Consider the following 72,089-nt stretch of genomic DNA (forward strand, 5'->3'; position numbering starts at 1 on the left):
CGTCGTCACTAGCATCTTCCTCCACCTCCTCTGCTGACCTCATCTCTTGGCTGACTGTGGGTTGACAGTAAGTGGGATCTCCAACCTCATCATCATCACCCTGTGCGTTATCACACCCGTCGTCCTCAGAGCCAACCTGTTCCTGCCCTGACAAAAAACTAAAGTTGTCGCTCCAATCAGGTATTTGAGTCTTATCATCGTCTTCCTCATTGTCTCCACCAACAGGAGTTACAGTTTGGGAATGAGGGTCTACATTATGGTCAGAACCTTCTGCGTCTGGTCCTGGATCCGACTCATAAAGATTCTGGGCATCAGTGCAGATCATTTCCTCGTCTGGATTCACAGAAGCGCTGGAGTCGACCTCTGATTCCCAGGCTATAGTATGAGTAAACAGCTCTGCAGACTCAACCATCTGTTCTACCTCATACTCAGACGGGCAGCTGGAGATTTGGGAGCTGTGAGGAAGCAAGTGCGATTGGGGTGACACCTTTGAGGACTGGAGTATTTGTGATGTTGAAGTTGATGTGGAGGAGAGCCCACTTAAAGGAGCACTTGATATCCGTTGAAGCACCTGCTGTTTTTGTGCCTCATCTGGAATTTGTAGCGATTGGCGTGGCCGTAAGAAAGGGATCTTATCACATTGTCCGCTAAAAGAAGTAGACATTTTAGTTTGGCTGGAAGATGGTCTTTCTTCTGCAGATGTTACTGTTGCTTTAACACCTACCCCACGGACACAACCTTTTTTCCCCTTCCCAACACGCCTATTCCCCTTTCCACCAGCAGCAGGCCTTTTTCCACTCATTTTGGTGGTTAACTAATTAACAACTCTGGAGTTGTTTGCACAAAAAAACAATGGATGGAAACCGAGCAGAGCTGAGTGGCCAAACTGTGGTATTAGGCTAAAACTATTGGCTGGGTTAGATGAAGAAAAAAATTATATTCAATTTGCAACCTGATGGAGGTCAGTATAGATGGACTAATAGAGAAAGTCCCACACACTGCTAGAAGGCCAAATATTTTTTCAGAGCTAGATGCAGATAAAAATTATTTTTAATTTGCAACCTGATGGTGGTCAGTATAGATGGACTAATAGAGAAAGTCCCACACACTGCTAGAAGGCCAAATATTTTTTCAGAGCTAGATGCAGATAAAAATTATTTTTAATTTGCAACCTGATGGAGGTCAGTATAGATGGACTAATAGAGAAAGTCCCACACACTGCTAGAAGGCCAAATATTTTTTCAGAGGTAGATGCAGAAAAAAATATATTCAGTTTGCAACCTGATGGAGGTCTGTATAGATGGATTAATAGAACAAGTCCCACACACAGCTAGAAGCCCAATATTTTTTCAGAGGTAGATGCAGAAAAAAATATATTCAGTTTCCAAACTGATGGAGGTCAGTATAGATGGACTAATACAACAAGTCCCACACACAGCTAGAAGCCCAATATTTTTTCAGAGGTAGATGCAGAAAAAAATATATTCAGTTTGCAACCTGATGGAGGTCTGTATAGATGGATTAATAGAACAAGTCCCACACACAGCTAGAAGCCCAATATTTTTTCAGAGGTAGATGCAGAAAAAAATATATTCAGTTTCCAACCTGATGGAGGTCAGTATAGATGGACTAATACAACAAGTCCCACACACAGCTAGAAGCCCAATATTTTTTCAGAGGTAGATGCAGAAAAAAATATATTCAGTTTGCAACCTGATGGAGGTCTGTATAGATGGATTAATAGAACAAGTCCCACACACAGCTAGAAGCCCAATATTTTTTCAGAGGTAGATGCAGAAAAAAATATATTCAGTTTGCAACCTGATGGAGGTCAGTATAGATGGACTAATACAACAAGTCCCACACACAGCTAGAAGCCCAATATTTTTTCAGAGGTAGATGCAGAAAAAAATATATTCAGTTTGCAACCTGATGGAGGTCTGTATAGATGGATTAATATAACAAGTCCCACACACAGCCAGAAGCCCAATATTTTTTCAGAGGTAGATGCAGAAAAAAATATATTCAGTTTGCAACCTGATGGAGGTCAGTATAGATGGACTAATACAACAAGTCCCACACACAGCTAGAAGCCCAATATTTTTTCAGAGGTAGATGCAAAAAAAAATATATTCAGTTTGCAACCTGATGGAGGTCAGTATAGATGGACTAATACAACAAGTCCCACACACAGCTAGAAGCCCAATATTTTTTCAGAGGTAGATGCAGAAAAAAATATATTCAGTTTGCAACCTGATGGAGGTCTGTATAGATGTATTAATAGAACAAGTCCCACACACAGCTAGAAGCCCAATATTTTTTCAGAGCTAGATGCAGAAAAAAATTATATTCAATTTGCAACCTGATGGAGGTCAGTATAGATGGACTAATAGAATGATGCTATGCCCAAAAGATTTTACTTCACTAGGTGCAGTAAAAAAATTGGAATTCTATACACAGGTGGTATATCTTGCAACACAGATAGGCTACTCCACTGACTAACACACTCTGTAATAGGCCAAAAAGGATTAGCTTTGCTAGATTCAGCCAAATGCTGTGAAAAAAACTTGCACAGCACTGGCACAGACCTGCCTGGCAAAAGCTGATAGGAACTGATGTAACCTAGTCCTGAAAAGGACTCCAATTACAATTAGTCTTTACTCCCACAGTCTATCTATTTAAGAGCACAGACCTGCCTGATAAAAGTCGTAGGAAATGCTGTAACCTAGTCCTTAAAAGGACTGCAATCACAACTATTCCCTACTCCCAAGCTATCTTTAGATTTGTGCGAAAATTGGCTTGAAATTAACAAGATATAGCGCACACAGCAACAGCGGTGCCGTCTAACACGCAGCTGCAGCAGTGAGAAAATGGTGGCGACGGGGAAAATGGCTTGGTCTTATAGGGCAAGGACATGTGTCATACACTGCCAATGACACATGCCCTTGCTTGTGTGAAAAAAAGCACTTCGCTCCGTGTGTGCGCTGCTGATAGGCTGACAGATTGCACCTCCCCACTGTAAATGCGGGAAAGAGAAAAAAAAAATGGAGATCTTCATTGTTCCTGCAGAGATCCATCCCCTGCCCCTCCCCCCACCCCGCTGTACACTCAAACTGTGTATTAACATTAATTTTCATCATTACTGAGAAAAAATCCAGTTACGATTTTGGTGCATGAACAGTTATCGAACATAACCTCGAACAACCGAATTTTTCTCAAATTGTTCGTGTTCGCCGAACGGCTCGAACACCGCCCAAAACAGCTCGAATTTGAGATTGGCGAACAGTTCGAGTAGAACAACGCTCATCTCTATTACTGAGTATCCTATGTTATTTCTATGCACTATTACTTTTTACTTACTTATAACAGGGTATATGTTCTTTTGTTTCTATCTTAGGTTTTCTTCTATGTACATTGTAGAAAACATAAAATCATACTACAGTAGATATAAAGTATGCAATTGCTTAAAACGATTATTTTGGCAATTTTGCAACAGGTTGTATTCATTTTCTAAAATGCCTTAATTACCACAGGTAGCCTGAAATTGCCTATAAGGTAAAGTAAATGCACAAGATCTTGTGTTTATGGATATTCCTTCTGTTCTATTGTATCTAATGTAATCTATGAAATTAACATTCAACATATGTAAACTATGCATCCACTTTTTAGATTAACATTCATTTTCTTTAAATCATAAGCAATCATTCAATGTTTTGAGAATAGGTTAATGGAAGCTATTATGTTGAATAGTTTGCCATTGTCGGGCTTATGTAGAATCATTTTAATCATCTCGAAATGCAGAAACCCTTTCTCTTGTTACATAGGATTCATCATTACGCCAACGAGTTAATGAGTAACATCTTCAAAATATTGGTTCCAAACCAAGTAACATATTTTTCTTCTCTCTTTGATAACTTTATTTTCAATTTAAAACACTTAGTTTCCTTACTGCTATAAAACATGGTCAGTTTTGAGTTTTCTGCAGTGATCAGATATAGTTGTATCTCAGATGTGATCAGGTAATTGAATTTGACTACAATGAAATGCCTGCTAAATTTAAAGCTTAAAAAAGGAGTATGAAGCAGAAATAATGGATCTAGTAAAAGACAAAATCACTGGAGATAATTTCCTACATCCTATATACAGAGATGTATGACATATCTAAAGATATTTTTGTCAAATACCAAATAAATAGACAATCACTAACAGAGATCATCAAGTAGTTTTACTATCAAATAACGCACAATAAAGAAGAAATAGTGTGTTAATGTAAAAAGAGACTAAAAAAGCACAAATAGCACAACATACTAGAAAAGCACAAATAGATAAAGTATATTGTGACAGGCAACACAAACACAGCCTTCCTAAATTATTAAATTATTAGAATAATCAGTTTTTATTTCTTAATGTGATATGTTAAAAAGAAAGCTGAACTGTGATAGATTGCTATAGGCTCTTTTTCTTTTACACAGTGTTTCATAAATCTGCCTTACTACTTGGGGTATGTACACATGATGTATTGTTTAGGGTGGATTCCTCCTGGAATCAGACTGGAAAAGCACTGCAAAAATTACCCTAAAAACTAATACAATGCACAGCAATGTAAAAACAACATTGCTGTGCAATTGCTCAGTCTTTTTCGACTTCTTTGAATCACTTCAGAGTGAACACAGTTGGGGAAAGTTTGGCCCGTGGGCTAGTAACAGCCCACATTGTAATTTGGTTCATCCCTAGGGCAGATTACGGGTGAGTTACAATGTTTGGGCTGCAGGCTCCCTAATTTTTTAATTGCTACTACTACAGTGTCTCCTATGTGATGTATGCAGCAGTTGCAGTGTGTCCTTTGAAATATATAAATAGCAATCCCAGTGTCTCCTATGTGATGTAAGTACAGCAGTCTCAGTCTCTCCTATGTGATATGAATACAACAGTATCCGTGTCTCCTATGTGATGTATATACAGGTACATCATAACTAGTATCTCATAAGTGATATATATTCCCCAGTCTCAGTGTATTCTAAGTGATTTAAACACAGTAGTCTCAGTGTCTTCTATGTCATGCATATACAGCAGTCTCATTTTATCATGTATGATGAAGTGTTGAGCCACCCCCGTAGTGTTCGAGTTCGGTTCGGTTCGTCGAACACCCGTGTGTTCGCCGAACTGTTCGTCGAGCTGTTCGTCGAACACCTTCGAACACCGTTAAAACCAATGGCAGGCAAACAAAAACACATAGAAACACATAGAAAACACCTTCAAAGGTGTCCAAAAGCTGACAAACTGCTCTGAAGACATAACTAACACATGGAAAAGTGACAAGTACATATAGTCATGCGAAAATAAAAGAGGTGGAGGAGTAAAAGGAGGGGGAGACACAGATATAGGCATGTCATGCCCTTCTAAAATCCAAAAAGTGAGAAGCCGACACGGCCAGTCCGCTCCTGCCCGTGCCACCTCCGTGTCGCCGGGTTTGTGCCAGAGCCGCGGTGAACCCTGATGGCCAGCCCCCCTCTCCCAATACTGGTGCCTGTCCGCTGGTGGGTCGAGAGAGCCCCCCTGTGGTGGAGGCAGCTCTAAGCTTTTTAATTTAAATTGTTTCTCTAATTTGAATGAATACACTTTAAATCCATTTACAAGGATCTATAGGAGGGCAAGTCTCATGCCAGTAGCCGCGTAATTCCAGCTCCAGTAGAGTCCACTAAAGCTGCTGCAGTTAAAAAGCTTTTATAAGGATCGAGCTCGGCTGTCCACCGCAAGGCATCCTACTGCCAGTCCCAGCCCCTATGCCTTGGGGTGCCTCCTGATGCTTTTCACTGAGTATCCCGTGGTCCCGAAGCATTTCCTTTGAAAAAATTAAGTGTCCAAAGTACAGGTGGTGTAGCTTGCTTAACAGCCGGGATAATCCGCTGACTAGCAGACACTGCTACTAGGCACAAAGTATTTCCTGGGCTAGATGCAGTTAAAAATTTGTAATTAGATACTCTCGTTGGATGCTGAGAAAGCATTCCATAGAGTCTCCTGGCACGCCATATATGATTCTCTTAAAAAGCTTGGGGTAGGGGTCTAGGGGACCCTTTTATAGCCAAAATCACGGCCCTGTATCACAATACGTCACCTAGGCTGAAGATAAATGGAACTGTAGCACCCTGAGGGCTCGGTTGCTACAGAGGTATTGCACCTCACCCAGAGGTGTGATATCTCACTCTCAGGTAAGGATGGAGTGTGGATCAGGACCCGACACCTGCATGCATTACACCACATTGCCGTGGGGCAGGGCGACCAATATGCCCCTGAGATGGGCACGACAGTCCCTGTCCCTGGCTGGAGTGGGGGGAGGGAACACTGAGGAAGGGGAACCCTGTAGTGCAGGAGCAGGGAGGAAGCAGTTCCTGGGTGCATTGAGAAGGGAGTATAAAAGGTGGGCACCATCTTAGTTCAGTGCAGAGAAGTCTGAGCAGAAGTGGCAGGGAGCAGGGGCTCTGCATGAGCTCTGCTCCGGAGGCGGGCCTAGTAACAGAGGCCCAGGCCTGGAAGAGGGAGAAGGAAGGAAGAGGAGCAGAGAAGGCTCCAGGAACGAGGAATGAAGGGATCCCAGGGGTGCGGACGGGCGAGTCGCCACCGCACGCCCGAATCCACCTGCGTGGAGGGGTCAGGCCAAAGGGGGAGACCGGTCCCCGAACTAGTGGAGGCAGGAAACGACCCTCAGCTAGAAACCGGAGGCTCTGACATTTTATGTGGCGCAGCCCCTCGCTACACCCGCTAGGAAGGCACCACATAGGGTCAGGGAAAGTGACGCCAAGTTTACCAAGAGGAGGCCCGAGGCAGCCGGACAGAAGTGTTGGTAGGAAAGGCCAGACAAAGGACACACAAAGGGGTCCTGTGAAGCGCTCCAAAATTATCTGGGAGTTGTCTGAGCCCCTCACCTGGTGAGCACAGTACGACGTGGGCAGCTGCTACCTGCAGACGTGGTCTGGATAATAAGAACTGTGAGTAAAGGCACTGAACTGCATCACTGACTCCGTGTCGTTACTGCTGCTGCCCTGCACCATCACCCCCATCCTCCGCATACACTGCCCTGAGGCTATACTCCTCCCGTGGGGAGTTATGCTACGCTCTGCTGCATCCACAACACCAGCCTCAGCGGTCTGCCCTGTAGCGGCGGTTCACTCTGACCGCAATCCACGGGTGGCGTAGTCGGACATTTAAACATCAAAACCACATAAATAGTTCCGCCACTGGTTTGACCACCCTGAGCCACGGAACCGGGTCGCCGCCACGAAAACTACAACCACCAGCATCCACCAAAAAGGGTCCGGCTGCGGGTGTCCCAAGGCCCAGGGGGTGCATCAGAACATTTTCATCACCTTTCACAATCACCAATGGGACAAGGCAGGGATGTCCTCTGTCCCCTCTCTTATACATCCTAGTGACGGAGCACCTGCTCTCATCAATTCGCCATAACCCCAATATTAGGTGGATTGAGGTGGGAGGCACCGAGTACAAGTGCTCTCTATTTGCTGATGATGTCCTAGTATATATCACTCAATCACATATATCCATCCATGCTGTTATGGCTGAAATAGATCACTTTGTTACATGGTCAAATTTTAAAATCAATGCAGCGAAGTCTGAGGCCCTCGATGTCTCCCTCCCCAAATCCATATAGGATTCCATCCAGTCCAACTTTCCCTTTGCCTGGCCCTCACAGGGTATCAAATACTTAGGAATTCCTATTCATAGAGACCTCTCCCATCTATGTTATCTTAATTTTGGGCCCTTTATTGAACAACTCCATACAGACCACGGTTGGCAAGTTAGAACTGTAAGATTCACTACGTGAACCACTGGTGTTTTGTGGAAAAGCACATGTACACTGTGTTCCAAATTATTATGCAAAAAGTGTTTAGGAGTGATAAGGGAAGAATTTGTTTGTTTGTCAGTTAAACTCATTGATGGTGATGCGTGTCAGGGCTCTTTATATCACTGTAAGCAATTGCAGACACCTGTGCTAATTAGTTTGGCAGGTGTGTCCAATGAAAGGCAAGACTACTTAAGAAGGCTCTCTCACATTATTAAGCAGCCTACATTTTCTGCCAAAATGGGAAAGAAAAAGGATGTGTCGGCTGCTGAGAAGCAACAAATTGTGGAGTGTTTAGGTCAAGGCATGACTACAATCAACATTGTGCGATGATCAGGATGAAGTGTCTTGGCAATCAAGAAGTATGTAGCTGATTCACAGTACACACGTGTGCGTGCTGATAAGGGCAAATTGAGGACTCTTTCCTACAGGCAATTACGTCAGGTTGAAAGAGCAGCGGCAAAAAAGCCTTGTCATAGCAGCAGACAAGTTTTTGAAGCTGCTTGTGCCTCCAACGTCCCCCGAACAACAAGATGCAGGGTCCTTCAGAGGTTTGCAGCTGTGCATACGCCATCCTGTCGACCTCCTCTATCCACTTCACACAAGCAGAAACGGCTCCAGTGGGCCAAACATTACATGAAGACTGATTTCAAAACTGTTTTGTTCACGGATGAGTGCCGTGCAGCGCTGATGGTCCAGATGGATGGAGTGGAGGATGGCTTGTTGATGGACACCCCACGCAAACACGGCTACAGCGCCACAAGGAGGAGGTGGAGTAATGTTTTGGGCTGGAATCATGGGGAGAGAGATTGTCGGCCCCTTTAGGATCCCTGAAGGCGCTAAAGATGAACTCCATAATGTATGTGGATTTTCTCAAACAGCACTTCCTGCCATGGTTCAAGAAGAAGAACCGTGTATTTCACAGCAAGATCATTTTTCTGCATGATAATGCACCATCTCATGCTGCACATAACTCATCTGCATCTCTGGCTGATATGGGCATAAAAGGGGACAAACTTATGGTGTGACCCCCATGCTCCCCTGACCTGTACCCCATTCAGAACCTTTGGAGCATCATTAAAAGGAGTGTCTATGATGGCGGGAGGCAGTTCACATCTAAGCAACAGCTCTGGGAGGGTATTCTGTCCTCATGCAAAACAATTGAAGCAGAAACCATCCAAAACCTGACAAATTCAATGGACGAGAGAGTTCAGAAGCTCCTTTCGAACAAGGGGTCCTATGTGAAAATGTAACATCACCTAGAATAAAGTTTTGAGTTGAAAACTGTTTGATTTCAGTTTCTAGCAACCTGCTAATGCTTATAATTTCAAAAATTACCATTTTTTTGGTCTTTATTAAAATGAAAAGGTTGATCGAAAAGTTTGGGGGATCTAAGAGTGTGGCAACCCAGTAGTCATGATTACTTCGAATTCTGACAATATGAGGGTCATGCTGCAGGTAGTGCAGCAAGAAGGCACTTATGTGTCTTGCGCATCTCGGAGCCCCAAAATTATTTTCCGGGCTAGATGCAGCTAAAAATTATTATTAATTTTAAATCTGGTGAAGCTTTAGTATAGATGGCCTAATAGGATCAGTGCTGCACACTGCTACAAAGCCCAAATTATTTTCCAGCCAAGATACAGATAAACGTGATTAGTAATTTGAAAGCTTAAAACGGTTGGTGAGGTGATTTTAACCAATCATCAAGCTTTAACTCTCCCCAGGATGACACAGGGGTAGAAAAGTCGTTTCGGATCCATGATTTGTTCATCTTTATGAATGTAAGTCTGTCTACATTATCAGTGGAGAGCCGCGTGCGCTTATCTGTCAGCACACCACCAGCAGCGCTGAACACACGTTCAGACAGAACGCTGGCTGCAGGGCATGACAAGATCTCCAAGGCGTAAGTGGCTAGCTCCGGCCATTTATCCAGATTGGAAGCCCAAAAAGAGCAAGGGTCCAGTGACACAGTCGTGGCTTCAATGTTTACTTGGAGATACTCCTGTACCATCGTCTCTAGGCGTTGACTATGTGTCAGACTTCTTGTCTCCTGTGGCCTTGCAAAGGATGGGCTAAAAAAGTGGTGAAATGATTCCGCAAAATTGATGTTACCAGCAGATACTGTGGTTCTGTTACGGTTTGAGTGCTGAACACTTGACGGTCCCACGGTTGGCAAGTTGGAACTGTGAGATTCACTACGTGCACCACTGGTATTTTGTGGAAACGCACATGTAAGATTCTGCAACAGTCTCTGCTGATACTCCTGCATGCGTGCATCCCTTTCTATGGCAGGAATAATTTCTGCAAATTTACTTTTGTACCGGGGATCTAACAGTGTGGCAACCCAGTAGTCAGGATTATTTCTAATTCTCACAATTCGAGGGTCATGTTGCAGGTAGTGCAGCAAGAAGGCACTCATTTGTCTTGCGCATCCAGGAGCACCAAGTCCCTGTTGTGTTGGTGGCGAGGTAACAATCATGCTTACTTCCTCTGTCCTCTCCCCCCAACCTCGCACAACAGAAATGTGATCAAGGTCTCCCTCATCTAATGAGTCTTCCATCAGTTCGTCCTCCACTTCTTCCTGGGCTCCTGCACCTTCCTCACTAGTTTGGCTGCTACCATGCGCCCTGGTAAAACCATCTCCCCCACCCTCACATGCCTGCCGCCTTGGTGCTGCCGACCGTCTGGACCTTGCAGATGTTAGCCCTTCCGCATACAACTCCTCCTCCTCTACTTCCTCCACCTCCTCTTGTGCCACCACCTGACTCCGAATTCTGTTTAACATGTGCTCCAGCATGTAAATCACCGGAATAGTCATGCTGATAATGGCATCGTCAGCACTAAACATCTTCGTCGCCATTTCAAAACTGTGCAGAAGGGTGCATAGGTCCCTGATCTGAGACCACTCCTCCAGCGTGATTTGCCCCACCTCTGGATCTCGTTGGCCCAGGCTATACGTCAGAACGTATTGCACCAGGGCTTGTCGGTGCTGCCACAGTCGCTGCAACATGTGCAGAGTTGAATTCCACCGGGTAGGCACATCGCATTTTAGCCGGTGAAGTGGCAGGCCCAACGACTTCTGTAGAGATGTAAGTCGCTGAGCTGCGGGCTGCGAACGGCGAAAGTGAGCACACAGCGACCGTGCCCTCTGCAGAAGGCCATCTAGTCTGGGATAGTGGGCTAAAAATTGCTGGACAACACAGGTTCAACACGTGAGCCATACAAGGCACGTGTGTGACATTGATCCGTCGAAGGGCCGCACCCAGGTTTGCAGCATTGTCGCACACGGTCTTCCCTGGTTTCAGGTCCAGTGGAGACAACCATTCATGAAATTGGTTCTCCAGAGCTGACCACAACTCCTCAGCTGTGTGACTCACATTTCCCAGACATTTCAATGTAAAAACCACCTGATGACGTTGAGCCCTACTGCCAGCATAGTAAGGAGGTGTGCAGGATCCCTTCTGTGCAGTTAGAAAGCTTGTGGCATGACCAGACAGGCTTTGGGTGCAGGTGGAAGACCGAGAGGAGGTTGAGGAGGCAGAAGCAGTGGAGGAACTTTGACATAAAGAGGATTGACGCACAACTCGTGGGGACGGCAAGACTTGGACAGCAGCCCCTTGTCCTGCTGTCACCATAGTTACCCAGTGCCCAGTCAGCGACATGTAACGCCCCTGTCCATGCCTACTCGTCCAAGTGTCTGTGGTGAAATGCACCCTGTCACACACAGAGTTTCTCAAAGAAGCGGTGATGTTGTGTGCGACATGCTGGTGGAGCGCAGGCACACCTTTCTTTGAGAAGTAGTGCCGACTGGGCATCTGGTACTGGGGCACTGCGACGGACATAAGGTCTCGAAAATCCTCTGTGTCCACCAGGCGGAAAGGCAGCATTTCTGTAGCCAAGAGCTTGCAGATGGTGAAATTCAACCTCTTAGCTTTCTCATGGCTAGGAGGAAATGGTCTTTTACTTGTCCACATCTGAGGGACCGAGGGCTGGCTATTGTGCTTAGACGGGGTTGATAAGGGTGTCCCCGGCAAACTGCCGGTCTGTGAGGAAGATGCAGGCGGACATGTTAGGTTGCCTTGATCCAAAGGTGGTGCTATCGATGTCGGACAGCGCTCAACACCAGCTGGTGTTACCACCTCCAAAGAAAATGATGATCTGCCAATCACGCTGGCTGTTGCGGGTAAAGAGGTGGCAGGTCTGCGCCCCAAAACAGGTGTGACTGCTGTCCCCCCAGTCACAGGGGATGAAGAGGCCGCGGATGCACAAGATATGGCAGACGGTGGTTGGCCCGGCCGGCTAGGCCGCATTGTAGCACACTGAGCTTCCCACTGCAAATTATGCTTCATGTCCATGTGCCGGTTCATGCATGAAGTACTCAAACTATGTATTTTTTGGCCTCTACTTAGCTTTTGCTGACAAATGTTACAGATAACACGAGTTGGGTCATCTTTATTGATCTGAAAAAATGCCCAGGCTATGCAAGGCTTAGCACCCATGCGACCTGAAGAGCCACCACGACTTGTGGTGAGAGGCAGAGTTGTGTTTGAGGATGTAGTTGTTGACGTGCTTCCAGTACTACGTCTCTGTCCAGGAAGGCGCAACCTGACCTCGTCATCACTAGCATCATCCTCCACCTCCTCTGCTGACCTCATCTCTTGGCTGACTGTGGGTTGACAGTAATTGGGATCTCCAACCTCATCATCATCACCCTGTGCGTTATCACACCCGTCGTCCTCAAAGCCAACCTGTTCCTGCCCTGACAAAAAACTAAAGTTGTCGCTCCAATCAGGTATTTGAGTCTTATCATCATCTTCCTCATTGTCTCCAGCAACAGGAGTTACAGTTTGGGAATGAGGGTCTACATTATGGTCAGAACCTTCTGCGTCTGGTCCTGGATCCGACTCATAAAGATTCTGGGCATCAGTGCAGATCATTTCCTCGTCTGGACTCACAGAAGCGCTGGAGTCGACCTCTGATTCCCAGGCTATAGTATGAGTAAACAGCTCTGCAGACTCAACCATCTGTTCTACCTCATACTCAGACGGGCAGCTGGAGATTTGGGAGCTGTGAGGAAGCACGTGCGATTGGGGTGACACCTTTGAGGACTGGAGTATTTGTGATGTTGAAGTTAATGTGGAGGAGAGCCCACTTAAAGGAGCACTTGACATCCGTTGAAGCACCTGCTGTTTTTGTGCCTCATCTGGAATTTGTAGCGATTGGCGTGGCCGTAAGAAAGGGATCTTATCACATTGTCCACTAAAAGAAGTAGACATTTTAGTTTGGCTGGAAGATGGTCTTTCTTCTGCAGATGTTACTGTTGCTTTAACACCTACCCCACGGACACACCCTTTTTTCCCCTTCCCAACACGCCTATTCCCCTTTCCACCAGCAGCAGGCCTTTTTCCACTCATTTTGGTGGTTAACTAATTAACAACTCTGGAGTTGTTTGCACAAAAAAACAATGGATGGGAACCGAGCAGAGCTGAGTGGCCAAACTGGGGTATTAGGCCAAAACTATTGGCTGGGTTAGATGCAGAAAAAAATTATATTCAATTTGCAACCTGATGGAGGTCAGTATAGATGGACTAATAGAGAAAGTCCCACACACTGCTAGAAGGCCAAATATTTTTTCAGAGCTAGATGCAGACAAAAATTAGTTTTAATTTGCAACCTGATGGAGGTCAGTATAGATGGACTAATAGAGAAAGTCCCACACACAGCTAGAAGCCCAATATTTCTTCAGAGGTAGATGCAGAAAAAAATTATTTTTAATTTGCAACCTGATGGAGGTCAGTATAGATGGATTAATAGAGAAAGTCCCACACACAGCTAGAAGCCCAATATTTTTTCAGAGGTAGATGCAGAAAAAAATATATTCAGTTTGCAACCTGATTGAGGTCTGTATAGATGGATTAATAGAAAAAGTCCCACACACAGCTAGAAGCCCAATATTTTTTCAGAGGTAGATGCAGAAAAAAATATATTCAGTTTGCAACCTGATGGAGGTCTGTATAGATGAATTAATAGAACAAGTCCCACACACAGCTAGAAGCCCAATATTTTTTCAGAGGTAGATGCAGAAAAAAATATATTCAGTTTGCAACCTGATGGAGGTCTGTATAGATGGATTAATAGAACAAGTCCCACACACAGCTAGAAGCCCAATATTTTTTCAGAGGTAGATGCAGAAAAAAACATATTCAGTTTGCAACCTGATGGAGGTCAGTATAGATGGACTAATACAACAAGTCCCACACACAGCTAGAAGCCCAATATTTTTTCAGAGGTAGATGCAGAAAAAAATATATTCAGTTTGCAACCTGATGGAGGTCTGTATAGATGGATTAATAGAACAAGTCCCACACACAGCTAGAAGCCCAATATTTTTTCAGAGGTAGATGCAGAAAAAAATATATTCAGTTTGCAACCTGATGGAGGTCTGTATAGATGGATTAATAGAACAAGTCCCACACACAGCTAGAAGCCCAATATTTTTTCAGAGGTAGATGCAGAAAAAAATATATTCAGTTTGCAACCTGATGGAGGTCTGTATAGATGGATTAACAGAACAAGTCCCACGCACAGCTAGAAGCCCAATATTTTTTCAGAGGTAGATGCAGAAAAAAATATATTCAGTTTGCAACCTGATGGAGGTCTGTATAGATGGATTAATAGAACAAGTCCCACACACAGCTAGAAGCTCAATATTTTTTCAGAGGTAGATGCAGAAAAAAATATATTCAGTTTGCAACCTGATGGAGGTCAGTATAGATGGACTAATACAACAAGTCCCACACACAGCTAGAAGCCCAATATTTTTTCAGAGGTAGATGCAGAAAAAAATATATTCAGTTTGCAACCTGATGGAGGTCTGTATAGATGGATTAATAGAACAAGTCCCACACACAGCTAGAAGCCCAATATTTTTTCAGAGGCAGATGCAGAAAAAAATATATTCAGTTTGCAACCTGATGGAGGTCTGTATAGATGGATTAATAGAACAAGTCCCACACACAGCTAGAAGCCCAATATTTTTTCAGAGGTAGATTCAGAAAAAAATATATTCAGTTTGCAACCTGATGGAGGTCTGTATAGATGGATTAATAGAACAAGTCCCACACACAGCTAGAAGCCCAATATTTTTTCAGAGGTAGATGCAGAAAAAAATATATTCAGTTTGCAACCTGATGGAGGTCAGTGTAGATGGACTAATACAACAAGTCCCACACACAGCTAGAAGCCCAATATTTTTTCAGAGGTAGATGCAGAAAAAAATATATTCAGTTTGCAACCTGATGGAGGTCTGTATAGATGGATTAATAGAACAAGTCCCACACACAGCTAGAAGCCCAATATTTTTTCAGAGGTAGATGCAGAAAAAAATATATTCAGTTTGCAACCTGATGGAGGTCTGTATAGATGGATTAATAGAACAAGTCCCACACACAGCTAGAAGCCCAATATTTTTTCAGAGGTAGATGCAGAAAAAAATATATTCAGTTTGCAACCTGATGGAGGTCTGTATAGATGGATTAATAGAACAAGTCCCACACACAGCTAGAAGCCCAATATTTTTTCAGAGGTAGATGCAGAATAAAATATATTCAGTTTGCAACCTGATGGAGGTCAGTATAGATGGACTAATACAACAAGTCCAACACACAGTTAGAAGCCCAATATTTTTTCAGAGGTAGATGCAGAAAAAAATATATTCAGTTTGCAACCTGATGGAGGTCTGTATAGATGGATTAATAGAACAAGTCCCACACACAGCTAGAAGCCCAATATTTTTTCAGAGGTAGATGCAGAAAAAAATATATTCAGTTTGCAACCTGATGGAGGTCTGTATAGATGGATTAATAGAACAAGTCCCACACACAGCTAGAAGCCCAATATTTTTTCAGAGGTAGATGCAGAAAAAAATATATTCAGTTTGCAACCTGATGGAGGTCTGTATAGATGGATTAATAGAACAAGTCCCACACACAGCTAGAAGCCCAATATTTTTTCAGACTTAGATGCAGAAAAAAATATATTCAGTTTGCAACCTGATGGAGGTCAGTATAGATGGACTAATACAACAAGTCCCACACACAGCTAGAAGCCCAATATTTTTTCAGAGGTAGATGCAGAAAAAAATATATTCAGTTTGCAACCTGATGGAGGTCAGTATAGATGGACTAATACAACAAGTCCCACACACAGCTAGAAGCCCAATATTTTTTCAGAGGTAGATGCAGAAAAAAATATATTCAGTTTGCAACCTGATGGAGGTCTGTATAGATGGATTAATAGAACAAGTCCCACACACAGCTAGAAGCCCAATATTTTTTCAGAGGTAGATGCAGAAAAAAATATATTCAGTTTGCAACCTGATGGAGGTCTGTATAGATGGATTAACAGAACAAGTCCCACGCACAGCTAGAAGCCCAATATTTTTTCAGAGGTAGATGCAGAAAAAAATATATTCAGTTTGCAACCTGATGGAGGTCTGTATAGATGGATTAATAGAACAAGTCCCACACACAGCTAGAAGCTCAATATTTTTTCAGAGGTAGATGCAGAAAAAAATATATTCAGTTTGCAACCTGATGGAGGTCAGTATAGATGGACTAATACAACAAGTCCCACACACAGCTAGAAGCCCAATATTTTTTCAGAGGTAGATGCAGAAAAAAATATATTCAGTTTGCAACCTGATGGAGGTCTGTATAGATGGATTAATAGAACAAGTCCCACACACAGCTAGAAGCCCAATATTTTTTCAGAGGCAGATGCAGAAAAAAATATATTCAGTTTGCAACCTGATGGAGGTCTGTATAGATGGATTAATAGAACAAGTCCCACACACAGCTAGAAGCCCAATATTTTTTCAGAGGTAGATGCAGAAAAAAATATATTCAGTTTGCAACCTGATGGAGGTCTGTATAGATGGATTAATAGAACAAGTCCCACACACAGCTAGAAGCCCAATATTTTTTCAGAGGTAGATGCAGAAAAAAATATATTCAGTTTGCAACCTGATGGAGGTCAGTGTAGATGGACTAATACAACAAGTCCCACACACAGCTAGAAGCCCAATATTTTTTCAGAGGTAGATGCAGAAAAAAATATATTCAGTTTGCAACCTGATGGAGGTCTGTATAGATGGATTAATAGAACAAGTCCCACACACAGCTAGAAGCCCAATATTTTTTCAGAGGTAGATGCAGAAAAAAATATATTCAGTTTGCAACCTGATGGAGGTCTGTATAGATGGATTAATAGAACAAGTCCCACACACAGCTAGAAGCCCAATATTTTTTCAGAGGTAGATGCAGAAAAAAATATATTCAGTTTGCAACCTGATGGAGGTCTGTATAGATGGATTAATAGAACAAGTCCCACACACAGATAGAAGCCAAATATTTTTTCAGAGGTAGATGCAGAATAAAATATATTCAGTTTGCAACCTGATGGAGGTCAGTATAGATGGACTAATACAACAAGTCCAACACACAGCTAGAAGCCCAATATTTTTTCAGAGGTAGATGCAGAAAAAAATATATTCAGTTTGCAACCTGATGGAGGTCTGTATAGATGGATTAATAGAACAAGTCCCACACACAGCTAGAAGCCCAATATTTTTTCAGAGGTAGATGCAGAAAAAAATATATTCAGTTTGCAACCTGATGGAGGTCTGTATAGATGGATTAATAGAACAAGTCCCACACACAGCTAGAAGCCCAATATTTTTTCAGAGGTAGATGCAGAAAAAAATATATTCAGTTTGCAACCTGATGGAGGTCTGTATAGATGGATTAATAGAACAAGTCCCACACACAGCTAGAAGCCCAATATTTTTTCAGAGGTAGATGCAGAAAAAAATATATTCAGTTTGCAACCTGATGGAGGTCAGTATAGATGGACTAATACAACAAGTCCCACACACAGCTAGAAGCCCAATATTTTTTCAGAGGTAGATGCAGAAAAAAATATATTCAGTTTGCAACCTGATGGAGGTCTGTATAGATGGATTAATAGAACAAGTCCCACACACAGCTAGAAGCCCAATATTTTTTCAGAGGTAGATGCAGAAAAAAATATATTCAGTTTGCAACCTGATGGAGGTCTGTATAGATGGATTAATAGAACAAGTCCCACACACAGCTAGAAGCCCAATATTTTTTCAGACTTAGATGCAGAAAAAAATATATTCAGTTTGCAACCTGATGGAGGTCAGTATAGATGGACTAATACAACAAGTCCCACACACAGCTAGAAGCCCAATATTTTTTCAGAGGTAGATGCAGAAAAAAATATATTCAGTTTGCAACCTGATGGAGGTCAGTATAGATGGACTAATACAACAAGTCCCACACACAGCTAGAAGCCCAATATTTTTTCAGAGGTAGATGCAGAAAAAAATATATTCAGTTTGCAACCTGATGGAGGTCTGTATAGATGAATTAATAGAACAAGTCCCACACACAGCTAGAAGCCCAATATTTTTTCAGAGGTAGATGCAGAAAAAAATATATTCAGTTTGCAACCTGATGGAGGTCTGTATAGATGGATTAATAGAACAAGTCCCACACACAGCTAGAAGCCCAATATTTTTTCAGAGGTAGATGCAGAAAAAAACATATTCAGTTTGCAACCTGATGGAGGTCAGTATAGATGGACTAATACAACAAGTCCCACACACAGCTAGAAGCCCAATATTTTTTCAGAGGTAGATGCAGAAAAAAATATATTCAGTTTGCAACCTGATGGAGGTCTGTATAGATGGATTAATAGAACAAGTCCCACACACAGCTAGAAGCCCAATATTTTTTCAGAGGTAGATGCAGAAAAAAATATATTCAGTTTGCAACCTGATGGAGGTCTGTATAGATGGATTAATAGAACAAGTCCCACACACAGCTAGAAGCCCAATATTTTTTCAGAGGTAGATGCAGAAAAAAATATATTCAGTTTGCAACCTGATGGAGGTCTGTATAGATGGATTAACAGAACAAGTCCCACGCACAGCTAGAAGCCCAATATTTTTTCAGAGGTAGATGCAGAAAAAAATATATTCAGTTTGCAACCTGATGGAGGTCTGTATAGATGGATTAATAGAACAAGTCCCACACACAGCTAGAAGCCCAATATTTTTTCAGAGGTAGATGCAGAAAAAAATATATTCAGTTTGCAACCTGATGGAGGTCAGTATAGATGGACTAATACAACAAGTCCCACACACAGCTAGAAGCCCAATATTTTTTCAGAGGTAGATGCAGAAAAAAATATATTCAGTTTGCAACCTGATGGAGGTCTGTATAGATGGATTAATAGAACAAGTCCCACACACAGCTAGAAGCCCAATATTTTTTCAGAGGTAGATGCAGAAAAAAATATATTCAGTTTGCAACCTGATGGAGGTCTGTATAGATGGATTAATAGAACAAGTCCCACACACAGCTAGAAGCCCAATATTTTTTCAGAGGTAGATGCAGAAAAAAATATATTCAGTTTGCAACCTGATGGAGGTCTGTATAGATGGATTAATAGAACAAGTCCCACACACAGCTAGAAGCCCAATATTTTTTCAGAGGTAGATGCAGAAAAAAATATATTCAGTTTGCAACCTGATGGAGGTCAGTGTAGATGGACTAATACAACAAGTCCCACACACAGCTAGAAGCCCAATATTTTTTCAGAGGTAGATGCAGAAAAAAATATATTCAGTTTGCAACCTGATGGAGGTCTGTATAGATGGATTAATAGAACAAGTCCCACACACAGCTAGAAGCCCAATATTTTTTCAGAGGTAGATGCAGAAAAAAATATATTCAGTTTGCAACCTGATGGAGGTCTGTATAGATGGATTAATAGAACAAGTCCCACACACAGCTAGAAGCCCAATATTTTTTCAGAGGTAGATGCAGAAAAAAATATATTCAGTTTGCAACCTGATGGAGGTCTGTATAGATGGATTAATAGAACAAGTCCCACACACAGCTAGAAGCCCAATATTTTTTCAGAGGTAGATGCAGAATAAAATATATTCAGTTTGCAACCTGATGGAGGTCAGTATAGATGGACTAATACAACAAGTCCAACACACAGCTAGAAGCCCAATATTTTTTCAGAGGTAGATGCAGAAAAAAATATATTCAGTTTGCAACCTGATGGAGGTCTGTATAGATGGATTAATAGAACAAGTCCCACACACAGCTAGAAGCCCAATATTTTTTCAGAGGTAGATGCAGAAAAAAATATATTCAGTTTGCAACCTGATGGAGGTCTGTATAGATGGATTAATAGAACAAGTCCCACACACAGCTAGAAGCCCAATATTTTTTCAGAGGTAGATGCAGAAAAAAATATATTCAGTTTGCAACCTGATGGAGGTCTGTATAGATGGATTAATAGAACAAGTCCCACACACAGCTAGAAGCCCAATATTTTTTCAGACTTAGATGCAGAAAAAAATATATTCAGTTTGCAACCTGATGGAGGTCAGTATAGATGGACTAATACAACAAGTCCCACACACAGCTAGAAGCCCAATATTTTTTCAGAGGTAGATGCAGAAAAAAATATATTCAGTTTGCAACCTGATGGAGGTCAGTATAGATGGACTAATACAACAAGTCCCACACACAGCTAGAAGCCCAATATTTTTTCAGAGGTAGATGCAGAAAAAAATATATTCAGTTTGCAACCTGATGGAGGTCTGTATAGATGGATTAATAGAACAAGTCCCACACACAGCTAGAAGCCCAATATTTTTTCAGAGGTAGATGCAGAAAAAAATATATTCAGTTTGCAACCTGATGGAGGTCTGTATAGATGGATTAATAGAACAAGTCCCACACACAGCTAGAAGCCCAATATTTTTTCAGACTTAGATGCAGAAAAAAATATATTCAGTTTGCAACCTGATGGAGGTCAGTATAGATGGACTAATACAACAAGTCCCACACACAGCTAGAAGCCCAATATTTTTTCAGAGGTAGATGCAGAAAAAAATATATTCAGTTTGCAACCTGATGGAGGTCAGTATAGATGGACTAATACAACAAGTCCCACACACAGCTAGAAGCCCAATATTTTTTCAGAGGTAGATGCAGAAAAAAATATATTCAGTTTGCAACCTGATGGAGGTCTGTATAGATGGATTAATAGAACAAGTCCCACACACAGCTAGAAGCCCAATATTTTTTCAGAGGTAGATGCAGAAAAAAATATATTCAGTTTGCAACCTGATGGAGGTCTGTATAGATGGATTAATAGAACAAGTCCCACACACAGCTAGAAGCCCAATATTTTTTCAGAGGTAGATGCAGAAAAAAATATATTCAGTTTGCAACCTGATGGAGGTCTGTATAGATGGATTAATAGAACAAGTCCCACACACAGCTAGAAGCCCAATATTTTTTCAGAGGTAGATGCAGAATAAAATATATTCAATTTGCAACCTGATGGAGGTCAGTATAGATGGACTAATACAACAAGTCCAACACACAGCTAGAAGCCCAATATTTTTTCAGAGGTAGATGCATAAAAAAATATATTCAGTTTGCAACCTGATGGAGGTCTGTATAGATGGATTAATAGAACAAGTCCCACACACAGCTAGAAGCCCAATATTTTTTCAGAGGTAGATGCAGAAAAAAATATATTCAGTTTGCAACCTGATGGAGGTCTGTATAGATGGATTAATAGAACAAGTCCCACACACAGCTAGAAGCCCAATATTTTTTCAGAGGTAGATGCAGAAAAAAATATATTCAGTTTGCAACCTGATGGAGGTCTGTATAGATGGATTAATAGAACAAGTCCCACACACAGCTAGAAGCCCAATATTTTTTCAGACTTAGATGCAGAAAAAAATATATTCAGTTTTCAACCTGATGGAGGTCAGTATAGATGGACTAATACAACAAGTCCCACACACAGCTAGAAGCCCAATATTTTTTCAGAGGTAGATGCAGAAAAAAATATATTCAGTTTGCAACCTGATGGAGGTCAGTATAGATGGACTAATACAACAAGTCCCACACACAGCTAGAAGCCCAATATTTTTTCAGAGGTAGATGCAGAAAAAAATATATTCAGTTTGCAACCTGATGGAGGTCTGTATAGATGGATTAATAGAACAAGTCCCACACACAGCTAGAAGCCCAATATTTTTTCAGAGGTAGATGCAGAAAAAAATATATTCAGTTTGCAACCTGATGGAGGTCTGTATAGATGGATTAATAGAACAAGTCCCACACACAGCTAGAAGCCCAATATTTTTTCAGAGGTAGATGCAGAAAAAAATATATTCAGTTTGCAACCTGATGGAGGTCTGTATAGATGGATTAATAGAACAAGTCCCACACACAGCTAGAAGCCCAATATTTTTTCAGAGGTAGATGCAGAATAAAATATATTCAGTTTGCAACCTGATGGAGGTCAGTATAGATGGACTAATACAACAAGTCCCACACACAGCTAGAAGCCCAATATTTTTTCAGAGGTAGATGCAGAAAAAAATATATTCAGTTTGCAACCTGATGGAGGTCTGTATAGATGGATTAATAGAACAAGTCCCACACACAGCTAGAAGCCCAATATTTTTTCAGAGGTAGATGCAGAAAAAAATATATTCAGTTTGCAACCTGATGGAGGTCTGTATAGATGGATTAATAGAACAAGTCCCACACACAGCTAGAAGCCCAATATTTTTTCAGAGGTAGATGCAGAAAAAAATATATTCAGTTTGCAACCTGATGGAGGTCTGTATAGATGGATTAATAGAACAAGTCCCACACACAGCTAGAAGCCCAATATTTTTTCAGACTTAGATGCAGAAAAAAATATATTCAGTTTGCAACCTGATGGAGGTCAGTATAGATGGACTAATACAACAAGTCCCACACACAGCTAGAAGCCCAATATTTTTTCAGAGGTAGATGCAGAAAAAAATATATTCAGTTTGCAACCTGATGGAGGTCTGTATAGATGGATTAATAGAACAAGTACCACACACAGCTAGAAGCCCAATATTATTTCAGAGGTAGATGACGAAAAAAATATATTCAGTTTGCAACCTGATGGAGGTCAGTATAGATGGACTAATACAACAAGTCCCACACACAGCTAGAAGCCCAATATTTTTTCAGAGCTAGATGCAGAAAAAAATTATATTCAATTTGCAACCTGATGGAGGTCAGTATAGATGGACTAATAGAATGATGCTATGCCCAAAAGATTTTACTTCACTAGGTGCAGTAAAAAAATTGGTATTCTATACACAGGTGGTATATCTTGCAACACAGATAGGCTACTCCACTGACTAACACACTCTGCAATAGGCCAAAAAGGATTAGCTTTGCTAGATTCAGCCAAATGCTGTGAAAAAAACTTGCACAGCACTGGCACAGATCTGCCTTGAAAAACTGATAGGAACTGATGTAACCTAGTCCTGAAAAGGACTCCAATTACAATTAGTCTTTACTCCCACAATCTATCTATTTAAGAGCACAGACCTGCCTGATAAAAGTCGTAGGAAATGCTGTAACCTAGTCCTTAAAAGGACTGCAATCACAACTATTCCCTACTCCCAAGCTATCTGTAGATTTGTGCGAAAATTGGCTTGAAATTAACAAGGTATAGCGCACACAGCAACAGCGGTGCCGTCTAACACGCAGCTGCAGCAGTGAGAAAATGGTGGCGACGGGGAAAATGGCTTGGTCTTATAGGGCAAGGACATGTGACATACACTCCCAATGACACATGCCCTTGCTTGTGTGAAAAAAAGCACTTCGCTCCGTGTGTGCGCTGCTGATAGGCTGACAGATTGCACCTCCCCACTGCAAATGCGGGAAAGAGAAAAAAAAATGGAGATCTTCATTGTTCCTGCAAAGATCCATCCCCTGCCCCTCCCCCCACCCCGCTGTACACTCAAACTGCGTATTAACATGAATTTTCATCATTACTGAGAAAAAATCCAGTTATGATTTTGGTGCACGAACAGTAATCGAACATAGCCTCGAACAGCCGAATTTTTCTCAAATTGTTCGTGTTCGCAGAACGGCTCGAACACCGCCCAAAACAGCTCGAATTTGAGATTGGCGAACAGTTCGAGTAGAACAACGCTCATCTCTAGTATGATGTTAACAAATTCCTGTTAAAATGGCAATTTTTTGTCATGTAAAAAAATCATTCCAAGAAGAATCATTTCAGAACTTTTCCACCGTTAATGTCATCCATTATTGGTACAATCCATTGAGAAATAAACTAAAAACATTAGAGGGGGAAAAAATAACAAAACTAAAATAATGTGGTTACATAAATGTAAACACCCTCTTATAATTGGGGATGTGGTTGTGTTTAAAATTAGCCAATCACATCAATACTCATGTTAAATAATAGCCAGCACATACAGTAGCTGCCATTATATTAAGTGATTCTGATTAACTCCATATAAAGCTTAGCTGTTCTAGTAGGATTATCCTGACATTTTCTTATTTGAATTTTACAGTAAAGGCCATGGTCTATTGACAGCTTACAACACAGCAAAGAGATCTCATTCCTGAAAGTCAGCAGGGTGCCAAAAAAATCTAATGCATTAGATATATCATAGAACACTGTGAAGGCAGTCATCAAGAAGTGGCTTAAATATGGCACAAGATTGATATTTCCTAGAACTGAATGTCCTCAAAAATTGATGAAAAGACAAGAAGAAAATTGGTCCGGGGGTCTGCTAAGAAGCCTACAGCAACATTAAGGAAGCTGCAGAAATTTATAGCAAGTAATAGTTGTATATTGCATGTGCCAACAATCTCACATATTCTTCATTTCTGGCCTGTGGAGTAGGGTGCTAAGATGGAAGCCTTTTTTTGTAAATATATCAAATATGCCTAACAGATGTGGAAAACCTGATAAATTCTGATGAGACCAGGGTTAACTTTTTGGCCATTATTCCAAAAGTTATGTTTGGCACAAAGCCAACACTGCATGTCAACAAAAGAACACTATACCCACAGTGAAGCATGATGGAGGTAAAATTATGCTTGGTGCTATTTTTTGGCAGCTGAAATTAGGACTTTTGTTAAGGTGGAGGAAATTATGAACAGTTCCAACTATCAATCAATTTAATATCAAAACCATCAGGCCTCTGCTAAAAAGCTGAAGAAGAATTTTACCTTTCAGAATGACAATGACCCTAAGCAAACATCCAAATCAACAAAAGAATGACAGCTAGAAGAAAATCTAAATTTTGGAATGGTCCAGTCAGAGCCCAGACATGAATCCAACTGAAAGTTTATATGTTGACCTGAGAGGACTGTACATAGCAGATGCCTGACAATTTCAAATATTTGGAGCGGTACTGCAAGGAAGAGTGGGAAAAAAATTCTAATAGACTTCTACCTATAAAGAATGAATGCTGTCATACATTTAGTGGGTACTTTAATAAATTATTTACTTAAGGGTGTGCATATTTATGTCAACATATCATTTTAGTTATTTTTTTATTTTTTGTTTTTTATCTGGAAAGATTCCACTTTATTTTTCAATTGAATTGAACAGATTACAGGTGAAATTAAAGGTGCAAAAATTTATTCTTTTTGTATGATTTTTTTGCATGATGAAAACCTGACATTTCAACAGAGGTGTGTAGAATTTTTATATCCACGGTATATGCAGCAGTATGTGTGAAACCTATGAGATTTTTACAACAGTCTCACTATATTCTACTGATGTACATAAAGCCATCTCATAGTATCTTATATGATGTTAATACAGTAGTCTCAGTGTCTGCTATGGGATGTAGACAACAGTCTCATTGTCTTTTTGTGTAGTATATATAGAAGACTCTACATGTACCTATGTGATATGTCCAACATTCTCAGGGTATTCAATGTGATGTATACAGCAGTCTCATTGGATTTTACGTGCTGTAAATTCAGCAGAATTTCAGTATCTTCTATCTGCTGTATATTCAGCAATCAATGTGTCGCACATGTTACGTATATAGAGCATTCTGAATGTATCCTATGTGATATATAGAAGAGTCTCAGCTTATATTATGTGATAGATACAGCAGTCTCAGTGTATTGTATGTGATGTATATACAACAGTCTGTGAATCCTATGTGATGTTTACAGAAGAATCTAAGTGTTTACTATTTGATGTATAAACATCAGTCTCAGTTTATCCTATGCGGTGAATACAGCAGAGTCTTGGTGTATTCTATGTGATGTGTACAGCAGAGTCTCGATGTCTCCTATGTGATGTGTACAGCAGTCTCAGTGTATTTAGTATGATGTGTAAAAGCAGTCTCAGTGTATCCTCTGTGATGTATATACAGCGGTCTGAATGTATGTTATGAGATGTTTATACAGCAGCTTCACTATTTTATATTTGATGTATGCTGCAGTCTCGGTGTCGCCTCTGTGATGTATACAGCAGACCTCCCACTACTTGAGTGCTATAATTGTAACATGAGCAGTGATGATTTTAATACTTTGAGGAGACCTGCAATGTAATATGCATCTGTGTTCAGACCATCTTACTGCTGCAAGCAGGTTTTTTCAACACTTTCCATTGTAAAGAGTCGACTATGTTCTAGACTAACTAATGCAAACCTGGAAGAGCAGTTGCAAGTAGCAAAATCTTCAATACCACTTAACATTACAAGCCTCACCAAAGAGAAGCAATTTCAGCCATTACATTAGGGGTAACTTAATTAAATTCTTAAGCGTTAAGTTTATATAAGTTTTTACATGGCCTTTGAAAGAAGTTTTTTATATCCAAATTGCTCATGGGAGAATAAAGGTTCCCCATGGGGTTAAAATAGGGAGAATGTTCATTCTTTGGTTCTGCTGGGAAGCTGCTTTCCAGTTATAGTTTAAATAATTTAAAAAAGTCACCAATAGAAGAGCTTTCACGAAAATAATGGCAAAACCACCAGTGAAGCCACTTCAGGAGAAAGTCTGCAAGCTTTATCTTAAAGCTGCTTTGGCTGGCAAAACTTTGACTAGTCTTTAGAAATCCATGTGCACATACCCTTACTGACAGAATGGGAAGTCATTTGGATATATTTATCAAAATTAGTGAAAAGGAAGAGTTCCTAATAGTGATGAGGGAGCACTAAAATGCTCGGGTACTCATTGTTCGGTCGAGCAAGTTGGAATGCTCGAGAGCTTGGACCAAGTAACAAGCCTAAGGTAAGTCTATGGGAAACTCAAGCATTTTTCCGGCAGCTCCCCCCGTCTGCAGAGGGTCTAAAAATTGCTGAAATCAATGGGAACAGTGCTCAAATGACAAGGAATCAGCATGGTGAAGAACCCTGGAAGCATTTCGGACACCCAGATCACTGCTGTCAACAATGTTATCAAAGGTATTACGCCACTTTTACGGACAATAAAACATGCAAAACTGAAAACAAAATGGATTTTCCTGGGAACTATGTTAAGGAACATCCTGTCCAGGGTAATGACGTGTATATAAGGCAAAATAGATAAACAAAAGCAAAAATGCTCCTCCACACCTTGGGCTATGTTCAAGCATAGCGTTTTTGATGTACTTTTGCATTGCATTGCATTGCATTGCTTTCAACCTATTCAAATATATTTACTGGGAAATGTCATTTTAACATTTTACAACCTTTTCTGGCCATGTGGTGTATGACACATCATCAGACACATGCATACAGTGCTGAAAAGACATGGGAACAGCATGGGGAAGACTCCAGGAAGCATCTCTGACTCCCAGGTCACTAACTAAAAGTGTGCCCATAATAAGTGATCCTTGGCGCATGCGAAGATGACTCCCACCATGTACCTGTCATTGCAGACTTGCAACAATCAACGTCCACGTACTTGTCCCAGCACAGTGTTCATTTGTCTCTACCCCATTCCTTGGAATGCAAGCACAAGTATGCAACCAGCCACCCATTTGACAGCTGCTTGCACTTGAAATGTGGCCTTTTAGGCTTGTGGAAGTGGAAGTTTTCCACAACCTATTGGCAGCTGGATATCCATACTCGGTCCCCAGCAGCCACTATTTCTCCCGGTGTCATCTCCGCCTTCCATAAGCATGGGTCCCAGAACATTACCTGTGCCCTCTCCAATGCACTTACTGGGAAGGACCGCCTAATCACAAACATGTGGATAGGTGAATGGTACGGAGCAAGTCCGCATAAAAAATGCAGCCATAGAGTGTTTGGGAACATTCCCACACACTTTTCTTAGCCTGGGCTGCTTCTCAGCAGAGTTGGACTGGCCCTCCAGAGAACCGGACACTCCTCGGTGGGCCCTGGCTTCTCCTTCAGGAGAGTTCATCGTGCCGAGGTGAGGCAATGATGATGATAGAGGCCACCATTTGCTTACTTCTCTGTTACTTGGAATGCAAGCGCAAGTATGCAGTCAGACACCCACCCACCCACAGGCTGCAATACTATACTGCCAAATTTTTTACAGCTGATTGCAATTGAAATGTGGCCTTTTAGGCTCTTGAAGGTGGAAGCTGTCCACAACCTTATGGATACGGCGGCTGGGTGTTCATACTCGGTCCCAAGCCGCCACTCTTTGTTCCGTTGTTGTCTCCATCTTCCACAAGCACGGGTCCTACAATATTACCCGTGCCCTCTCCAGTGCGCTTACTGGGAAGGCCCGCCTAACCACAAACATGTGGACAAGTGATCGTGGTCAGAGGTGGTATGGAGCCAGTCCACAGCTTGTCGGTGAAAGTTGTATTTCACCACAGCCACATTTTTTAGCTCGGTGAAAGGACTGACTCTTGGGAAACCGTACCTACTCCAGTTGTCATTTGTCCCAGGAAGTCCTCTAATGCAGCTTGGCGCATAAGCAATGGCAGCAGACCATCCAACATCAGCTCACACTTGTCGGTAGTGCTTCGACACACAAACATCTTTCTTTGCCCCTTAATTTCATGACTACAGAGTTGGGCAATGGCCTGATCTGCAATGCGGTTTCATAAATAACATGCAATTAAGCACGCCCAATCCACATTGAAAAAAGTAGCCATAGAGTGTCCGGGAACATTCCCACACACTTTTCTTAGCCAGGACTGCTTCTCGGCAGGGTTGAATGGTCCCACCAGAGAATCCTCGGGTGGGCCCTGGCTTCTCCATCAAGAGAGTTCATGATAGCGCAGACTTTGCAGCCGCTATGGGGATTTTGAGAGGGTGAGAAAAGTGAGCCCTCAGAATCAAATCCTCTGGTGGGCCCAGTGTTTTTCAGTTTGAAACTGCTTTTCAGTGGGAGCTGTATTTCACCACAGTCATATTCTTTAGCTCGGTGAAAGGACTGGCAGAGAGGGAAACCGTATCTACTCCTGCTGTCATTTCTCCATCGCCAGGTTTTACCCATTGTCACATACGACCATGCCTGGCTGTATGTTCAGCGGTGAGAGCCTCAGATCAGGCTGCTGTGTTACAGCTTTCAAAAACTCTGCAGCGGTGGATGGTTTGTCACCTAAGCATTAACCCCTTTACGACCTTGTCAGTAATAGTACGTAGCTGAGCCATGGGCCTATAGGGCCAGCTACGTACTATTATGCGTGCTGCGATCATGCCCGCAGACAAGTGGTGCGGGGTGATCGTCGCCGGGTGTCTGCTGATTGTCACAGCAGACACCCGGTGCTATGTGCTAGGAGTGGTCCCGCACCACTGCTGGCATATTTACCCCTGCAATGCTGTGATTGAAGTCGATCGCAGCATTGCAGGGGCAAGGGCAGGCAAGCGCCGGTACTCACCTCTCCTGCTGGCATCCCGCGGAGTCTGGGCAGCTCCCGGATGTTATCATGACAACATCCGGGTCACCAGAAAGCAGGAAATTACTTTGGTCATGCACAGTGCTTGTCCAAGGTAACTTCTCCCTGTCCAGCGCTGACAGGCTGTGTAGCACAGGGATGGTGCAGCATTCCTGTGCTATACAACCGATCAGGCTGCAAAAAGTGAAAGTCCCATAGTGTAACAAAGTGTAAAAAATGAGCCAGAAAGAAAAAAAAAATGAGTAAAAATATATATAAAGAAAAAAAAATCCCCAAAAAATAAAAATATATTGTACCCATAATATGTATTTATTATGAAGCAAATAAAAAAAGCAATAAAAGTACACATATTTGGTATTGTCGCGTCCGGAACAACCTGACCTATAAAACAGACCTACTAGTTAACCTATTTAGCAGTGTTGATCGAGCACTAAAAAGCTCGGGTGCTCGAAGCTCGGGCCGAGCTCACCGTGATACTTGGGTGCTCGACCCGAGCAACGAGCCCAATGTTAGTCTATGGGAAACCCAAGCATTTTTGCGGCGTCACCCCCGGCAGTCTGTAGAAAGCCTAAAAAGTGCCCAAAACGATGGTGACAGTGCTCAAATTACATGGGGACAGCATGGGGATCGCGCCAGGAAGCATTTCTGACCCTCAGGTCACTGCTGTAAACAACGTGGTTAGAGGTATTAAGCCACTTTTTCGGGCTCACAATAAAACGTTCAAAAACAAAACTGAAACTGTTTTCCTGTGAAATATGTTAAGGAACATCCTTTCCAGGGTAAAGACTTGTGTATAAGGTAAAATAAATAACCAAAAACAAAAATACATCTCCACAACTTGGGCTATGTTCACAAGTAGCATTTTTTATGCGTTTTTGCACTTTTGTATTGCTTTCAACCGTGACAAATGCATTCACCGGGAAGTGTCATTTTAACATTTTACAACCTTATCTGGCCATGTGATGTGTGACACATGCATACAGTGCTGAAAAGACATGGGAACAGCATGGGGAAGACCCCTGGAAGCATCTCTGACACCCAGGTCACTGCCTATAAGTGTGCCCATCAGAAGTGATCTTTGCCGTATCAGAAGATGCAGACTTACAACTATCGCCATGCAAGACCTTGTCCCAGGGCAGTGTTCAATTGTACCTCCCCCATTCCTTGCAATGCAAGCGCAAGTATGCAGCCTGCCACCCACCCACCCCCAGGCTGCAATACCATACTGCTAGCTTGCTTGCACTTGAAATTGGGCCTTTTAGGCATGTGGAGGTGGAATCTGGCCACCACGTCATTGCTCCGTCGGCGGGCTGGTATCCATACTCAGTCCCCAGCCGCCCGGTGGCCGGATGTTCAGGCTTGGTCCCCAGCTGCCAGGGGGCGGCCGGGTGTCCATACTCGGTCTCCAGCCGCCCTGCGGCCGGGTGCCAGCACACGGTCCCCAGCCGCCTGGGGGCAGCAGGGTGTCCATAAACAGTCCCCAGCCGCCCCTCTTTGTCCCGATGAGCATTATACACAAGCGCGCATACAAAAACATTACCTGTGCCCTCCGCAGTGCATTTAGTGGGAAGGACAGCCTAACCACAAACACGTGGACAATTGAATGTGGCCAGGGATGGTCCATCTCACTGATGCCTTCACACTGGGTTAATATTGTGGAAGCCGGGACGCAGTTGGACACTGGGATACAACACGTACTCCAGACATAGAGGATTGCGGGTCCTGTGTCAATCAGGTTTCAACACAAAGTTCAGAAGGTAGACAGCAGCAGTGGTCGGCCACCTACTCAGTGAGCAAATTATTCATGATCATGAGGTCATCCATCTCCTTAGCTTTCTGTTCCTTGGAATGCAAGCGGATGTATGTAGTAGCGGCTAGGCCTGAGGTAGTTAGCGTTTTGGCGCAGTTCCTACCTCCTTCTAGGATTGCTGGATGTTTTCCTGCTACTATCCCAGTTCTATGACTCCCGTTAAAACAAAGCTTCAGGTGATGAATGATGGGTGAGGTGGTGGCAAAGGAGAAAGAGCAGGAGGAACAGGGACCATTCACATCAATATCAGGCCAGTCAACCACACATGTCTTGTAGGATATGTTTCTGTACCAAAAGGAGCGGCTCGGCTACACAGTTATAGGGCATACAGTGAGTGCAATGCCTGCCAAAAATTTCGAGGTACTCCAATGCCACTAGGAAGTGACAAGGAGGACAGAGGGCCTTAAGTAAACCATTTTTTCCATTTATAGCAACTGGGTCTCCTGTACACTGTTGGCTTAAGCAGTGAATGGAAGGCTTTCCAAAAATTATGAGGAACTGCAATGCACCTTGAAACAGACGTGGAATACAGCGTACTAAAAACCTTCTACCCATTATTGGGGAGTGGGTCTCCCTTAGTGTTCGCCTATGCATTGAAGAGCAAAAGCTGACTAAAATTAGGAAGAAATGCAATGCCCGTTGGAAGAGTCGTTAAGGTTAGAGGTAATTAAAAACAACATTTCAATGCCCCTTGGAAGAGCTGTGGAGTTCAGAGTGGACTAAGAAGACGGTTTTAATGCCCCTTGGAAGAGACGTGGAGGTCACAGTAGCTTAACAAGACGGTTTTAATGCCCCCTAGAAGAGACGTGGACTTCAGAGTGTTTCAACAAGATGGTTTTAATGCCCCATGGAAGAGACGTGAAGGTCCCAGAGGAATAAAAAGACAATATCAATGCCCCTTGGAAGAGTGGTGGACGTCGAAGTGGAATAAAAAGACAATGTCAATGCCCCTTGGAAAAGTGGTGGAGGTCCCAGTGGAATAAAAAGACAATATCAATGCCCCTTGGAAGAGTGGTGAAGGTTACAGTGGAATAAAAAGACAATATCAATGACCCTAGGAAGAGACATGGAGGTCACAGTAGCTTAACAAGATGATTTCAATGCCCCTTACCAGAGCCATGCAGTACAGCATATTAAAAATATTATTCCCATTATTGAGGAGTGGGTCTCCCATAATCTTTGCCTATGCCTTCCAAGCAAAAGCTGCCAAAAGTTAGGACAGAGGAACTTGCAATGCCCCTTACAAGAGCCATGCAATACAGCATATTAATAAACATTATTCACATTATTTGGGAGTGGGTCTCCCAAAGTCTTTGCCTATGCCTTCCAAGCAAAAGCTGCCAAAAATTAGGACGGAGGAACTTGCAATGCTGGCAACACGGACCATGGTCAACCTGGTGGTATATTAGTGGTGGAGGCTGAGGATAAGGAGAAGAGCAAGAAACAGCCGAAATGAGGAAACGTATACCCATGTGTGGGTATGAAGCGGTGCATGGGAATACACCTAATGAAATAACACAGTGGATTTGACTCTATGTTACTCTGCTGTCATTTGGTGGTGATGAGAAGTCATGGCCCAATCCAGCCCTTGTTCATTTTGATAAAGGTCAGCTTGTCAGCATTGTCAGTTGACAGGCGAGTGCGCTTACAGTTATAATTCTCCCAGCGGCACTAAAAACATGCTATGATAACACGCTAGCAGCAGGGCAGGCCAGGACCTCCAAGGCGTACAGAGCGAGGTCATTCCAAGTGTCCAGCTTGGATACCCAATAATTAAAAGACAAAGAGGAATCACGGAGGACGCTGGTATGGTCGGCAAAGTACTCCCTCACCATCTTTTGAAACTTTCCACTTCTTGTGAAAGTACCCCGCGCCTCAGGGCCTGTAAGCTGGGCGGCTCTCAGAAAACTGTCCGAGAACGTTAACAGTGTTCCCCTGCCTCTGCTGGATTGGAGTTGCGTCTCTCTCGCCTTTACGCCTTGGTTGGGCAACGAACTGTGACCTCTGCCGTTAGCGTGTTCAGATGAGAATTTTTTTTAACAGTTCTGCAGCAAGGGCCTTCTGGTACTGCCCTATTTTTGTAGACCTCTCCACCTCAGGAATAAGAGAGTGAAAGTTCTCCTTGTAGCGGGGGTCTAAAATTGTCACCCACCAGTAATGACTGTCACCCAATATTTTGACAACAAGAGGGTCACGGTTAAGGCAACGTAACATAAAGTCAGCCATGCGTGCCAGACTGGTAAAGGGCAAGACTTCCATGTCCTCACCAAGATGACGACTGACCATGCTCTCCACCTCCACCTCCTCCTCCCCAGTCCTCAGGCCACCCACTCTGAACCGACGGTATGATAGTTGTACAGGTACTACCGTCTACAGCGCATGATACCAGCTTCTGTTCTTCCTCCTCCTCTTCCTCCTCCTCCTCTCCCTCATAGTCCCCCAATGCACGTTGGGATGCGATGAGGCTGGGCTGTGTGTAATTGCCCGCTACGGCTTCTTGATCCATCTCATCATACTCTGGCTGCAATGCCCCCTCTTTAATTCTCTGCAGAGAGCGTTGCAAAAGACAGACAAGTGGGATGCTGACGCTAATGATGGTATCATCGCCACTCACCATCTTGGTGGACTCCTCAAAGTTTGTCAGGATGGTACATATGTCAGACATCCAGGTCCACTCCTGAGTAGAGATGAGCGTTGTTCGACTAGAACTGTTCGCCAATCTCAAATTCGAGCTGTTTTGGGTGGTGTTCGAGTTGTTCGACGAACCCCAACGATTTGCAAAAAATTCGGCTGTTCGAGGTTATGTTCGATAACTGTTCGTGCACCAAAAGCGTGTCCTGCATGTCTGGTGCTATTTAGAGCACCAATCATGCAGGGATTGTCTGCCACTCACTGTAATGCCACAGCCATGGTGGTTGTGGCATTACAGTGATTGCCCAAATCAATGGGAACAGTGCCAACAGTGAAACATGAAAAGCCGGCAATTCAGCAGCGGCATACACCGGTACCCGACAATTTAGAACCGAAAGAATAGAGCTTCACACATAGATTAGATAGATATAAACATGTCAGCCACATATATACGAAGTACAGTGAAAGTGCTGCTTACTGTACTTGTCATTTAGCGTAAAGGATTTATCAAAAAAAATATTAGTGTTTTCATGCGCCGCCTCTTTAAAAAAGCAGGCTGGCAATTCAGCAGCGGTACCCGACAATTTAGAATAGAAGGAATAGAGAATCACACATAGATTAGATAGATAGAAACATGTCAGTCACATATATATGAAGTACAGTGACAGTGTTGATTACTGTACTTGTCATTTAGTGTAAAGGATTTATTAAAAAAAATAATAGTGTTTTCATGCACCGTCTCTTTAAGAAAGCCGGCCGGCAATTCAGCATCTGTACCCGACAATTTATAACAGACAGAATAGAGCTTCACACATAGATTAGATAGATAGAAACATGTCAGTCACATATATATGAAGTACAGTGATAGTGTTGGTTACTGTACTTGTCATTTAGTATTAAAATAAAGGATTTATTATTAAAAAAATTGGCGTGGGGTTCCCCTTAATTTTAGGCTCTAGCGGAGGTTAAGCAGACAGCTGGGGCAGATGTTTGAAGCCTGGGAAGGGGGTAATACCCACGGAGCTTCCCAGGCTACTAATATCAGCCCCCAGCTGAATACATAGCCTTTACTAGCTATTAAAATGGGGGACCCCCCCAAAAAATGACGTGGGGTCCCCCCTAATTTAATAGCTAGCAAAGGCTAGGCAGACAGCTGGGGGCTGATATTAATAGCCCAGGAAGGGAGCCATGAATATTGGCCCCCTCCCAGGCTAGAAACACCAGCCGTCAGCCGCCCCAGAAATGGCGCATTCATAGGATGCGCCAATTCTGGCACTTAGCCTCGCTCTTCCCACTGCCCTGTAGCGGTGGCAGTGGGGTAATAGGGCTGGGGTTGATGTCAGCTTATAATGCCAGCTGACATCAAGCCCAGGTTAGTAATGGAGAGGCGTCTATAAGACACCCCCATTACTAACCCCATAGTCAAAGTTAAAAAAAACACAAACACCCAGAATAAAGTCCTTTAATTGAAATAAAGACACAATTCTTTATTGTTCTAAATTAAACCATACTTACCGTCACGCCCATTCCAGCTGAAGCCAACGATCTCCTGTAATAAAAATAAAATAATAAAGCAACCTCATCCTTACCTTTCCATGGTTTCCACGACAGCTTCAGCTCTGCTACATCGAGATGACAGGCTGGAGCGCAGCAGAACGCTGCCATCCAGCCTGTCATCCCGCAGACACTGAGAAGAGCAGGCTTGCTTGCGCTCCACAGTGTCTCTCTGTGACGGCATAAAGATGAGCCGAGGTCATGTCCAATGAACTCAGCTCACCTCATGCACGTCACTGACAGCGTGGGAGAATTCTCACGCTGAAGCGCTGAGTGCAGGAGAATTCTCCCACGCTGTCAGTGACGTGCATGAGGTGAGCTGAGTTCATTGGACATGAGCTCACCTTATGCACGTCACTGACAGCGTGGGAGAATTCTCACGCTGAAGCGCTGAGTGCAGGAGAATTTTCCCACGCTGTCAGTGACGTGCATGAGGTGAGCCGAGTTCATTGGACATGACCTCGGCTCATCTTTATGCCGTCACAGCGACACACTGAAGAGCGCAAGCATGCCTGCTCTTCTCAGTGTCTGCGGCATGACAGGCTGGATGGCAGCGTTCTGCTGCGGTCCAGCCTGTCATCTCGATGTAGCAGAGCTGAAGCTGTCGTGGGAACCATGGAAAGGTAAGGATGAGGTTGCTTTATTATTTTTCTTTTATTGCAGGAGATCGTTGGCTTCAGCTGGAATGGGCGTGATGGTAAGTATAGTTTAATTTAGAACAATAAAGAATTGTGTGTTTATTTCAATTAAAGGACTTTATTCTGGGTGTTGTGTTTTTTTCAAATACTTTACTAGAAATTCATGGTGGTCATGTCTAATACTGGCGTGACCCCATGAATTTTGGGCTTGGGGCCAGCTGATAATACCAAGCTGGCCCTAACCCCTTTATTACCCAGTGAGCCACCGCACCAGGGCCCTGGATGAGTTGGGTACAGCGCCAGAAGATGGCGCTTCTATGAACGCGCCATTTTCCGGGGTGGCTGCGGACTGCAATTTGCAGCGGGGGGGGCCCAGAAAGCTTGGGCCTCCCTGCGCTGCAGATTCCAGCCCCCAGCTGCCTAGTTGTACCTGGCTGGACACAAAAATAGGGCGAAGCCCCACGTATTTTTTTTTTAATTATTTCATGAAATTCATGAAATAATTATGAAAAAAAGGCCTTCCCTATATTGTTGTGTCCGGCCAGGTACAAATAGTCAGCTGGTGGTTGGGGGCAGCCCGTTCCTGCCTGCTGTACCTGGCTGGACACAAATATAGTGCGAAGCCCCACTTCAATTTTTTTTAATTATTTCATGAAATTCATGAAATAATTAAGAAAAAAAGGCTTTCCCTATATTGTTGTGTCCGGCCAGGTACAAATAGTCAGCTGGTGGTTGGGGGCAGCCCGTTCCTGCCTGCTGTACCTGGCTGGACACAAATATAGTGCGAAGCCCCACTTCAATTTTTTTTAATTATTTCATGAAATTCATGAAATAATTAAGAAAAAAAGGCCTTCCCTATATTGTTGTGTCCGGCCAGGTACAAATAGTCAGCTGGTGGTTGGGGGCAGCACGGTCCTGCCTGCTGTACCTGGCTGGACACAAATATAGTGCGAAGCCCCACTTCAATTTTTTTTAATTATTTCAGGAAATTCATGAAATAATTAAGAAAATAAGGCCTTCCCTATATTGTTGTGTCCGGCCAGGTACAAATAGTCAGCTGGTGGTTGGGGGCAGCACGGTCCTGCCTGCTGTACCTGGCTGGACACAAATATAGTGCGAAGCCCCACTTCAATTTTTTTTAATTATTTCAGGAAATTCATGAAATAATTAAAAAAAAATTGACGTGGGGCTTCGCACTATATTTGTGTCCAGTCAGGTGCAGCAGGCAGGAACGGGCTGCCCCCAACCACCAGCTGCCTATTTGTACCTGGCCGGACACAACAATATAGGGAAGCCCTTTTTTTCTTAATTATTTCATGAAATAATTTAAAGAAAATTGACGTGGGGCTTCGCCCTGTTTTTGTGTCCAGCCAGGTACAACTATGCAGCTGGGGGCTGGAATCCGCAGCGCAGGGAGGCCCAAGCTTTCTGGCCCCCCCCCGCTGCAAATTGCAGTCCGCAGCCACCCCGGAAAATGGCGCGTTCATAGAAGCGCCATCTTCTGGCGCTGTACCCAACTCATCCAGGGCCCTGATGCGGTGGCTCACTGGGTAATAAAGGGGTTAGGGCCAGCTTGGCATTATCAGCTGGCCCTAAGCCCAAAATTCATTGGGTCACGCCAATATTAGACATGACCACCATGAATTTCTAGTAAAGTATTTAAAAAAAACACAACACCCAGAAAAAAGTCCTTTAATTGAAATAAACACACAATTCTTTATTGTTCTAAATTAAACCATACTTACCGTCACGCCCATTCAAGCTGAAGCCAACGATCTCCTGAAATAAAAGAAAAATAATAAAGCAACATCATCCTTACCTTTCCATGGTTCCCATGACAGCTTCAGCTCTGCTACATCGAGATGACAGGCTGGACCGCAGCAGAAAGCTGCCATCCAGCTTGTCATCCCGCAGACACTGAGAAGCGCAGGCTTGCTTGCGCTCCACAGTGTCTATCTGTGAGGGCATCCAGATGAGCCGAGTTAATGTCCAATGAACTCGGCTCACCTCATGCACGTCACTGACAGCGTGGGAAAATTCTCCTGCACTCAGCGCTTCAGCGTAGGAGAATTCTCACACTGAAGCGCTGAGTGCAGGAGAATTCTCCCATGCTGTCAGTGACGTGCAGGAGGTGAGCTGAGTTCATTGGACATGAGCTCACCTTATGCACGTCACTGACAGCGTGGGAAAATTCTCCTGCACTCAGCACTTCAGCGTAGGAGAATTCTCACGCTGAAGCGCTGAGTGCAGGAGAATTCTCCCACGCTGTCAGTGACGTGCAGGAGGTGAGCTGAGTTCATTGGACATGAGCTCACCTTATGCACGTCACTGACAGCGTGGGAGAATTCTCCTGCACTCAGCGCTTCAGCATGAGAATTTTCCCACGCTGTCAGTGACGTGCATGAGGTGCGCCGAGTTCATTGGACATGAACTCGTCTCATCTTTATGCCGTCACAGCCAGACACTGCAGAGCGCAAGCAAGCCTGCGCTTCTCAGTGTCTGCGGGATGACAGGCTGGATGGCAGCTTTCTGCTGCGGTCCAGCCTGTCATCTCGATGTAGCAGAGCTGAAGCTGTCGTGGGAACCATGGAAAGGTAAGGATGATGTTGCTTTATTATTTTTCTTTTATTGCAGGAGATCGTTGGCTTCAGCTGGAATGGGCGTGACGGTAAGTATGGTTTAATTTAGAACAATAAAGGATTGTGTCTTTATTTCAATTAAAGAACTTTATTCTGGGTGTTTGTGTTTTCTTTTAACTTTGACTATGGGGTTAGTAATGGGGGTGTCTTATAGACGCCTCTCCATTACTAACCTGGGCTTGATGTCAGCTGGCATTATAAGCTGACATCAACCCCAGCCCTATTACCCCACTGCCACCGCTACAGGGCAGTGGGAAGAGCGAGGCTAAGTGCCAGAATTGGCGCATCCTATGAATGCGCCATTTCTGGGGCGGCTGCTGGCTGGTGTTTCTAGCCTGGGAGGGGGCCAATATTCATGGCACCCTTCCTGGGCTATTAATATCAGCCCCCAGCTGTCTGCCTAGCCTTTGCTAGCTATTAAATTAGGGGGGACCCCACGTCATTTTTTTCGGGGGGTCCCCCATTTTAATAGCTAGTAAAGGCTATGTATTCAGCTGGGGGCTCATATTAGTAGCCTGGGAAGCTCCGTGGGTATTACCCCCTTCCCAGGCTTCAAACATCTGCCCCAGCTGTCTGCTTAACCTCCGCTAGAGACTAAAATTAAGGGGAACCCCCCGCCAATTTTTTTTAATAATAAATCCTTTATTTTAATACTAAATGACAAGTACAGTAACCAACACTATCACTGTACTTCATATATATGTGACTGACATGTTTCTATCTATCTAATCTATGTGTGATGCTCTATTCTTTCTGTTATAAATTGTCGGGTACCGCTGCTGAATTGCCGGCCGGCGTTTTTAAAGAGACGGTGCATGAAAACACTATTATTTTTTTTAATAAATCCTTTACACTAAATGACAAGTACAGTAAGCAACATTGTCACTGTACTTCATATATATGTGACTGACATGTTTCTATCTATCTAATCTATGTGTGAAGCTCTATTCTGTCTGTTATAAATTGTCGGGTACCGCTGCTGAATTGCCGGCCGGCTTTTTTAAAGAGACAGTGCATGAAAACACTATTATATTTTTTAATAAATCCTTTACACTAAATTACAAGTACAGTCAGCAACACTGTCACTGTACTTCATATATATGTGACTGACATATTTCTATCTATCTAATCTATGTGTGAGGCTCTATTCCTTCTTGTCTAAATTGTCGGGTACCGGTGTATGCCGCTGCTGAATTGCCGGCCGGCTTTTTTAAAGAAAGCGTCTTCTGAGCAGTTTGTCAGCTTTTGGACACCTTTGAAGGTGTTTTCTATGTGTTTCTATGTGTTTTTGTTTGCCTGCCATTGGTTTTAACGGTGTTCGACGGTGTTCTAAGGTGTTCGACGAACAGTTCGACGAACAGTTCCTCGAACATCCCGGTGTTCGACGAACCGAACCGAACCCGAACACTACGGGGGTGGCTCAACACTACTCCTGAGGTCTTATGTGTGGAGTCTGACCTGAATATCAACGCCCTTGTTGCAGCTGGTACTCCACAACTGCTCTCTTCTGCTCACAAATCCTTTGCAACATGTGGGGGGTAGAGTTCCAATGTGTGGGGACATCACACACCAGTCGGTGTGCTGAAAGCTGCAAACGCTGCTGCAGCACAGCAAGGGCAGCGGAAGCTGTAGCCGACTTGTGAAAATGAGCTGACAGGCGGTGTACTTTGACGAGCAGATCTGGCAACTCAGGGTACGATTTAAGAAACCGCTTAACCATGAGGTTAAGCACATGAGCCAGGCATGGTACGTGTGTGATCTCGCCTCGCCTCAGAGCCGCCACCAGGTTACGGCCATTGTCACACATGACCATGCCTTGATGTAGGTTCAGCGGTCTCAGCCACACATCTGCCTGCTCTTTCACAGCTGTCCACAACTCACAAGCAGTGTGAGGTTTATCACCTAAGCTTATGAGTTTCAGCACAGCCTTCTGCCGCTTGGCTGAGGCAGTACTGCATTGCTTCCAGCTTGCAACTGATGTAGTGATATCTGTGATCGAGGCTGAACATAAGGAGGAGGAGGAGGATGATGCACAGGAGCTGTATACTGTGGGGGCAACTCTGAATGACATAGGGCCTGCAATCCTCAGTGTGGGGAGGATGTGTTCCGTCCAAGGTCTGACTGGGTCCCGGCTTCCACTATGTTTTCCCTGTGTGCCGTTAGGGAGATGTACCGTCCCTGGCTACAAGCACTTGTCCACGTGTCAATTGTCAGGTGGACTCACCCTGTAACTGCGTTGTTGATGGCACGGCAGATGCTTTGGGACACGTGCTTGTGTAGTGCGGGGATGGCACACCGGCAAAATAGTGTCGGCTGGGGACCGAGTACCGAGGGACGGCCACCGCCATAAGGTTGCGGAAGGATTCTGTTTCCACCAGCCTAAAAGGCAGCATTTCCAACGCAAGCAGTCGTGAAATGTGTGAATTTAGGACTGTGGCCTGTGTGGCGTTGGCTTCAAATTTGTGCTTTCGTTCAAAGGTCTGGGATATGGACAATTGAACGCTGCGGTTTAATGTGGACGTGGACATTGATGCTGTTTCTTGTGAAACTGCCATAACAAGTGAAGACTGAGAGGAGGAGGCATCTTTGCAAGCAGTATGGACAAGGGATTGCCTTCCACACACAACAGGGGGTTCTCTTACATGCACAACAGTGGAAGAAGCAGTGGTGACACCCGCTGACACTGGTCGTGGACCCTGGGGTTCGCCCCACAAAGTCGGGTGCTATACTGACATGTGCCTGATCATGCTGGTGGTGGTCAGGCTGGTAGTTTTGTCATCCCTGCTGATGCTGGCCTGGCAGGTGGTGCAAATGGCCTTTTTGGAGATATCAGTAGAGTCTTTAAAAAAATTCCAGACTCTGGAAGACCTACCGCTTGTACTGGCAACGTCCCTCGTGTTGGTGTTACGAGGAATGGTTGCCCGCCTTCTGTCTGCGGCCACCACACTGCTTCTTCCTGCCTGTTGGGGTTCTCTGCCTCCCTCCCCCTGTGTGCTGCTGGCCTCGCTCTGCGTGAACTCCTGCCACGTTGGGTCAGTTACTAGATCATCCACCACATCCTCCTCTTCCACTTCCGCACCACGATCATCCTCCTCACTTTGTGGCAATTGTGTCTCGTCATCGTCCACCTCTTGTGACAAATTGCCAGCGTCGCCTTCCTGTGGCCGTGGCTGTTCAAATATTTGGCCATCGCTACATGGGATCTCCTCTTCCACCGCTTCAAGCATGGGAGGGGCCCAAATATGGAAATGGACCAGTGAACAGCTCTTCAGAGTGTCCAACTGTGGGATCAGGTGCTGTCTGACGACACTCGGCATGGTGGGAGGAAGGAGTATGCGGTCGAGACTAACGGCTACTAAGACTTGACCGTGTGGAAGACAGACCAGAGGTGGTGGTGCCCAGATGACTGGAAGTATTATCTGCTATCTAATTAATAACCTGTTCACACTGATCAGTTGGCAATAGTGGTGTTGTTGTGTGCTTCCCTAGTAATTCGGTAAAGAACTGGGAGCGAGAAGATGTGGCTGTTGGTTGTGGCACATTTTCACCTTGGCCACGGCCCCGTCCTCTGCACGCACCATCACCAGAATGTCCAGTTCCACGTCCCTTGCCACGCGCCTTGCCCATTGTAAATGAAGTAAAACAGCTTACACTCGTACTATCAATGGCAAAAGGGTAATAAAAAGGAGATTAGAACCGTGGAAGAGGAAAACCACAGTTCTAGTTCTCTGGCCTACACCAGAATCTTTTAAACAGATATATTTATGTCTGAACAGTCAGCGAGACACTCAAACTGTTTTTTTTTATGGAAAAAAGGGCAAAAAGGTGGATAACACCCAGATTTTAACCCTGGAAGAGGAAAACCACAGTTCTAATTTCTTGGCGTATACCAGACTTTTTTAAATAGATATATTTGTGTCTGAACTGTCACCGAGACACTCAAACTGGTTTTTTTTATGGAAAAAAGGCAAAAAGGTGGATAACACCCAGAATTGAACCATGGAACAGCAGAACCACAGTTCTAGTTATCTGGCCAAAACCACCCTCTTTTAAACAGGTATATTTGTGTCTGAACACTCACTGACACACTAATTTTTTTTGGGGGGGGGGGGGGGGGATACCAAAAGGTTAATAAGACGGGTATTTGTACAGTCTGACTGAGGGAAAAAAAAAAAGCGGATTTAGATGAAAAACAAAGGATTTTTCCTGGCCCCTGAGACCTGGGGCTAAGTCTAGCAATTTGAGCAGCAGCAGCACAGAGGACTGTAGTGCAATGTTTGTTGGTATAACCAAGGGGTCTCAAACTCAGCTGGGAATATGGGCCGCGCACGGAAAACATTATTTGCATGACAAAGTGACATTTTTAGTGATATCATTTTGTTTTTTATACACCTTTTGAACTGGTCCTCATCTTGTAGACATGGTCTCCCCTCCTGGTCCCACATATTGCAGACTTGGTTTCCCCACCAGGTCCCCCATATTGCAGACATAGTCTCCCCTCCAGGTCCCCCATATTGCAGACATGGTCTCCCCTCCAGGTCCCACATATTGCAGACACGGTCTTCCGTCCAGGTCCCCCATATTGCAGACATGGTCTCCCATCCAGGTCCCCAATATTGCATACATGGTCCCCCATCCAGGTCCCCCATATTGCAGACACGGTCTCCCGTCCAGGTCCCCCATATTGCAGACATGGTCTCCCATCCAGGTCCCCCATATTGCAGACACAGTCTCCCGTCCAGGTCCCACATATTGCAAACATGGTCCCCCTTCCAGGTCCCCAAGATTCCAGATGTGGTCTCCAACCCAGGTCCCCCATATTGCAGACACGGTCTCCCATCCAGGTCCCCCATATTGCAGACATATCCCCCATCCAGGTCCCCCATCCAGAAGACATGGTCTCCCATCCAGGTCCCCCATATTGCAGACATGGTCCCCCATATTGCAGACATGGTCCCCCATCCAGGTCCCCCATATTGCAGACATGGTCTTCATATTGCAGACATGGTCCCCATATTGCAGACATGGTCCCCCATCCAGGTCACCAATATTGCAGACATGGTCCCCCATCCAGGTCCCTCATATTGCAGACAATGTCCCACATCCAGGTCCCCCATATTGCAGACATGGTCCCCCATCCTGGTCCTTATGTTGCAGACATGTCCCCCATCCAGGTCCCCATGTTGCAGACATGTCCCCCATACAGGCCCCCCCCCATACTGCGCACAGGGCCGCCCCCCATACTGCGCACATGGTCCCCGCCCCCCCCATACTGCGCTCATGGTCCCCGTCCCCCCATACTGCGCTCAGGGTCCCCGTCCCCCCATACTGCGCTCAGGGTCCCAGTCCCTTCATACTGCGCTCAGGGTCCCCCCCCATACTATGCTCAGGGTCCCCGTCCCCCCCATCCTGCGCTCCGGGTTCCCATCCCCCCATACTGGGCTAAGGGTCCCGGTCCCACTCCATACTGATTTCAGGGTCCCCGTCCCCCCATACTGCACTCAGGGTCCCCGTCTCCCCATACTTCACTCACGGTCCCCGTCCCTGTCCCCCCATACTGCGCTCAGGGTCCCCATCCCCCCATACTGCACTCAGGGTCCCAGTCACTTCATACTGCGCTCTGGGTCCCCCCCCATACTGTGCTCAGGGTCCCCATACCCCCCATACTGCGCTCAGGGTCCCCGTCCTCCCCCATACTGTGCTGAGGGTCCCTGTCCCCCCATACAGGGCTCAGTGTCCCCGTCCACCCCATACAGCACTCAGGGTCCCCGTGGCCCCCATACTGCACTCAGGGTCCCCGTCCCCCCATACTGCGCTTGGGGTCCCTGTCCCCCAAAACTGAGCTCAGGGTCTCCGTTCTCCCTCATACTGCGCTCCGTGTCCCCATCCCCCTGTACTGAGCACAGGTCCCCTGTGCTGTATTTCACATGACAGAGAAAAAAAAAAAAGATTCTCACCGTTCCCTCGGCGTCCTTTCTGCACCTATGGCCCGCAGTCACAGACCCCGTAACGATTGTGGCTTTCTCCAGCAGCCATGGACATCAGCGCTGTAATTCAGAGTATTGCCGCGCAGAGACCGGCTCTCTGCACAGCAATACCAGTGTCAGCCGCCGGACTATCAGAGGCCAGCAGCTGAAATCTGCGCATGGCAGTGACGTCATACACCGCTGTGCTGCGCTGAGACCCCTGGTATAACCACTACGTCTCCTATGCAGCCTGCCTGCCTGATATCTAGGATGGATATAAGTCCTCAGAAGGACTGTTTGTTTGATTTTGCAGGTTTTAGAGACCCTACACTACCTATTTCGCAGTATAAATCTCTCCCTAGCTCAGCAGCACTCTCCCTACACTGTCTGATCTGGAGCGACTGTGTCCAAGATGGCGGCGCCCGGTTTTAAATACTCGAGGTGACGCTGTGCGGCCAGCCAATCACTGTAATGCCCACAACCAAGATGGCTGCGGCATTAGTGACTGGCTGGCAATCCCTGCATGTTCATTGGCTCTGTAAAGAGCGCCAAATTTGCAGGGCGGAGACCCGAGCTCCTGTCCGAGTAACCCGAAAATGCTCGGTGCTCACCGAGCATCCCGAGTAGTGAGATGCTCGGGCGAGTACCAAGCAGTGTCGAGCATGCTCGCTCAACACTACTCTTTAGTGAACACGGTAAAAAAAGAAAATAAAAAGCAAAGCAAAAAACGATGCTTTATCATGATACCGTCAAACAAAAAATGGAATAAAACGCGATCAAAAAGACAAATGCAAATAAAAATGGTACCTCTGAAAACGTCATCTTGCCCCGCAAAAAACAAGTCCCCTTATAGCTCCAAAGACCAAAAAATAAAAAAGTTATAGATCTCAGAATAAAGCGATGCAACAACAATTCTTTTTTCATATAAATTGTTTTTATTGTGTAAAAGTGCCAAAACATAAAAAAGATATAAATGTGGTACCACTGTAAACATACTGACCTGAAGAATAAAGCTGCCTTATCAATTTTAACACACGAGGAACAGTATAAAAAAAATTAATAAAACAATTCTGGAATTGTTAGCTTTTGTTTATTCTGCCTCCCAACAATCGGAATAGAATGCGATCAAAAAATGTCACGTGGCCGAAAATGGTACCAATAAAATGTCAAATTGTCTGGCAAAAAATAAGCCATCACATGACTCTGTTGGCCAAAATATGGAAAAATTACAGCTCTCAAAATATGGTGATGCAAAAACTAGTCTTTGCACAAAAAGCATCTTTTAGTGTGTGACAGCAGTCAGTCATAAAAACCCGATATGAATCTGGCATCGCTGTTGTAGCACCCTGAGGATTCGGCTGCTACAGGGGTATTGCACCTCAACCCAGAGGTGTGATATTCCACTCCCGGGTAAGGAAGGAGTGTGGAACTGAGCTCAGATAGACTGCATGCACTACATACATCCCATTCCAGAGGAGCAGGCCGACGGTACTCCCACTTAGAAATGTGCAGGTACAACCGAGCCTGTTCCTGGCTGGAGTGGGAGGGGGGTGGTACATCCCATGTAGTGTAGGGGCAGATAGGGGGAGCAGTCTGGGTAGTGATAGGAGCTCATTGGGTGCTGGTCACCTGAGCTCACACATAGAGGGATATATAAGGAGGGCACCAACTTAGATCAGGGTCAGACGCTGAGAACAAGTCAGTTGGAGAGGAGAGAGAAGAAAACAGCAGCCCTGGAGAGAGAGAGAGAGGAGAAAGAAAGAGAAAGACCCAGAGGGGGAAGACTGAAGGGACCCAAGAACCCAAATTAGAGCACCGGGTGAGGAGTCAGCACGAGGGTACCGGAACCCAAGCTGGTGGGGGCAAAAACATCCCTAGCCAGAGACCGGAGGCTGTGGGCAGCATCTGCCACGGCCACCCACTACATCCACCCTGAAGGCATACCACATGGAGGGTCAGGGAACCTAAGGCCAAGGGTTGCCCAACAGAAGGCCCGAGGGAGCTGGACCTAGGTGGATCACTGGTGGGGACGGCTGAAGAAAGGACAGAGGGAGAGCTCAGGGCCACGCTCCGGACTTGTTTGGGGGTTGGCCGGATCCAGGACCTGGTGGACGCAGCACGGCTCGGGTGGTCACTAACAGCTGGAGTGACCGAAACATCAGCAGTAAGTAAACTCCCTTAACTGCACAACCCGAGTCTGTCTTCATTGCCGGCTGCACCGCACCACCACAACCCCCATCCTCTGCGCCTGTCCCCTCTGAGGCTATACCCCTCCCGTTGGGGGTTATCCCACCAAGCTGCACATCCACCATCAGCCTCAGCGGACCCTGCTGCAGCGGCGGCCACAGTGACCGCATTACAACGGGTGGCGTAGTCGACACAAAAGAACTCTTATAACATCAGTAAGGACTGCCACATAACACTTAGCTTGACGCCCTGGGCACGGGACCGGGTCACAGCCGCTCGGAGACTACAACCCCCCATCTGATCCGGTGCCGGGTATTCCCCTCAAAAAGGAATATGTCCCAGGGGGCGCGTCAACTTTGGCGTAGTCGGCAGGATTACGTGCCCGCAACACCCGGGTACTGCGTGCCTGAAGAAAAGTGCAAGTTTACCTCAGAAAGAAGACTTCTGCCGGTTCCGGAGGGTCCACGCCATCGGACTCCATCACCAGTCGTTTCCCGCCGATTGTCCGCCATTTCCAGCTTGTTCCCGCCATCTGCAGAGTTTCCCGCCACTGGGCGACGCTTCCCGCCAAAACCGCAGATTTCCCGCCTTGGAAGAGCAGCGGACGCCATTATGGGCGTGCCAAAGGAGGGCAAGAGGCCACATCCCATCGTGGGCCGGGACAGAAAATGGCGCCAAAAGTGGAAACCGCCCCCACCAACGGAGACTGTGATGCTGGAGGTGTCTGTCAGCGTGAAAGAACTCCCCCTGGAGCTGACAGTCACCGAGTTGCCCCGGGACCGCCCTCTAAGTGGGAGGAGACGAAAGAGAAGAGAAAAGATGGGTGTCGCTTGGAGGAGTCTGGAGCGAGCGCACCCGGAGGCAGGAAGCCTGGAAAGAGAGCAGAACAGCACCGGCCCGCTGGCCAGGAGTCTGCTAGAGACCGAGGAAGGAGGGCAGAGCAGCACCGGCCCGCTGGCCAGGAGCCTGCCGGAAGCAGAGCAGAGCAGCACCGACCCGATGGTCAGGAGCCTGCTAGAGTCCACAACCCCGCTAGGTCTAGCGGAGATCCTAGCGCAGCTCCCCCGAGACCGGGAGTGTGCACAAACAGCCCTGGAGGGCCTCGCACGGAGGATGGCCCGGGTACAGCGGGAGATACTGGCGGAGTGGAGCCGGGAGATGGCTCAGCACGCAGAGACCAGTCAGCGGAGCACGCTACCCTGGAAGAGGAAGCAGACCGCCTCTGAGGATGGCGCAGGAGGACCCAAGGCCGGAGACGGCGCCGAGGAGGGAGCCGAACGCATGGAGGCAGGTAAAGGGGACGCCTATACCCCAAGCCGTGACACCGCTCACCTGCCCCAGCTCCCCGTCGCAGAGCCCGAAAGTCCCCCTGCTGTGCCCGTAGCCGCCAGGTCACCGCCATGGACTAGGCCCCAACCGGAAGCCGCCGCCGCGACCCCTGTGACGTCACGCGCCCCGACCCGGAGCGTGACAAAGCAGGAAGTACCACCAGCCTGGTCGCAAGGCCTAGTACCCCCGGGCGCCGCACCACCAACAGCGCCCCCTACCTCCGCGGAGCCTCCGGCCTGGCCGCAAGGCCAGGTAGCCCAGGGCGTCGCCGTATTAACGGTGCCCTTCACCTTCCAGGTGCCCCAGGCCTGGCCGCAAGGCCTGGGCAACCCGGGCGCCACCACCACCGCGCCCATAAGACCAAGAGTGCCGCATCTGGGAGGAGCAAGAGGACCCGGACGGGTCTGAAGTAACAACCAGCTATAAGCAAAGAGCAGGAGGAAGACGCCGTTGAGTGCGGCAGAGCAGGTGTTGTAAATAGTTACCCAATCAGGGTATAAAGGAACTGGAACTGTTGTTGCTGCTAAAATAGTCCCCGTTGGGACCAGTGAACTGTTTTACCCGTTAACCCCTTCATCCTACAGGCTGAGGACTGTGAGCAGCCATTCCCTTTCCTCTACCTGGCCGAGGACTGAGAGCGGCCAACTTCCAACTTTTCCCTGTACATAGTTGCGCTTTCTAAAGCGCCCCCTACCGGTTTTATAGGAGAAACCATTTTTCTAGAAAGACTGTCGCACTTTTCCCGGACACACGTTGCACAGTGTCCGGAGGAGGAACCTGAAACCAGAGACGACGAGAATGTTTATATGAAAAAGTTTTATATATATATAATGTTTTATATGTTTTATATGTTCATATAAAAATTTTGTATGTTTTGGTGTTTTTGTCTTTACAGCCCGAGGACGTGCTGTGATTTACCAGGGGGGAATGTAGCACCCTGAGGATTCGGCTGCTACAGGGGTATTGCACCTCAACCCAGAGGTGTGATATTCCACTCCCGGGTAAGGAAGGAGTGTGGAACTGAGCTCAGATAGACTGCATGCACTACATACATCCCATTCCAGAGGAGCAGGCCGACGGTACTCCCACTTAGAAATGTGCAGGTACAACCGAGCCTGTTCCTGGCTGGAGTGGGAGGGGGGTGGTACATCCCATGTAGTGTAGGGGCAGATAGGGGGAGCAGTCTGGGTAGTGATAGGAGCTCATTGGGTGCTGGTCACCTGAGCTCACATATAGAGGGATATATAAGGAGGGCACCAACTTAGATCAGGGTCAGACGCTGAGAACAAGTCAGTTGGAGAGGAGAGAGAAGAAAACAGCAGCCCTGGAGAGAGAGAGAGAGGAGAAAGAAAGAGAAAGACCCAGAGGGGGAAGACTGAAGGGACCCAAGAACCCAAATTAGAGCACCGGGTGAGGAGTCAGCACGAGGGTACCGGAACCCAAGCTGGTGGGGGCAAAAACATCCCTAGCCAGAGACCGGAGGCTGTGGGCAGCATCTGCCACGGCCACCCACTACATCCACCCTGAAGGCATACCACATGGAGGGTCAGGGAACCTAAGGCCAAGGGTTGCCCCACAGAAGGCCCGAGGGAGCTGGACCTAGGTGGATCACTGGTGGGGACGGCTGAAGAAAGGACAGAGGGAGAGCTCAGGGCCACGCTCCGGACTTGTTTGGGGGTTGGCCGGATCCAGGACCTGGTGGACGCAGCACGGCTCGGGTGGTCACTAACAGCTGGAGTGACCGAAACATCAGCAGTAAGTAAACTCCCTTAACTGCACAACCCGAGTCTGTCTTCATTGCCGGCTGCACCGCACCACCACAACCCCCATCCTCTGCGCCTGTCCCCTCTGAGGCTATACCCCTCCCGTCGGGGGTTATCCCACCAAGCTGCACATCCACCATCAGCCTCAGCGGACCCTGCTGCAGCGGCGGCCACAGTGACCGCATTACAACGGGTGGCGTAGTCGACACAAAAGAACTCTTATAACATCAGTAAGGACTGCCACATAACACTTAGCTTGACGCCCTGGGCACGGGACCGGGTCACAGCCGCTCGGAGACTACAACCCCCCATCTGATCCGGTGCCGGGTATTCCCCTCAAAAAGGAATATGTCCCAGGGGGCGCGTCACTGTACTCGCACCGAACCGAAGAATAAAGTGTAGCATCAGCGTCTCTGCCGCCTGCCAGGCAGAGACGCCGTCCCTCTCACCGCCGTGCTCCCCGCCCGGCGTCCTCCAGCGCTTATCTTCCTGCTTCTGCCGGCACGTGCAGCATCACGGGCACTGTGCTTAGGGCGTGCTCCCTCCCTCTTAAAGGAGCCGTGCACGCCGCCCTAAGGAGTCCCCGGCTCCCTTATATAGAGCACCTCCTCAAATATGGAGGTGCCCGAGCAATAGTTGATGCACAGTGTACATACCTCTGCTTAAGCCCTCAGGTTCTGCTGCTAGCCTGACTACTAGTCCTGCCCGCCAGCCTATCAGTCCAGTCCACCAGCCTGACTACTCTCCAGCCCGACAGTCTGTCTTCCGTTCAGTCTCCCAGTCTGTCTATGGGCTTTGCCCGCCTGCTTACCTGGAAGCACCTGCCCGCTACCTGCCATGCCTACCTGGAGGCTCCTGCTTGTTACCTGCCGTGCTTACCTGGAGGCTCCTGCTGTCACTTGCTGTGACCACCTATCAGCCTTCAGGTTTTTACCTGCCGTGCTTACCTGGAGGCTCCTGCTTGCTACCTGCTGTGCCTACCTGGAGGCTCCTGCTGTCACTTGCTGTGACCACCTATCAGCCTACCTGGAGGCTCCTGCCCGTCACTTGCCGTGACCACCTGTCAGCCTACCTGGAGGCTCCTGCCCGTCACTTGCTGTGACCACCTGACAGCCTACCTAGAGGCTCCTGCCTGTCACTTGCCGTGACCACCTGACAGCCTACCTAGAGGCTCCCGCCTGTTGCCTGCCGTGTCTGCCAGTCCATCCACCAGGACCACTCGTTAGCCTGCCTGCTGTGCCCATCTGCTATACCGGTCAGTCCCAGCCATCTGAAAAGTGGGAGTCACCTGCTCTCTTACAAGGTCATCCCCAGAGAAGCCCCTGGTCCCTCTGCTCGGTCCCTCCCTTGTCACGGAGTCGTTAGCCGCCGTACGACCTAGGTCGGTCCGAGTTGATACTTAGTTACGCCCCTCTGGGTCCCTCCTTGCACCGCAGCACATAGGTTCCACCACCCGGATCCATAACAGTTTGCTCGGGCCATGGAACCCGGTGGCCCCCAAGCTCCTTCGCTCTCTGACCTGTACCAGGAGGTTTCTCGTTAGAGATCCCAACAGGAAACCATCCTGAACTTCCTGCGGAGTGTCAACTCCCGCCTGGACCCACTGACTGTTCCACCTGTGTGCGACTCCCGCTCGGGCAGCCCGCTGCCCACCTATACCACGGCATCCAACCCAGGTCCCCGGATTTCTGCACCTCCTCGTTTTGGAGGCGACCCCGCTCTAGCTTGGGGTTTCATAAACCAGTGCACCCTGCACTTTGAACTTTTGGCACATCAGTTTCCCTCCGACCGGGCAAAGGTGGCGTTCATCATGTCTCACCTCACTGGAGTAGCACTGGCATGGCTAAATCCCCTGTGGGAGAGAGGGGATCCCCTGATGTCCGATTTATCATCTTTCCTTGTTGATTTCCGGAAAGTCTTCGATGAACCAGGACAAAAATCCTCTACTGCCTCCTCTCTGCTTCATATCTGCCAAGGGAGTCTCACCATGGGCCAATATGCCATACGGTTCTGTACCCTCGCTTCTGAACTTGCCTGGAACAACGAGGCCCTAATGTCCATCTTCTGGGAGGGCCTTTCCGTTCGGATTAAGGACGAGTTAGCCCGCCGGGACATTCCTACCACCCTGGATGACCTGCTGTCGCTAGCTACCCGGATCGACATCCGTTTCCTGGAACGTGCTAAAGAGACTACCCGCGAGGGAAGATTTCCTCATCTTGCTCCTACTTTTCAGAGACCTGCCTCTAAATTAGCAGCTCCCCGGGCACGCTCGCCCGAACCTATGCAGGTCGACCAGACCAAGATGGTCAAATCTCGCCAAGAGTCACGCCGAGCCGAGGGGAGCTGTTTCTACTGTGGCAATAAGGAGCACTTCATCCGTTCCTGCCCGGTGAAGCCGGGAAACGCCAGTGTCTAGGACCGCTTGGAGAGGTAATCCTAGGCAAAAGTAATCCCTCTCCTTCTCTGACTTTATCTGTCTCCATGTCCTGGGGAGAGAACCGCTACTTTGAAATTGCACACATAGATTCCAGAGCTGCTGGGAACCTCATTTCCCAGTCCCTGGTAGAAAAATATCACATTCCCACCATACCTCTGGCTGAACCATTGGCAGTCACCTCCGTGGATGGAAGACTCCTTCCGGTGACCATCCTGCTCATCACAGAACCTATAGCCCTGCAGGTGGGAATGCTGCACTCTGAGAGGATCTCCTTCCATGTGCTTTCCGGTCTCTCTCACTCCCTATTGCTAGGTCTACCCTGGCTTCAGAAACATGAACCTGTGCTGAATTGGCAATCCGGTAAAGTTCTCCGCTGGGGGCAGGATTGTCATAAGACCTGCCTGGTCCCGGTTCGCCCGGTTCGTCCTCCACCCACCCCGGCTAATCTACCCGGTTTACCGGCACCTTACTTGTACTATGCAGATGTCTTCGACAAAAAGGAAGCAGAGACACTGCCACCTCATAGGCCATATGATTGCCCGATCTACCTGGTACCCGGAGCTACCCCACCCCATGGGCGTATTTACCCGTTGTCGTCGGCCGAAACCCGGGCCATGTTGGAGTACATTGAGGAGAATCTGGCTAGGGGATTCATCCGGAAATCTACCTCCCCGGCTGGAGCCGGATTCTTCTTCGTCAAAAAGAAGGATGGCTCGCTACGCCCCGGTATTGACTATAGAGTACTCAATCAAATCACGGTCAAAATCAAATACCCCCTGCTGCTCATCTCCGAGTTGTTTGACCGCCTTAAGGGCGCCAGGATCTTTTCCAAGCTGGATCTACGTGGGGCATATAACCTGGTCCGGATCCATCAAGGAGACGAGTGGAAGACGGCATTCAATACCCGGGACGGTCACTATGAATACCGTGTGATGCCCTTCGGTCTCTGCAATGCTCCCGCCGTCTTCCAAGAATTAGTCAATGACATCTTCCATGACCTTCTATATTCCTGCGTGGTGGTGTACCTGGACGACATCTTGGTCTTCTCTCCGGACCTTCCCACACACCGGAGGGATGTTCGTCAGGTCCTGCTTAGGTTCAGGCAGAATCACCTCTATGCCAAATTTGAGAAGTGCCTCTTCGAGCAGACCTCACTTCCGTTCCTGGGTTATATTATCTCCCAGACAGGTCTACGAATGGACACCGAGAAGCTCTCTGCTGTCTTAAAGTGGCCCCTTCCGGAGTGGTTGAAGGAGATTCAGTGATTCCTGGGCTTCGCCAACTACTACCGTCTCTTCATCCCGCACTTCTCTTCCCGGATTGCTCCCATCACTGCTCACCCATAAGGGAACAAATCCCAAGGTATGGCCGCCCGAATCTGAGGAGGCCTTCCTTTCCTTAAAGCAAGCCTTCTCCTCTGCCCCAGTGCTGCACCGTCCGGACTGCAACAAACAGTTCTTCCTGGAGGTTGATGCTTCCTCCTCCGGAGCCGGAGTGGTACTCACCCAAAAATCTTCTTCCAGGAGAATGGTAACCTGCGGCTTCTTCTCCAAACTCTTCTCCTCATCTGAGCGCAACTACTCCATAGGAGACCGAGAACTACTAGCCATCAAATTAGCACTGGAAGAGTGGCTTTACCTGCTTGAAGGGGCTCTATACCCAGTGATCATCTATACTGATCACAAAAACCTTGCATATCTCCAGAATGCCCAAAGACTCAATCCGTGTCAGGCCCGGTGGTCTTTGTTCTTCGCTCGCTTCGACTTTATCCTACATTTCCGCCCGGCGGACAAGAATGTTAAAGCTGACGCCTTGTCCCGATCCTTCCAATCCTCCGATCTAAAGGAGGAGCCTATGCACATCATCGACCCCTCCAAAGTGATGAGTATGACCCCCTTAGATCTGACTCGTCTCCCACCCGGTAAGATGTTTGTAGCGGTTCCAGATCAGGAGAAGATTCTTCACTGGGGTCATTCATCTAAACTAGCCGGCCATGCCGGTCAGAAGAAAACTTTCCTGCTCATTACCCGGCATTACTGGTGGCCTACCCTGCGCAAGGATGTGGTAGACTTCGTCTCGGCCTGTTCATCTTGTGCCCGCAACAGCAAAGTTCCCAGACATCTTCCAGCCGGCCACCTCCTGCCTCTTCCCGTACCTGCTGCCCCTTGGCAACATATTGCTATTGACTTTATTACAGATATCCCTGTTTCTGCCGACCGCTTTTCTAAAATGGCCCACTTCATCCCTCTGCCTGGTCTCCCGTCTGCATCAGAGCTGGCTAAGGACTTCATCCTTCACATCATCAGTCTCCATGGCCTACCCGTCCACATTGTGTCGGATAGAGGGGTTCAGTTCACCTCACGCTTCTGGAGAGCTACGTGTAAACTGTTGGATGTCACTCTGGATTTCTCCTCCGCTTACCATCCACAGTCCAATGGCCAAGTGGAGCATATCAACCAGATCTTTACCAGCTACCTCTGGCACTTTGTTAATGCTCACCATACCGATTGGGTGGACTGAATTCTCCTACAACAACCATGAGAGCAAATCGACTTCCAAGTCTCCGTTCTTTGTAGTCTATGGTCAACATCCCCGGATTCCGTTTCCCATCTCCGCTTCTGTGGACAACCCTGCCGCGGAGTCTCTGGTCAGCGAATTTTCAACCATTTGGGAAAATACTAGGTCCGCACTTCTTCAGTCCTCCGAGCGGATGAAGGGATATGCTGACATGAGACGTCTGGATCCGCCTCAATTCCGTCAGGGAGACAAGGTTTGGCTCTCCTCCAAACATGTTCGGCTCAAAATACCCTCCTACAAGTTGGGTCTTCGGTAGTGTTGAGCCAACCCCGTAGTGTTCGAGTTCGGTTCAGTTCGTCAAACATCAGTATGTTCGCCGAACTGTTCGTCAAACTGTTCATCGAACACCGTCAAACACCGTTAAAACCAATGGCAGGCAAACAAAAACACATAGAAACACATAGAAAACACCTTCAAAGGTGTCCAAAAGCTGACAAACTGCTCAGAAGACACAACTAACACATGGAAAAGTGACAAGTACATATAGTCATGCGAAAAGAAAAGAGGTGGAGGAGTAAAAGGAGGGGGAGACACAGATATAGGCATGTCATGCCCTTCTAAAACCAAAAAAGTGCGAAGCCGACAAGGCCAGTCCGTTCCTGCCCGTGCGACCTCCGTGTCGCCGGGTTTGTGCCAGAGCTGCAGTGGACCCTGACGGCCAGCCCCCGTCTCTCAATACTGGAGCCTGTCCGCTGGTGGGTCGAGCCCCCCCGCGGTGGGGGGGAATAACATCTGCAGAAGAAAGACCATCTTCCAGCCAAACTAAGATGTCTAGTTCTTTTCGTGGACAATGTGATACGATCCCTTTCTTACGGACATGCCCATCGCTACAAATTCCAGATGATGCACAAAAACAGAAGGTGCTTCAACGTATATCAAGTGCTCCTTCAAGTGGGCTCTCCTCCACCTCAACTTCAACATCACAAATACTCCAGTCCTCAAAGGTGTCACCCCAATCGCACTTGCTTCCTCAGAGCTCCCAAGTCTCCAGCTGCCCGTCTGAGTATGGGGTAACACAGATGGTTGAGTCTGCACAGCTGTTTACTCATACTATAGCCTGGGAAACAGAGGTCTGCTCCAGAGCTTCTGTTAATCCAGACGAGGAAATGATTTGCACTGATGCCCAGAATCTTTATGAGTCGGATCCTGTACCTGATGAAGAAGGTTCTGAGCATAAGGTAGACCCTCGTTCCCAAACTGTAACTCCTGTTGGTGGAGACAATGATGAAGACGATGATGAGACTCAAATACCTGATTGGAGCGACAACTTGACTTTTCGGTCAGGGCAGGAAGAGGTTGGCTCTGAGGACGACGGGTGTGATAACACACAGGGTGATGATGACGAGTTTGGAGATCCCACTTACTTTCAACCCACAGTCAGCCAGTCGATGAGGTCAGCAGAGGAGGTGGACGAGGATCTGACTAGCCCAGGAGATGGGGGTGACTCGGTACACGGGCCTTTGCCTGGCCTTTGGGATGTCGCGGTGGTCGGCTCCCTGGCCCGTACCCTGGGGTCACTCTTTAAAAGGGTGGATAATTGTTAATTTTATAAGAGTTCGTGACGCCACCTGTGGTATCTGGTGAGAAGCACCAGCGCTGCAGTAGTCCACAGAGGCCGGTGATAAGGCAGCTCGATGGTATAGCTCCCCACAGGTGGAGCTAGGCCTCAGGGCAGCGTATGCAGGGGGAATGCAGGACAGGGAACGGACACGGTAGTCACTTCAGTACCTTTTACTGGTGGAAATTCAGGCACATCCCAGAGCACTGTAGGGTGAAGGGTGCATATCAGGATCCTCCCCAATGAGCGGGTGTAGGGCCTCCTGTTTCTTGCCTCTGCGCAGTAAGTTTCTGACCTGCCTGGAGCTAGGCCTAGCTTTGTCTCTGTCCTGTGCGGGCTGACCATGTGGTAGGGCCTTGTCTTGGAGTTCACGCTTCGAGTATGCGGGGCCTAAGCGTCTCCTGGCTCTGTTACGTATCAGCACCTTAGCGATCCTGGGACTTGTAGCTCTCCAGGGATTCCAGTTATGCCTTACTGGGTCATAGAGATCCCGGTAAGCTCGGATCCGGTGTCCAGTAAAAGCTTCGGGGTGAGCTGGTTAAGATCCTTTGCCCCCTATGTACTAACTCTCCACTCGCCTTCGGCCTACTCGGGCCCTCACTAGGCTATACACACTAATGGCATCTTGCCACGCTTCACCAAACTTATGGCGCCGGGACACCTTAAACCCTAACTGGGCTCCCTGAATCTAGCTAACAGGAGCCTCGTGCTCCACTGATGAACTATTAACTGAGTTCTCAAGACACGACTGAGCTCCACTGCAGACTGACCTCTCTTAGGCTTCTCTACTGCAGGAACTCTTCAGAGGAACTGAACTGCCTAGCTCCACCTTCCCTATTTATATCCCTAACAGGCTCCCTCTGCTGGTCTGAGGTGGAAAGTGGAGATGTGTGAATGTTTATGGGGTCCTCTTGTGGAGGATTCCATAAATGCACTCTTCTAGGATCTGTGATACCAAGCGCAGCTGGGTGTCACAGATGCTATTGACGGCGAGGTTCGGTTGCGCCTTCCTGGACAGAGACGGAGCACTGGAAGCACGTCAACAACTTGATCCTCAACCACAACTCTGCCTCTGACCACAAGTCGTAGTGGCTCTTCAGGTCGCATGGGCTCTAAGCCTTGCATAGCCTGGGTATTTTTCAGATCGATAAGGATGACCCAATTCGTGTTATCTGTAATATTTGTCACCAAAAGCTAAGTAGAGGCCAAAAAATCCATAGTTTGAGTACTTCATGCATGAACCGTCACATGGATATGAAGCATAAGTTGCAGTGGCCTAGCGGGCCGTGCCAACCACCGTCTGCCCCATCTTGTGCATCCGCGGCCTATTCATCCTCTGTGACTGGGGGACAACACTCACACATGTTTTTGGACGCAGACCTGCCACCTCTTTACCCGCAACAGCCAGTATGATTGTCAGGTCATCATTTCATTTGGAAGTGGAAACACCAGCTGGTGTTGGGCGCTCTCCGACATCGAGAGCACCACCTTTGGATCAAGGCAACCTAACTTTTCCGCCTACATCTTCCTCACAGACCGGCAAGTTTGCCAGGGACACCCTACTCAACCCCGTCTAAGCACAACAGCCAGCCCTCGGCGCCTCAGATGTGGTCATGTAAAAGACCACTTCCTCCTAGCTAAGAGGTTGAATTTCACCATCTGCAAGCTGTTGGCAACAGAAATGCTGCTTTTCCGCCTGGTGGGCACAGAGGATTTTCGAGACCTTATGTCCGTCGCAGTGCCCCAGTACCAAATGCCCAGTCGGCACTACTTCTCAAAGAAAGGTGTGCCTGCGCTCCACCAGCATGTCGCACACAACATCACCGCTACTTTGAGAAACTCTGTGTGTGACAGGGTGCATTTCAACACAGACACTTGGGCGAGTAAGCATGGACAGGGGCGTTACATGTCGCTGACTGGGCACTGGGTAACTATGGTGACAGCAGGACAAAGGGCTGCTGTTCAAGTCTTGCCGTCCCCACGAGTTGTACGTCAATCCTCTTTATCTAGAAGTTCCGCCACTGCTTCTGCCTCCTCAACCTCCTCTTGGTCCTCCACCTGCACCCAAAACCTGTCTGGTAATGCCACCCGCTTTCTAACTGCGCAGAAGGAATCCTGCACACCTCCTTACTATGCTGGCAGCAGGGCTCAACGGCATCAGGCGGTGTTTACTTTGAAATGTCTGGGAAATGTGAGTCACACAGCTGAGAAGTTGTGGACAGCTCTGGAGACCCAGTTTCATGAATGGTTGTCTCCACTGGACCTGCAACCAGGGAAGGCCGTGTGCGACATTGCTGCAAACCTGGGTGCGGCCCTTCGCCGGGGCAATGTCACACACGTGCCTTGTATGGCTCACGTGTTGAACCTGGTTGTCCAGCAATTTTAAGCTCACTATTCCGGACTAGATGGCCTTCTGCAGAGGGCACAGTCGCTGTGTGCTCACTTCTGTCGCTCGCATCCCGCAGATCAACGACTTACATCTCTACAGAAGTCGTTGGGCCTGCCAGTTCACCGGCTGAAATGCGCTGTGCCGACACTGTGGAATTCAACTCTGCACATGTTGCAGCGACTGTGGCAGCACCGACAAGCCCTGGTGCAATACGTTCTGACGTATAGCCTCGGCCAACCAGATCCAGAGGTGGGGCAAATCACGCTGCAGGAGTGGTCTCAGATCCGGGACCTATGAAGTTGACGCGCCCCCTGGGCCGTGGGGTACCCGGAGCCAGGCCGGTAGACGCTAGGGGTTGAAGTCTCTGTGGCGGTGACCCGGTCCATGACCCAGGGCGGTCAATCCAAGGGTAATTTGTATATATGGGTTTTATAATGTCCGACTACGCCACCTGTGGAGTGTGGCCAAAGGGGCTGCCGCTGCGGAACAGTCCTCTGAAGCTGGTTGTTTGCAGCAATGGTATTATTACTCCCCACAGGAAGAGTGTAGCTTCAGGGCAGTGTGGGTGGATGATGGCGGTTGTAGTGCAGGGAGTCAGTAATGAACACAGAGTCCGTGTGATGCAGTCCCAAGATCTTTTCTTACAGTTGTTGCAGTCCAGATTACAGGTACCAGAGCAATCTCCCAAGTCGCGCTGTGTGTACTCAGTGAGGGGCTCAGTCCACCCCCAGATAGCTCCGGAGTACTTAGCAGGACCCCCTTCTGTGTGTCCTTTCTCTGACCTTCTCCCTGCACCTCACACCCAGTGACACTTCTATCCGGTATCCTCGGGCCTTGGCGGGCGACGTGTGTTCCGTCCCCTGGGTCGTATGTGGCTACCTTCTTAGTGAGACTGGTGTGGACTTTGGCCTGCAGTACGTGAAGTGCTGCAGCCTCCGGTTTCTAGATGAGACTTTCTGTTTCTCCGCTAGTTGAGGGACCGGTTCCCCTTATCTGGCCTGACCCCTCTACCTCCTGGTAGCAGCGGGAGTATAGGTGGCCTTCTGCATGGCCCTTACACCTAGGGTCCCTTCGGTTCCTGTAGCCTTCCTGCTCCCACTCCTCTCTTCTCTCCTTCAGTCTTGGGCCTCCCAGGCTAGACCCGCCTCCGGAGAAGAGCTCATGCAGACCCTCTGCTCCTGTCACTTCTCCTCCTCTGACTGGCTTGCTCTTTCTAAGATTGCTTCCTATTTATACTCTCCCTGTCATGTGCTCTCCTAAGCTGCTAGGGACCTGGGACTGTACTCTCCCTTAGGAGCAATCTCGCCCTACCCCCACTGCGGGTATGTGTTGGATGAAGGTGTTAGGGTCCCGAGCCATACTCCTTCCTTACCTGAGGGTGAGATACCACACCTCTGTGTGAGATGCAGTACCTCTGTGGTGACTGAACCCTCAGGGGTGCCACACACCCTTCTGCACAGTTTTGAAATGACGACGAAGATGTTTAGTGCTGACGACGATGCCATTATCAGCATGACTATTCTTGTGATTTACATGCTGGAGCACACGTTAAACAGAATTCATAGTCAGGTGGTGGGACAAGAGGAGGTGGAGGAAGTAGAGGAGGAATCGTATGCGGAAGGGATAATATCTCCAAGGTCCAGACGTTCGGCAGCACCAAGGTGGCTGGAATGGGAGGGTGGGGGAGAGAGATTAACCAGGGCACATGGTAGCAGCCAAACTGTTGAGGAAGGTGCAGGATCTGAGGAAGAAGTGGAGGACGAATGGGCGATGGGCATGTAAGACTCATCAGATGAGGGAGACCTTGATCACATTTCTGTTGTGCGAGGTTGGGGGGAGAGGGCAGAGGAAGGAAGCATGATTCTTACCTCGCTACCAACACAACAAGGACTTGGTCCTCCTGGATGCGCAAGACACATGAGTGCCTTCTTGCTACACTACCTTCAACATGACCCTCAGATTGTCAGAATTCGAAGTAATCCCGACTACTGGGTTGCCACACTCTTAGATCCCCGGTACAAAAGTAAATTTGCCGAAATAATTTCTGCCATAGAAAGGGATTCACGCATGCAGGAGTATCTGCAGAGGCTGTTGCAGAATCTTATATGTGCTTTTCCACAAAACACCAGTGGTGCACGTAGTGAATCTCACAGTTCTAACTTGCAAACCGTGGGACTGTCGAGTCTTCATCACTCAAACCGTAACAGTAACGCAGTATCTGCTGGTAACAGCAATTTTGTGGAATCGTTTCACCACTTTTTTAGACCATCCTTTGCAAGGCCACAAGAGACAAGAAGTCTGACACATAGTTAATGTCTAGAGAGGATGGTACAGGAGTATCTCCAAGTGAACATCGAAGCTATGACTGAGTCACTGGACCCTTGCTCATTTTGGTATTCCAATCTGGAAAAATGTCTGGAGCTCACCACTCATGCCTTGGAGATCTTGTCATGACCTTCAGCCAGGGTCCTCTCTGAACGTGTGTTCAGCGCTGCTGGTGGTGTGCTGACAGATAAGCGCACGCGGCTGTGCACTGAGAATGCACACAGACTCACGTTCATAAAGATGAACAAATCATGGATCCGCAAGGACTTTTCTACCCCTGTGTCTTCCTGGGGAGACTAAAGGCTTGAGGATTTGGTAAAATCACCTCACCAACCGTTTTTAGCAACTCTGGGGAAATTGATGCCACTTAAGTGCTGTCTGTGCCACAATTTTTGGAAAAAATGGACACTCTTTTTGGAGTCCCCTTGCTGTGTTTTACGTGACGTTGGCATCGTCAATTCCAGGTGGCTTCGGTCGCCCCCCCCCCTTTTAACTGTAAGAAAATACATACACTATGGCTTGGGGTAACACAGATGGTTGAGTCTGAAGGGCTGTTTACTTAGAGGTCTGCTTCAAAGCTCCAGCGTCTGCTAGTCAGCGTAGAATATTTAACTTCAACTAGCCTAGGCAATACTTTGGACGTAGTAGCCCAGCTGCGAAGCAAGCTGCACCGCCTGTGTATCTAATAAGAATTTTTAAATGCATCTAGCCTAGGCAGACTGTGGGGACCCCCAACCAAACCCAGACGCTCAGCCCCCCTAACGCCCCCCTTTCCTTGACAATACAATAATGTAACTCTTACTCTATACTCATTCCATTAGAAAGGCATTTTATTTCTAAAATAATTCAGCTTGTTGCAGCATGCCCTGGGTCTCCACACTGGCAAGTTGGCCAACAAGTGTAACTCTCCAACATGTCATTTCTATTTCCAGGCCACGGAGGATCCTGCGTACTCGTATGCAGGACTCTGACCCCCATCCATCACTCTTAACGCTTTTTTCACTCCGTCCTGGAGTCCTGACAGGAATATGTCCAGTCCAATATCCATTAAGTGAACACCGTCGGGTCGTATGAGGCCTGCTTTATCTCCTACCAGTTGTCGGTGTTGTATCACTACACGTGGATCGCCATCTCCCTATCCTCTGAACTTCCGTTTCTGACAGACCTGCTCTTGCTGCTTCCGTGGCCGTGCCTATGCGTAATGAGTGTGTCCCGTAATCTTTGGGGTGGTTCCCTGCTGATGTTATGCATTTATTAAATATAGCTTGGAACTGGTATCTTTATAATGGCGTTCCATCAATGTATGATAGGAAGAAATTACTTTGTGATCTGATGGTTATATATGTTTTTACTATTGTTACCCGACTCAGTGTACAGTTTGTAGGTTGCAGAAGTACCCAAGTGCCCCTGCCCGCTGGAACCGTTTTCGATTGGCGTATGCGTAGACGTATTACATTATTGGCTATGACTATGTCCTGGTATAATAAGCCTCCACTGGTGGTAATTTTGGATTGAGGGACTAATTCGCTTATGCATAGCGCCCCGATGAAGGCGATCGCAAATGCAGTAGACAGTAGTGTTGCTTCAAATTGTGAGTGTCATCTTAATGGTGTTAGGGATATGATGTGAGAAATCAGTTTTAGTGACACGGGACGGGACGTCTACACTCCTGACTTGGCTGACCCCTTTTCCACCCTTTTATGGATTGTCTGATGATGAATCTCTTTGTCACATCTCCCCAATTCAGTAGTTGGAAGTGAAATGCTACTCCGGTCAGACACCGCTTCGCTGACGCCCTCGATATGCCCCTCATCATTAGCTGGTGGAGAAATTCTATGGTGACTTGTAATCTGGCTTTGTCAACCCGTCTGCCTGCTACTAGTCGTGTCCACTCTTCCCATGCCTTACCGTATGCTTGCCACGTCGACGGGGCAACTGACGCTCTGATTAATGGCATCAACTATTCACCACTAGATCCCATAGGGAGGGTGGGCAACTGTTGCCCGATTTGTGGGCGTTGGGGAGGAGCTCTGTGAAAATCAGCCAATTGAAATGTGATAAAGCGTTAGCAGCAGCGTTAGACCCCTCAGCATCGTGGCTAGCGTGGACCCATGCATTGTGTTTTAGGCACAGGAATGCTAGCCGGCGTAGACGGGAGAGACGATGATGCCATCGTATTAATGCAGTGCGCTAGGCTGGTGTTTTTTGTTATGAAGCGTATATTTTTGTTAGCCAGGAGCGTGCCCCATATTTATTTTGCTACCAGTATTGGGAAGAAACATTTTTTTCTGGGCTAGATGCAGCTAAAAATTATTATTAATTTCAAAGCTGGTGGAGCTTGGTATAAATGGCCTAATACAATGAGCACCACACACTGCTACTATGCCCAAAATTATTTTCCAGGCAAGATGTAGCTAAAAATTATTAGAAATTTGAAAGCTGGTGGAGCTAAGTATAGATGGCCTAATAGAATGAGTACCACACACAGCTAATATGCCCAAAATAAGTTTACAGGCAAGATGCAGCTAAAAATTATTTTGAATTTGCAACCTGGTGGAGGTTAGTATAGATGGACTAATAGAACAAGTCCCACACACTGCTACAAGCCGAAGCCGAAATATTTTTTCAGAGCTAGATGCAGATAAAAATTATTTTGAATTTGAAACCTGGTGGAGGTTAGTATAGATGGACTAATAGAACAAGTCCCACACACTGCTACAAGCCCAAGCCCAAATATTTATTCATAGCTAGATGCAGATAAAAATTATTTTGAATTTGAAACCTGGTGGAGGTTAGTATAGATGGACTAATAGAACAAGTCCCACACACTGCGACAAGCCCAAGCCCAAATATTTATTCATAGCTAGATGCAGATAAAAATTATTTTGAATTTGCAACCAGGTGGAGGTTAGTATAGATGGACTAATAGAACAAGTCCCACACACTGCTACAAGCCCAAGCCCAAATATTTTTTCAGAGCTAGATGCAGGTAAAAATTATTTTGAATTTGCAACCTGGTGGAGGTTAGCATAGATGGACTAATAGAACAAGTCCCACACACTGCTACAAGCCGAAGCCAAAATATTTTTTCAGAGCTAGATGCAGATAAAAATTATTTTGAATTTGCAACCTGGTGAAGGTTAGTATAGGTGGACTAATAGAACAAGTCCCACACACTGCTACAAGCCAAAATATTTTTTCAGAGCTAGATGCAGATAAAAATTATTTTGAATTTCAACCTGGTGGAGGTTAGTATAGATGGACTAATAGAATGATGCTATGCCAAAAAGTTTTTACTTCACTAGGTGCAGTAAAAAAATTGGTATTCTATATACAGGTGGTGTAGCTTGCAACACAGATAGGCTACTCCACTGACTAACACACACTGCAAGAGGCCAAAAAGGATTTGCTTTGCTAGATTTAGCCAAATGCTGTGAAAAAAATTTGCACAGCACTAAAACAGACCTGCCTGGCAAAAAGTGATAGGAACTGATGTAACCTAGCCCTTAAAAGGACTGCAATTACAATTAGTCTTTACTCTCAACCTATCTATTTAAGAGCACAGACCTGCCTGATAAAAGTGATAGGAACTGATGTAACCTAGCCCTGAAAAGGACTGCAATTACAATTAGTCTTTACTCCCAACCTATCTATTTAAGAGCACAGACCTGCCTGATAAAAGTCGTAGGAAATGATGTAACCTAGTCCTTAAAAGGACTGCAATCACAACTATTCCCTACTCCCAAGCTATCTGTAGAATTGTGCGAAAATTGGCTTGAAATTAACAAAGTATAGCGCACACAGCAACAGCGGTGCCGTCTAACACTCAGCTGCAGCAGTGAGAAAATGGTGGCGATGGGGGATAATGGCTGGGTCTTAAAGGGCAAGGACATGTGACATACACTGCCAATGACACATGCCCTTGCTTGTGTGAAAAAAAGCAGTTCGCTCCGTGTGTGTGCTGCTGATAGGCTGACAGATTGCACCTTCCCATTGTAAATGCGGGAAAGAGAAAAAAAAATGGAGATCTTCATTGTTCCTGCAGAGATCCATCCCCTGCCCCTCCCCCCGCCCCGCTGTACACTCAAACTGCGTATTAACATTAATTTTCAGCATTACTGAGAAAAAATCCAGTTATGATTTTGGTGCACGAACAGTTATCGAACATAACCTCGAAAAGCCAAATTTTTTTCAAATTGTTCGTGTTCGCCGAACGGCTCGAGCAACCCCAAAACAGCTCGAATTTGAGATTGGCGAACAGTTCGAGTAGAACACCGCTCATCTCTAGTCCTCGGTTCAATGGTCCATTTGAAGTCCTCAACCAAATCAACCCAGTGGCCTACAAGTTAAAGCTCCCGGCCACCTTACGGATTCCCAACTCCTTCCACGTATCTCTCCACAAACCAGTTGTGTTTAATTCCTTTTCCAACAATCCAGGTACTCCCCCTGCTCCGGTTTCCGCTGAGGACGTTTTTGAGGTAGAGAACATTCTGGCTACCAAGAGAGTAAGAGGAAAAAACTTTTTTCTGGTGGATTGGAAGGGGTTTGGCCCAGAGGAGAGAACTTGGGAACCCAGGGAGAACATTCATGCCCCGCTTCTCCTTGAAAAATTTCTTTCTGGCCTAAAAAAGAGGGGGCGTAAAGGGGGGGGTACTGTGGCATCGGCGTCTCTTCCCCCTGCCAGGCAGAGATGCTGTCCCTCTCACTGCCGTGGTCCCCGCCCGGCATCCTCCAGTGTTCCTCTTCCTGCTTCTGCCGGCGCGTGCAGCTTCCCGGGCACCGTTCTCAGGGCACGCGCGCACTCCTTCCCTCTTAAAGGGGCCGCGTGCCGCCCTAAGGAGTCCCCGGCCAATTGCTGTTGGTACTCCCATATATAAAGCAACTCCTCCAATATGGAGGTGGCCGAGTAATAGTTTATGCACAGTGTACTTACCTCTGCTTCAGCCCTCAGGTCCTGCTGCTAGCTAGACTACTAGTCCTGCCCGCCAGCCTTACTATCAGTCAAGTCCGCCAGCCTGACTACTCTCCAGCCTGACAGTCTGTCTTCCGTTCAGTCTCCCAGTCTGTCTATGGGCTTTGCCCGCCTGCTTTCCTGGAAGCACCTGCCCACTACATGCCGTGCCTACCTGGAGGCTCCTGCTTGTTACCTGCCATGCCTACCTGGAGGCTCCTGCTTGATACCTGCCGTGCCTACCTGGAGGCTCCTGCTGTCACTTGCTGTGACCACCTATCAGCCTACCTAGAGGCTCCTGCCTGTCACTTGCCGTGACCACCTAACAGCCTACCTAGAGGCTCTTGCCTGTCACTTGCCATGACCACCTGTCAGCCTACCTGGAGGCTCCTGCCCGTCACTTGCTGTGACCACCTGACAGCCTACCTAGAGGCTCCTGCCTGTCACTTGCCGTGACACCTTGACAGCCTACATAGAGGCTCCCACCTGTCGCCTGCCGTGTCTGCCAGTCCATCCACCAGGACCACTCGTCAGCCTGTCTGCTGTGCACATCTGCTATACCGGTAAGTCCCAGCCATCTGACCCGTGGGAGTCACCTGCTCTTTTACAAGGTCGTCCCCAGAAAAGCCCCTGGTCCCTCTGCTCGGTCCCTCCCTGGTCACAGAGTCGTTAGCTGCCGTACGACCTAGGTCGGTCCGAGTTGATATGTAGTTACCCCCCTCTGGGTCCCTCCGTGCACCGCAGCACATGGGTTCCACCACCCGGATCCGTAACATAAAGTCATCTAATCACTTATGCCGCACGAGGAACGGCGTAAATAATAAACTTTAGGGCTAGGGTTGTCCTAGGGTTAGGGTTGTGCTAGGGTTAGAGTTGGGCTAGGGTTAGGGCTAGGGTCAGGGCTAGGGTTAGGGTTGGGCTAGGGTTAGGGTTGGGCTAGGGGTGTTATAGGGCTAGAGTTGTGCTAGGGGTAGGCTACGGTTATGGTTTGGCTATGGTTAGGGTTGGGCTAGGGTTAGGGTTGGGGTTGTGCTAGGGTTGGGGTTATATTAAGATTGGGGTTAGGGTTGTATTGGGGTTGGGATTTTTACAAAAAGTACTCGCTATTTGAGTTTGCATCGGGTGCTTGGGTATTCACAGAATATCGTGGGTGCTCGAGTGACATCCTTGAATTTCCGCCTCATATGTTTTCAAGCTCTTATACAGCCAAAAAAACTTTTGAGGATTGCCTGCCATGCACGAGCGATCCCCGCATGTTCTTTTCTGGGTGTCTAATAACCGTGAAACATGCGGGGCAGGGACTTGAGCATGTCACTTGAGCACCCGCGATACATGGTGCATACCCGAGCACCCGATGCAAAGTCAAGTAGCTAGCACTTGCGCTCAATACTAATGAGAACTTATTCAATATGATGACCTGATGTTATCAAAATCTGTGTCGAACAAAATGTTTACTATACCCCTTGATAAAATCCTTGAGGGTCAAGTTTCCAAAATGGAGTCACTTCTGTTTAGGTGCGTCAGGAGCTCTCCAAACGCGACATGGCGTCCACTCTCGATTTCAGACAATTTTGTGTTCATAAAGTCACACAGTGGTCCTTCCCTTCTGAATCCTGCCGTGAGCCCAAACAGTGAATTTTCCCCACATATGGGGTATCGGCGTACTCAGAAAAAAATTCAAAAAAATTTTTAGGGTCCATTTTCTCCTCTTACCTTTGTGAAATAAAAAAAATTTGGGCTAAAGCATAATTTTTGAGGAAAAAGTTAGATTTTTTTATTTTATTATGTTATAAACTTTTGTTAAGCTCCGGGGGATTCAGGGGTCTCACCACACATTTACATAAGTTAACTGAGGTGTCTAGTTTCCAAAATGGTGTCACTTGTGGGGGATTTCTACTGTTTAGGCAAATCAGGGGCTCTCCAAACGCAACTGGCGTCCACTAATTATTCAAACAAATTTTACATTCAAAAAGTCAAATGGCGCTCCTTCCTTTCCGAACCCTGCCGTGTGCCTAAACAATGACTTTCTCTGACATATGGGGTACCAGCTTACTCAAGAGAAATTGCACAACAAATCATATGGTGCAATTTCTCCTGTTACCCTTATGAAAATTCAAAATTGGGGGCTGAAAAACTTTTTTGTTTGAAAAATGTGAACATTTTATTTTTACGGCTCAATGTTATAAACTTCTGTAAAGCACCTGGGAGTTCAGGGTGCTCACCATACATCTAGATAAGTTCCCTGAGGGGTCTAGTTTCCAAAATGGTGTCACTTGTGTGGCGTTTCCATTGTTTAGGTACATCAGGGACTCCCCAAACACAACATTGCGTCCGCTAATTATTTAAGCAAATTTTACATTTAAAAAGTAAAATGGCACTCCTTCCTTTCCGAACTCTGCCGTGCGCCCAAATAGTAGCTTTCCCCCACATATGGGGTATGGGCGTGCTCAGCAGGAATTGCACATCAAATTTTAGGGTCCATTTTTAATGATACCCTTGTGAAAATAAAAAAACTTGGGTCTAAAGGAACATTTTTGTGAAAAAAAATAAATGTTCATTTTTTTTCTTCCACATTCCAAAAATTCCTGTGAAGCATCTGAAGGGTTAATAATCTTCTTGAATGTGGTTTTTAGCACCTTGAGGGGTGCAGTTTTAAGAATGGTGTCACTTTTGGGTATTTTTTGTAATAAAGGCCCCTCAAAGTCACATCAAATTTGATGTGATCCCTAAAAAAATGTTTTTAGTTTTGTAAATTTTGTTCTAAAAATGAAACTTCGCTGGTCAAATTTTAACCCTTAACCCCCTACCATAAAAAAAAATTGGTTCCAAAATTGTGCTGATGAAAAGTAGACATGTGGGAAATGTTATTTATTCAATACTTTGTGTGACATATCTCTCTGATTTAAGGACATGAAAATTCAAAGTTTGAAAAATTCAAAATCTTCGCCAAATTTAATTTTTTTTGGACAAATAAACGCAAGTGATATCGAAGAAATTTTACCACTTACATGAAGTACAATATGGCATGAAAGAACAGTCTCTGAATCAGTGGGATACATTGAAGCGTTCCAGAGTAATTACCTCATAAATTGACAGTGGTCAGAATTGTAAAAATTGGCCTGGTCATTAACGTGCAAACCACCTTGGGGGGTAAAGGGGTTAAGCATGTTATTTTAAGCATAGCCTATTGCCGCTTTTCCAAGGCAGTGCTGCAGTTCTTTCAGCTTGTGACTGATGTGGTCATTTTGGAGATGGAGGCTGAACTGGAGGAGGAGGTGCAGGAGCTGAGCAATGTGATTACATTGAGATTACATTGGCAAGTATGGTTTTTATACTAAAAAAATATCCTACTGTGTTTTTTTTTTTACGTTATTTTTTTAAGACAAATGCATTCACCGGGAAAGTTATTTTAACATTTTACAACCTTATTTGGCCATGTGATGTGTGACACTTCATCCGACATATCCTGTTTAATTTATGATGGAGGGATTCTGAAAGTCACAAAGCCTATTTTTATAGGGTCATCAGGCAGCCCTTACTATTCTTAAAGGGCCAGCAGTCGGCCCTCGCTATTGTTAGAGAGCCATCAGCCGATTATGCTTTGTTGCTCCCATTATTAATGAGTGGGTCACCTATACTGTTTTTGCTTATGCAGTGACTGGAAGGGCTGCCAAAAATTTGGACGCAACCCAATACCCCTTTGAAGAGACATAGAGGAGTGTCTCAGTAATAAAAAATGTTTCCATCATAAAAGAGCAGGTCTCCTATAGTGGTAATGCCCATGCTGTGACTGTCAAAATTTGGAAAACACCCCACTAACAATTTAAAGACACATAGAGCTGTGCCACAGTAATGAGTACAACAGGTTCCCATTAGAAAGAAGACGGTCTGCTATACAGTTATGCTATAAAGTTATAGGGTATGCAGTGAGTCCAATGGCTGCCAAAATTCAGGAAACACTCCACTAACAATTTAAAGACACATAGATCTGGGCCACAGTAATGACATATTCCCATTAGAAAGGAGCGGGTCTCCCATACTGTTTGCCTATATAGTGACTGCAATGGCTGTCAAAATTTTGAGGAACTCCAATGCCCCTTGCAAGGGAAGTAGACGTCGGAAGGCCTCTTGAAAATAATGTTCCCATTATTAGGAAGTGGGTCTTCCATTGTGTTTGCCTATGCAGTGAAGCCACGGTTGCCAAAAATTTGGAGGTACTCCAATGCTCTTGCAAGAGATGTAGATATGTTGATATGGTACATATGGTGGTGGTATGGTGGTGGATAATGAGGATGTGGAGAAGGAGGAGGACAAGAGCAAGTAGACAAAGTCAGGAAGCTTATACCCATGTCTGGATGTTAAGACAGAGGTGCGGATGTGCCTATCGGTTATACTTCCACCGGTGGCACTAAAAACCTGATCTGACAAAACGCTAGCGGCAGGGCAGGCCGGGACCTCCAAGGCTTAGAGAGCCAGTTCATGACATGTGTCCAGCTTGGATACCCAATATTTATAAGACACAGAGGAATTACGGAGGTATCATGGAGGACATTGGTACGGTGGGCAAGGTACTCCCTCACCATCTTCTGAAACTTTGCACTCCTTTTGAGAGTACCCCACGCCTCAGAACCTGTGCAATGGAAGGGCCTGAGAAAACTGTCCTAGAACTTTGACAGTGTTCCCTTGCCTCTGCTGGATAGCATTTGTGGCTCTCTTGCCTGTACTCCTTTGTTGTCCAACAAACTGTGACCTCTGCCGCCAGCGTTTTCAGATGGGAATTTTTTCACTAATTCAGCAACAAGGGCCTTCTCGTACTGCCCTATTTTAATATGCCTGTCCTGCAAAGGAATAAAAGACATAAAGTTCTCCCTGTAGTGTGGGTCAAGAAGCGTCACCAACCAGTAATGACTGTCACCAAAAATTTGGACAACGTGAGGGTCATGGGAAATGCAGCGTAACATAAACTGAGCCATGCGTGCCAGACTGCAAAGAGGCAAGACTTCTGTGTCCTCACCGAGAGGAGTACTGACCATGCTCTCCTCCTCATCCTCCTCCTCTTCCTCCTCCTCCTCCCTGTCCTCAGGCCATCGACGCTGAACAGATGGTATTAGAGTTATGCAGGTAGGACCATCTATAGCGCAGGAAACTAGCTTCTGTTCTTCCTCCTCCTCCTCCTCCTCCTCCTCTTCCTCCTCTTCCTCATTGTCACCCAATCCACGTTGGGATGAGATGAGGCTGGGCTATTTGTAATCTCCCAGTATAGTTCTTTGCTCCATCTCAACTTGCTTTGCCTGCAATGCATCCTCGAGAGCAGAGAGCGTTTCAGAAGACTGAGAAGCGGGATGGTGTCGCTAATTATGGCATCATCGCCGCTCACCATCTTGGTGGAGTCTTCAAAGTTTTGGAGGATGGCGACCTCGTGTCAAGAACTTTACTCACACACTGCAAAATTTAAATATAGGCCAGAAATGGCTGAATTTGAAGCGAACTTATATGTGATAAGTGTGACCGAAAACCATTTTTTTATAGCTGGCCTGTAAGTTACTATTTTTACAGCTACCTCGTGTCAAGAACTTTACTCACACACTGCAACAAAATTTAAATATAGGCCAGAAATGGCTGAATTTGGAGTGAACGTATATTCGTTATTTGTGACGGAAAACCACAGTTTTAAATAGCTGACCTGTAGGTTACTATTTTTCACAGCGACCTCGT

Source organism: Phyllobates terribilis, unplaced genomic scaffold (genome assembly GCF_046119375.1).
Source record: "Phyllobates terribilis strain yellow unplaced genomic scaffold, ASM4611937v1 Scaffold_2__4_contigs__length_985480577, whole genome shotgun sequence".
Classification (NCBI taxonomy): domain Eukaryota; kingdom Metazoa; phylum Chordata; class Amphibia; order Anura; family Dendrobatidae; genus Phyllobates; species Phyllobates terribilis.